The sequence below is a fragment of the Macrotis lagotis genome, chromosome X (genome assembly GCF_037893015.1).
Source record: "Macrotis lagotis isolate mMagLag1 chromosome X, bilby.v1.9.chrom.fasta, whole genome shotgun sequence".
NCBI classification, from domain to species: domain Eukaryota; kingdom Metazoa; phylum Chordata; class Mammalia; order Peramelemorphia; family Peramelidae; genus Macrotis; species Macrotis lagotis.
In genome coordinates, this window is record NC_133666.1 from 696,626,581 (window position 1) to 696,698,307 (window position 71,727).

The 71,727-nt window shown below is 46.4% G+C and overlaps 1 protein-coding gene across 1 annotated transcript; it reads right to left on the reverse strand.

Annotated features, from left to right (window-relative positions):
* Window positions 1-47,681: 47,681 nt before the first annotated feature.
* Window positions 47,682-54,602, reverse strand: RTN4R (reticulon 4 receptor). The gene is made up of 3 exons (XM_074202287.1): window positions 54,450-54,602; window positions 49,208-49,355; window positions 47,682-49,144 (listed from the first exon to the last, which is right to left on the reverse strand). The coding sequence occupies exons 1-3, from the start codon at window positions 54,600-54,602 to the stop codon at window positions 47,682-47,684; spliced, it is 1,764 nt and encodes a 587-aa protein (XP_074058388.1).
* Window positions 54,603-71,727: the final 17,125 nt, after the last annotated feature.

Below are 71,727 nucleotides of genomic sequence, written 5' to 3' on the forward strand. Positions count from 1 at the left end.
TGGAGCTGGGAAGGCATCGAAGAGGTTAATGCCGACTGAGGAACTAAAAAAGGGAAGGTGCTGGTCCCCCATGGGGGGAGAGGAGACAGCAGAGAAAGCTAAGCCCGTAATAGATGAGGACAGATGCAGAATTAATGAAGTCCTTCCAATGGCCAGGATGCCGATGCTCATCCCATTTTTCCCCACCAGCCCTGAATGGAAGGCATAGGCAAAATGGATCGAGACAATTAGGGAGTAATGAAGACCTCGAAACCAGAGAAGGGGAATCCTGGGGATAGACAAGAGCCAGGGTGATGGGCAGGCTCCAGCCGCCTGGCTGGCCCTGCTCTGGCAGTCGTCTGATACATTTCCCAGGCCCACACAATTATTTTTGAAAAATGGTGAAGGAGGAGAGAGTGAGTGAGAGAGAAAGGACTGGCTGGCCCAGCTCTCTAGGGAGGGGGAACTGTTATAAATTATCTTCTGCTGAGTTGGACCCTGGGGTAGCCTTAAGGTAATGAGGTGGATACTTGCAGAGTCTCTGGACACTCTGAAAGGACAATGGGATTGAAAGGAATGCCAATGGCAAAGCTTTGGATAGAGATGGATGGGGGTCCATAAATGATTTCAGGGCCACCATTTTTCCTGAGCCACCTGCTCATCCCCACCTCACCATGGCTAAGGAAAGGCTTTTATATGTGTATATGGACCACCCTGCCTCCCCTGGTGGCCAGCTCTCCTCACTTGATGTGACTGCAACTTTATTGGCAGACCAAACTCATCAGGACCATACTTGAAGCCTCTAATTTGGAAGGAGCCATCAGAAGCTATCCCCCACTGGCCATGACCTGTGACAATGACAGTTGCCCATACCACAGCAGATATGACTGAGAAGACTACCAATCAAACCCTATTTGAGGAATCAATCATTCAGAGATTTGTCCAAAGTACATTTCCTTCTGCCAGGTACTCATGAGACAACTTAGTACAGTGGAATGTTGGAATCAGATCCAGAAAATTTGGATCTGGATCTTGGCTGTAGGAGTCACTAGCTGTGTGACCACTCTGTGCCTCAGCTACCCATCTGCAAAATGAAGAGATTGGACTCAGAGGTCTTTCCCAGTTTTGACATTGGGTTCTACAATCTTGACCAGATCAAAAAAGTAAATATTGCCCACTGGATACCTTCCACCCATAGGCTCCATGCTTGGGGTCTTCTGCTCCTGCAGGGAGAAATAGAATCCCCACCATAATATATCGAAGAGGTAGTCCTGCAGCTTCTACCTGAGTGAACCCCCTCCCACTCTGGGGGCAGGTCTCCTTATAACAGACCTAAATGACCCTCCAAATCTTGTTCTGTCCTATGGGTCCAAGTAGAATACACCTTCCTCAGAAGAGCTCTTTAAAGACTTGAAGATGGGGATGGTGATCATGTCTCCCTTCTTTTCTCCAGTTAAACATGCCCAGGTTCTTAGACATGGAGTCAAGGCCTTTCTTCATTCTCTGGATACTTTCCATCTTGTCTACATCATTCCTAAAATGGAGAATCCCAAAGGAACCTCCCAGTGGGGTCTGACTAGGATGACAGGCAGCAGGTCTCTCTCTCTCTCTCTCTCTCTCTCATTCTCTCTCTCTCGCCTAGACCCACTTTTACCCCCAAAATCCCATCAGGGCTTGGGCTGTTGCAGGTCCACATCTTCCCGCCACTCCTCCTTTCTCTCATGCTAATGAAGCTGATTTTTTTGAACTCAAACTCAAAATGTCCCATTTATCCTCATTAAATTTCAACTTGTTACATTCAACTCTTGTCTAGAAGTTTCTCCCATGTGGAATGTAAGTTTGTTTGGGGGAGAGGGAGGAAGGACTGGCTTACTTTTGTGTGGCCTGGAAAGCAGAGTTTCCCCAAAGTCTGGAAGATATGAATTCAAGTCTAGGTGAGCCAGGGTGAGCCACTGACTCAAGTGCTCTAGGGGACAGGTCATTCTCTGGAACTTTAAATGGTAGAGAAGGTGCCATTTTGAATTGGTAAATGGATTTTCCTCACCTGGGAGTTCTCTATAGCAATGAAAGCACAGGTGTATCCCCCAACCCTATCCCTTGGTATCCCCCATGGCCTATGGCAGCCCTTACATGAAACACTTCTCGAATTTATCTTCTAGTCAGCTTTCCTCACGTTCGCAGGTTGGCCTGGAAACATAGACTCATAAAGTTGGAAGAGACCCAAGAGATAATTTAATCCAACCCTCTGCTTCATTCGCCTCTATTACAAATGAAAGAGATGAGGCCCAGACTAGTGACCCGCCAAATTCATGTGGCTAATTAAGTGGCGGAGATGGAATTTGAATTAAGAACCCCTGACTCTCCATCCTGGATCCATCCATCCAGGCTCAGCCTGCAGGACTAATGGACTCTGTGCATCCTTATGGATCTCCTTGATGGCTCTGGGAGGGGACCGAAGGAGAGCATTCCTCAAACCTTAGAGCGGTGTGACTTGGGTACTAGTACAAACTCCATTATGGATTCCTCTGGCTCTGTTGGGCAGATCCCTTCCCTTCTCTGAGTCTCAGTTTCCCCATCTGTAAAATGAGGATTCCAATGGCACCCAGCACCCAGAGCTACCGTGAGGGTCACACGAGACAACACTCTCTGAAAACCTTGAAGTCCCGTTTACCAGCTATTAGGGTTGATATTATCATTGATCTCATGATTATTCTCATTAGTGGAGACGTGATCTCCCCGGCGGTTGGGGAAACAAGAGAGCGGCCGATTAGGGGTCTTTATCTGTAGTCAGTTCAGTCTTCTTCTGCATGGCTGGGGGAGGGGAGGGGAGGAGGAGAGACAGAGGCGAGGAGGGAATTAGGGGAGAAAGACCATATGGCTGGCTCTCCTAGGACTCGCAGAAAGATTTTGCAGGAATATCCCTATTTGGATGGGTTGAAAGCTTGGAGGGAAGTAGGGAGGGACCTGAGCAGCTTGCAGGTAGAGGTCTGGGAGGGACTGGGGGCCTTGAAGGAGGGAGAGCCCACATCCTCCTCTCTTTATCCATTTGCAGCTCAGCAGGGTAAGCTGCAGGAAGATTGGCATCAGCAAAGCTTTGGGGGGCTCCAGGCTCACTGGCTGAATTTCAAACCATCTCCAGTCCCTCCCTCAAACCCTGTCTCAGCCTCCACCGCATGTTAAGATTAGAGACTCATGGCATCTCAGAACTAAATGGGATCTGCAGGATAATTGAATCCAACTTGAGTCCCCTCCACAACACCTTCAACAAGTGACCATCCTTTCTTGGCTTGGAGAGGCCCAGTGACAGGGAGGTCACTCCCTGTCAAAGTAGCCCCTCCTACTTCTGACCACACTTCCATAGCCATCTCGCTCTCTTCCTTAAGTCTTCTCCTATGTCCAGGCAGCCTTCTCACCCCGATTTCTGCCTTCCTAGAAGCCCAGATATATTTGGGGACTGTGGATCTGCTTGGGTGCCAGCTAGGTTCCCCATGACTACAGCTCCCAGTATGCTCCCGGAGGTTCTGGAGACAAGATAGAACCTGTGAAGACCATGGACCATGGAGTAGGAAAGGGGAAAGGCTGGTCTGAGGTCCCAGAGGGGGAAGTGACAAAGCTGGTCCCCAATATAGTTCAAGGTATTATGCTTCTCTTTGTGTGGCTGCTCTCAATTCTTCCTGTGATTTAGGTCTTTGAGAGCCACGGGGCTCAAACGCTCAGCACCCTGTAGTTGGATTCCTGAAATTCCTACAATGTGATCACCTGGCCTGGGAGCTTCTGAGAGAGTCCAAAAGAAAACAGGCCCTGTCCTCAAAGAGCTTCCATTCTAATTGGAGAGGAAACAAGAAATGCATACAGAAGGCAATGACAGAGAGAGACAGACAGACAGACAGACAGACACAGAAAGAGTCGAGAGAGAGAGAGAGAGAGAGAGAAACAAGAGACAGAGTGACACAGACACAGAGAGAGACAGCAAGAGAGAGGAGACAGATTCAGAGCCAGAGCAAGAGAGACAAAGAGAGGAAAGAGACTGATAGAAAGAGAGAGAGAGAGAGTCAAGACAGAGAGAAGAGAGACAGACAGAAAGGAGAGAGAGAAAGAAAGAGACAGATAGAAATAGAAGAGATACAGAGAGACACAGAGAGGCAGGGGGGGAGAGAGAGAGAGAGAGAGAGAGAGAGAGAGAGAGAGAGAGAGAGAGAGAGAGAGAGAGAATGAGAATCGAAGGTAATTTTCACCTGTGGGCACAAGTATCCAGGGAAGAATAAAAGGCTTCATGGGGCATTTGAGCTAAGCTTTCACAGTGATGGATTCTAAGAAGGTGAAAAAGAGAATTTCTGGCATTCAGTGCAAAGCCCACCCCTCTTAAGTCATCCCTCCCTCTGTCCTCTCTGTTTCTTCCTTTTCTCCCTCTCCTTTTCCTCTTCTCCCTCTCCTCCTGCTTCTTCCCCCCTTCCCTTCCCTTTCTCTCTCTCCTCCCCTTCTCTTCTCCTCCTCCTCCTCTTCCTCTCTTTCTCTTCTATCCCTTTTCCTCCTTCCTTCTCTTCTCCGCCCTAGCTCCACTTCTCTCTCTGCCTCTCTGTTGCCACTACCTTTCTACCCTCCATCTCTTTTTATGTCCATCTGACTTGAGGGATTCTCCCACTCCTCCCCCCTAATTCCAACACAAGCCCTTCCTTGCCTCCCCACCCAAACAGAACAGTCTGGATGAAGGAATCCCCTGATCTGGGGTCTGTTGGGACAGCCCTCTCTTTCCATTCTTCAGAGTACCAGGGTTCAGATCCTGCCTTAGACAAGTCACAAACTGAGAGGGTGGAGCTCTGTGGCTCCCAAGGTCCTACCCATCCCCAGAGGGCTCATCCAGCAATCTGGAAGCAGCCCTTGGATACCCTGAATGACTCAATCACTGCTAGTCATTCCACCACCTTGGCCTCTTTCCTCTTCCAGAGCCTCATGGAAATGCAAACCCCAGTGAACAGCTTCTCAGATAAGACCTTAATTACCTCCTCACACCTTGTCGCCATCTGCCAGCCCTAATTATCCAACAGCCTCAGCTTCCACTCCCAGCTCTCCATCACCTGCTGAGAGATCGAAGGGCCTCAGAGTTACAGACTCCAGACCAGAATGATGTTCCTTTGGCCTTCCAGCTGAGTGTAAGCTCCTTGAGGCTGGGGACCCATCAATAGATGTTGGTTGGTGTATGGATTGGAAAAGAGAGTAGAGTAGAGGAAGAGAAAGGAGGAAGGAGGTAAGGTCCAAAGGATGTCAGGGCCCTTGCTCATGTATCCCCTGATTTTGTAGAGGGGGAAACTGAGGGTCAGACACAGCAAAGGACTTGCCCAAAGTCTCACAGCTAGAAAGGTCCAGAGGCCAGACTCAAACCAGGTCCTCGGACTCAAATTTGCATTCCAAACTCCTCCCCGCCAGTTCAAGTATCTCTGACCCTCAGTTCAAGTATCTCCTTCGGTTACAATCGGTACAAAGATAGGAACTTACCTTGAAACCTTAATGGGAACCTGTGTTTAATGAGCAGCTGCGATGAAGCGATGCAGGAAAATGGGCCCGACTTCAGGGAGTGACTGAAATTGGTCTTGACCGGCCCGGCTCACTGGAAGGCCTGAGGACAGACCCACTCAGACTTGATTCTGGCTCTGTGAGGCCTTTCCTTGTAACCTCTCAGACCTACTGCAGTACTGGATAGCCATGCAGTAACAAGACAGAGCAGTAACCAGGTCTGGGCAAACAGGACTTTGCCCAGGGACAGACACCTGCAAGGGTCATCTATTAGGGGCATTGGGTTTTCCACATGGGCCTCCACAAATGGAGTCCTCCTAAGAGAGGGGATTCTCTGTGCTTCCCCAGCGTGGGGACCCAGGTCCACTGGACACCTACCCCTCTCTCCTCACACTAGGCTGGTCCAGTGCCACACAGGGTCATCTCCCAAGAAGGAATCCCTCTAGCTAGCTCTGGTTGGATGGCATCCTGGGCTGTCCAGGGGGCAGTAGATCTGTGGGCTCCAGCCAGGCCCTCCTATAATGTAATTACTGGAGCGCTTAGATCTACCAGGGTCCTGCCCCCCCTCCAGCTCACATCATTGCTTCTCTCTGGCACTTTCACTTCTAAATTAACACCCTAAATTAGAGCAATCAACACCGGATAAAAGCCAGCAGGCTGCTTGCCAGGCTACCAGGGGCTAATTGCTCTCCCAAGCCCCAGTGTGAGAGACAGAAGCTCTGAGGGACTGAAGAGGTTAAGGGCTGGTTTGGAGGTCCCAGCTTAGCAGGTGACTGCCTGGGTGACCTTGGCCAAGTCAACCCAGGGGCTCATTTTTTTTACCTCTGTGAAATAGGGTGTGGGAGGAGATGGCCTCTGAGATCCAAGCCAGGTTAGATCCGGGATCCCAAGATCTGATCACCTGCCTCTAAGACAGACTCAGAACAATGTCCACCCTGGCTTCTGCCTCATGGAGTCCTGGCCAGTGGTGTGACCCTAGGAGGGTCATTTTATCTCACTTAGTCTTGGTTACCTCATCTATTAAGTGGGGATGATGATAGTACCTACTGCTCAGTGTTGTTGGGAGGGCCAAACGAGATAACCTGTCAAGTGATCTGTAAACTTCAAAGAATTAAACAAATTTTGTTTTTATTATTACTGTTAGCAGCAGCAGTTTCATCACACCAAAGAGACTGGGAATGCACAATGGAATGTCAGTGTTTTCCATTGGATAGAGGAAGGCAAGGAGGGAGGGAGAAAGGAAGAAGGAAGGAAGGAAGGAAGGAAGGAAGGAAGGAAGGAAGGAAGGAAGGAAGGAAGGAGAGAGGGAGGGAGGGAGGGAGGGAGGGAGGAGGGAGGAAGGGAGAGAGGAAGAAAGGGAGCAAGGAAGGAAGGAAGGAAAGAAGGAGGGAGAGAGAAGGGAGGGAGGGAGGGAGGAAGGAAGGAAGCAAGGGAGGGAGGGAGGGGGGAAGGAGGTTGGAAGGGAGGGAGGAAGGAAGGGAGGGAGGAAGGAAGGAGGGAGGGAGGAGGGAGGAAGGGAGGGAGGAAGGAAAGAAGGAAGGAGGGAAGGGAGGGAGGAAGGGAGGGAGGAAGGAAGGAGGAAGGGAGGAAGGAGGGATTGAGGAAGGGAGGTGGGAGGAAGGGAGAGAGGAAGAAAGGGAGCAAGGAAGGAAGGAAAGAAGGAGGGAGGGAGGGAGGAAGGAAGGAAGCAAGGGAGGGAGGAAGGAAGGGAGGGAGGAAGGAAGGAGGGAGGGAGGAGGGAGGAAGGGAGGGAGGAAGGAAAGAAGGAAGGAGGGAAGGGAGGGAGGAAGAGAGGAAGGAAGGAAGGAGGGAAGGGAGGGAGGGAGGAAGGAAGGAAGGAAAGAAGGAAGGAAGAAAGGAAGGAAGGAAGGAAGGAGGGAGGGAGGAAGGAAGGAGGAAGGGAGGAAGGAGGGATTGAGGGAGGGAGGGAGGAAAGAAGGGAGGGAAGAAGGGAAAGCAGGCTGGGATGGGGTCCAGTCCCATTCTGGGGCTCTAGCCAGTCTCCAGCCACTCAGTTCAGGGCTGGGGAGGGTCTTCCAAGCTGACTCATTTTGTCCAAGCTGACTCATTTTGTTCCTTTCAGAAGTGGGCTCAGGTGTTCAGGTTTGATGGGTCACTAGAGTCTGAATAATTTATCACCTAGAAGTGAGGAAAAACTTAAACCTTGGGCCTCCTGTCCCACCCCAGGCTCCCCATCTTCCTGCTACCCTCTCTTTGCTCCCCAGTCAAGGAGCCTCTGCCTCTTGGAAAACAGTGGATTCTTCAGATTGAGCAAATTTCCATCTGGTCAATCCTCCATTGGTCTTCCACCATGTAGATCAATGCATCTCCTTGTAGGTCCCCAAACTACCCCAAAGGGAGTCAGTGTGAAGACATAAGGGAGAGATGCCAACAAAGAGGCATTTCTTTCCTGACATTTACCACCTGCATGGACAAATGGATCACTCTCTGTGTGCCTTGGTTTCTCCATCTGTAAAATAAACAGGTTGGATTAGATGTCTCTGAGATTCCTTCTACCTCTAAAATCTATGGTCCAATGATCCCTTTCCTCCTCTCTAAATTGGGGTCAATAATGCTTGTGAGGACAGCATTTGATGGTGTGTGAATTCCTGGCTATGTGGGGGAGGCGGGGGAGAGGGTTCCTTATTATGTGTGCAGGTATTTGTGTGTGTGAGAGAGAGACAGAGACAAAGTCAGAGACAGAGAGACATAGAGAGAGAAGAGACGGAGAAAGAGACACAGAGAAACACAGAGACAGACAGAGACAGAGGAGTGGAGACAGACAGACAGAGATAGCTCCTGGTCTGGCTTCCCAGGAAGTGACTGTCAGGATGGAGGGGGACCAAGTCGGGGTGGAAGCTTCCCACAGGCGTCCCTATTGGTTTATGCCCTTGATACCTTCCTTCAGGGCCCATGACAGCAACCTGTCCTTAGGAAGGGGAAAAGAGAAGCAAGAGCCTTAGGAATTGGGGTTCCACCTGCTGGCCTCTGAAACTGGGAGCTCAGGACTTTCTGGTAAACCCAAATCAAGTCATTTCCTCCTCCATGTTCTGATTTCTTCTTCGATAAAGCCTCCAGGTTGGATAAGGGGTGCCTTCTCTGAGTTGTTCCCCAGCTCCCACAGGCTGGCCAAGCTGCACCTGGAACCAGAATCCTCCCCTTTCCTCATCTTCCCAACCACCACCCCCTTCCCCACCCCTCCAATTCCTACTTCCTTCAAGTCTTGGCCCAAATCCTCCATCTTAAAGGGGCCTTCTCTGTCCTTGAATTATTTCCTGGTCATGTCCCTGTCTACATTATTTCTCCTCTGGTAGAATGTTACCTCCTTGACAAGGATCATTCACTTTCTGTCTGTTATCATGGGGGTCACAGATCACCTCTGAAGCTATCTGACATGGGGAAGGGACAGGAGAGATTGCTTCTGGGAGAACCAGGATGCCATGTAATGGAAAGAAAGGAAGGGAGGAAATCTGCATTATTTAGCACTACTGCATGTGAGGCATTGTGTATTTTATACATATGATCTCATCTGATCATCGCAACAATGCTAGGAGGTCAACTCTCTTATTATCTTCATATCATAGATGAAAAGACTCTTCCTCTTTTGTTATTATTTCTCACACTGTGAATGACCCTTGGATAATGTGACTGGTGTGACACTAGAAGGCAGAGGAGCCAGACTGGTGACTTCACTGCTAGAGAGAACGCCTTAGTGAAGAAACTCCTTTTCCCAGTACAGATTGCCCCTTCTCGGCAATTGGTCATCTTAGAGAGCTGCCAAGAGAGGAAGTGACTTGCCCAAGATCACACAGCCACTATCTATCAGAGGTGTTACTCGAACCAAGGACTTCCTGGCTCTGAGGCCGGCTCTCTATCCACCATGCCAATGAAGACATTGAATAAATCAGTCCACAAACACTTAATCTCTTGCAAAGGATTCCATTGTGCTAAGTGCTAGGGATACCATTAATAAAAAGAAAGACTGGGGCGGCTAGGTGGCACAGTGGATAGAGCACCAGCCCTGGAGTCAGGAGGACCTGAGTTCAAATCCAACCTCAGACACTTAACAATTACGTAGTTGTGTGGCCTTGAGCAAGCCACTTAACCCCATTGCCTTGCAAAAACTAAAAAAACAGAAGACAGTTCCTGACCTCAAAGAGCTTTCAGTCTAAAGGGGAAACAACACAGGAAAGGGAAAGGGGAAGACCCCAGAGGGGCATCATTTATGGAGTTAAAAGCCATCAGGGCAACAGATGAAAAAGAGAGTGAGCCGAGTCTAATCTTTGCCCTCTGCCAAAGAAGGCATTGGGAGAAGTTGGTCCTGACCCTCCTATCAAAGGAAAGAGGAGTTTGAGGGAGGTGGTGTCAGGCCAGGCTTGAGGGGTGTGATTAGAAAGGATCCTGGGAGAAGCATCTTCTTCCCTGGAGATGATCAAAGCAGATGCAAAATGAAGAGCCAAGGCTGTGGCCCTGTATGATGAGGAGATTGGTGGTGTGCTCAACAGTAATAGAGATGGTAAGGTTGGGGTCGGAGGGAATAATGAGTTTAGTTTTGAGATGCCTACAGTCATTGACATGTCCCAACCATGAACAATTAATGTTTCTCTAATTATTTAGACATCTTCATTTCTAGAACCAAATATTGGTTCTAGAAATTGGTTTAAGATTGAGAGAGGACAACAAGGCTGTATATTGTTACCTTATTTATTTAACTTATATGCAGAGCACATCATGCGAAATGCCAGGCTGGATGACTCCAAAGTTGGGAGAAATATCAACAATTGTAGATATGTGGATGATATGACTCTGATGACAGAAAGAAAAGAGGAATAAAGAAGCCTCTTGATGAGAGTGAAAGAGGAGAGTATAAAAACGGTCTTGAAGCTTAGCATCCAAAAAATTAAGGTCATGGCAACTGGTCCCATCACTGCCTAGCAATGAAATGGAAGCAGGGTCAGATTTTATATTCTTGGGTTCAAAGTTCACTATAGATGGCAATCACAGTTATGAAATTTAAAAAAAAGGCTTGCCGCTTGGAAGGAAAGTTCTGGTCAATCTGGACAGCAGACTAAGAAGTATCTTGCCAGCCAAGTTCATATTGCCCACACAATGATTTTTCCCATATCAATGTATGGCTGTGAGAGATGGACTATAAGGGAAATTGAGCATTACAGAATCTACATCTTCGAATTGTGGTGCTGATGAAAATTTTTGAAAGTCTGTTAGTCAGAGGATCAAATAAGTCAATGCTTCAAGAATATGATTCAGGTTGCTTTTTGGAAGACCAAATACTAAAGCTGAAGCATAAATACTTTGGTCACAATGGGACTCATGAGAAACATGATGTTGGGAAAGATTGGCAGAGGATGAGATGGAGAGACGATGTCATGAGCTTGGACAGACTTTGAGAGAATGCCAAACAGAAGGGTCTGGTGTGCTGTGGTCCATGAGGTCATGAAGGGTTGGACATAACTGCGAGACTGAACAGCAACAATTTCTTTCGCAAAGGTGGCTTGTGGTTATATCCGTTCACATAGTACCTATCTGGGTCTTAGTAAGTGGGTTTCCCGTTATTTTGTGTCGCCTATAGCTATTTGGAGTGAAATTTCTCTCTCTCCCCATTGCTTTTTATTGGCATTATACAGAAAAGCTATTGAAGGGCGGACAGGGACTGTTGTTTTTCAGTCATGACTAACTCTCCCTGATCCCATCGCAGATTTTCGTGGCAGAGATACTTAGGAGGATTTACCATTTCCTTCTCCAGCTCATTTTACAGATGAGGAAACTGAGGCAAGAGCAAGGCAAAGGTGACTTGCCTGGGGTCACACATCTAGCAACTGTCTGAGACCAGATTTGAACTGATTCCAGGCTCAACTGTGTGACTCCACTACCAGACAGATATGTTACCTTATATTCTGGAAGAGGCCCTGTTTTTAATATTTTTTACAGAAATGGCCTCTATATTTTGTCAAAAGATTTTTTCTGGGGGCGGCTAGGTGGTGCAGTAGATAGAGCACCAGCCCTGGAGTCAGGAGGACCTGGGTTCAAATCCAGTCTCCGACACTTAATACTTACCTAGCTGTGTGGCCTTGGGCGAGCCACTTAACCCCATTTGCCTTGCAAAAACCTAAAAAAAAAAAAAGATTTTTCTGAATCTATTGATATAACCACATGGTTTTTATAGTTTTTGTTACAAAGATGTCTATAATACTTATAATTTTCCTAACATTCAAATAGCCAACAAGTAGGTAAACTGAGGATAAATGATTTTTGGGAGGGGGACACTTAAAGAAAAGACATCTCAGAAAAGGTGAGAAGCTGAGATCCTTGGGGTGTAAGGAAAAGGTGAGTAGATTCTTTCCCACTAATTTTAGCTCTAACTTGCCTTAGCATCACCAGCCTTGGACAGAGGATGATCACAATGCATCTAGGATGGGATTACGGAATCAAAGAATAGAAGTGGTAGGGTCTTCAGAACAGGGAATGGAGCCTTAGAGATAATTTTGTCCAATTTCCATAGTTTACAGAAAATTTACAAAAATTGCAGCCTTGGCTAGCTGTAGAGGCTCGCCTCCAATCCCAGACCTGGGACTCCCAGCTCCGTTTCCTGGTTAACTTTCTAGTGTCATTCCCAGCCTCAGTGCTACAACCTCTTCGCTCCAACCCCGTGGCCTCAGTCTGTGCTCCTGTGCCTTCTGGAGGCCAGAGCTTCCCCCCCCATCTGTCTGCAAGAGACCCCCCAGCTAATACTGACCACTTGCAGCTCTCCTCCATCATTGGGATCCAGGCAGAAATCCAGTCCTGGCCCAGACCCGCTGCCTTTCATGTAAGCAGACAGCCATCTGGAGCTGGCTCGTCCCTCCTGTCCCCTTCTGATAAATATCTGGAGAGAGTCTGTTATTTTAGACGGCTGACATCTTTCTGGAAATGTTTATAGCTGTTTATCTTTCGTCCGAACTCTTAGTTCATACAATATTCCCACCGACTTGTTTTAATGCCTCATTAATTGGGTGCAAATCATCGGAAAGGGAGAAGATTCTTGCTCTTTCCCTGGAACCAGCCCCTATGGTTTGGAAAACTCTCTCTTTTCATCTGCTGATCATAAACTCAGAAATAATTGGGCTGGGAAGAGCTTGAGGAGAGAAGCCTGGGCTCTGAAGCTTATCACTCTTCTCCACCTCCCTTTCCCCTCTTCACTCCCACTCACAAGGCTGCCATCTTAAGGAGGATTTTTGCAAGGCAATGGGGTTAAGTGGCTTGCCCAAGGCCACACAGCTAGGTCATTATTAAGTGACTGAGGCCACATTTGACTCCAGGGCCGGTGCTCTATCCACTGCGCCACCTAACCACCCTTTATAGCGTTTCAATTTGGAAGAGACTTTAGAGAACATCCAGTTTATCTTATTTACTAAGACCCAGAGAGGGTTAACTGACTTGTGCAGTTTCACAGAAGCAGCCAGAATTTGAATGTAGGTCTTCTGACTACCAGTCCAGTCCTTCCTGTGTTTGGTTTTGAACTTGCAGCAGCAGCCCGTCACCCATATATGACTGATCTCCAAGATGAGCTTCTATGTAATAAGAGAGAGCAGGATATGATGCTCCAAAGAGTCTGTGATCAACCAATAAACAAGTGGGAAAAGGACTCCCATCCCCTTCCCTGCCGCCAAGACTCCACTGTCACCACTACCAAGCCAACCTTCCAGATCTTTCCAGGATATAAGACCCTGCTAGTACTTGTGAATTATCCACTCAGTACCCCCACACTCTGCCCCCTGCACCACCTTATGGCAATAGCAGGTGCCCCTTAGCATGGTGAAAGCATGGACAAGAGAAGGAACAATCAGTTATCTAGTGCCTAAGAAGTTCTATCTCCTGGGCTAAAAAAATATGCAAATATCTCATTTGATCTTCAAAACAATCCTGGGTTGTAGGAGCATCATTATCCCAATTTTACAGATGGGAAAACTGAGGCAGACACTTCCCCAGGGTCACACACAGTTGTACTTCAGTCTAGCTGCCCAAGAATATTTTTGGAGCCCCCCCCCCCCAAGTCTAGAGGATGAGATAGTTTCTTGTCATTCAAGGTCTTCCATGATCTACATCTGGTCTTACCATATAAGAATTCTGGACTCCAGTTCCACAGTTCATTGAAGTTCCCAAAGCAATTCCCACCTATCTTGTTAGAGGGTGTCTCTTCATTTGAGAGCTTCCCAGAGGAATAAAATCACAGGCCCAGTCCCCATGTTTTCCACCCAAATGGTCTCTTTTGGGTTTCTCCAGGAAGTCCTGGTACCCTCTTGATCATGACAATGACATCAGCCCTGGTCCTCATAGCCCTCACACCCTCTGCCCAACTGGAAGACCAAGGGGAGAGCTCTTCCCAGTAAGGCCCAGGAGGGTCCCCAGGCCAACCTTCTCTTCATTTCCCCATTCCTCTGGAAATCTCCACCTTACCCTAGTCCCCTCCCTTTCCACTTTCCTTTTGTGTGTTGTTCGCCCAGTGCAATGGTCTGTCTTTTCCCTTTCTTTGTTGACTAGCTACTAAGGGTCAGGGCCTGGACTCAAACACAGATTTTCTGCCTCCAAGTATAATGAGTCTCCTAGACAGAGGGGAAAGCCCCTGTCCCCCATCTCTCCCGAATTGATTCCTGTCCATGTCTTTCTAGTTCTTAATTATGACTCATTTGGGGAATATGAATAATTATGAGATGATGAAAAGTCTTCAAGAGATTGGACAACCTGTAGATCTCTTCCCTGTCACTTTCAGGTGAGGAGGAGTCCTTGCTGTGAGTGACTGGTTCCACATGTGCCCCTCTCCTTACACACATGCATTGTATTTGGCCACCATGTGTTCGTAAACACACGGACACAGTTTTCTGTCTTTGTATTTATTCTTTACTAATCCCAGGGGAATGAATAACCAGAGACAGAATGGACCAGGTTGCAACTTTGTGAGCTTTGAATGGTTAAAAGAGTGACAGGAGGTCTATCAACTGGTCACATTAAATGAGTCTACCGAGGGCTAACCTTGAGCAGTGACTGACTCCATACAGGCCAGCAGCCAAGGAGGAGTGATTCATCCATCAGCAATGCCACATTCAGAAGAAAGTCAGTGGGGATGAAAAACAGAAAGGGTTCCCAGAGCCAGGGAGCCACCACTTGGACACATGTTTTGTACATATGGGTTTTAGTACCTTTAGAATTAAAGTTTGATCCCACTCTCCTCAATGATTTGAGCATTGCAGGAAGGAAAGTGACTCCCGGGCAGCTAGGTGGTGCAACGGATAGAGCACCAGCCCTGGAGTTAGGAGGACCTGAGCTCAAATCAGGCCCCAGAAACTTAGTAAGAATTGCCTAGCTGTGTGACCTTGGGCAAGTCACTTAACTGCATTGCCTTGCAAACTGCCCCCCCAAAAGAAAATGGGCTCACATGAGCTAGGGTGGAGGGGATATTTTGTGCCAATCATTTAAAATATGAGCCCACTTCCTCACTTCTGTCTTCATTATGCTTTCTCAGTAAATATCCCTTTTGTAAAAGCCAGTAGATGCCACTTGGTTCATTGATATTGGGCAGCACACTGCTTAGGGCTCTGAACAATAGCTTTAAAAGAATCTCAATGCCTTGAGAGGTAGAACTCTGAGGCTAGAAGTAGGAAACTACTCTGTAGGAGTGTGAGCTGGGGTTCAGAAAGTGAGTCCAGAGAAGGGGCTGCAAGGTCATGGAGATGACATGGTTGCTTTTCTTTTTTCTGTCTTTTTTATTTTGTTTTTTGCAAGGTACTGGGGTTAAGGTCACACAGCTAAGTAATCGTCTCAGACCGGATTTGAACTCAGGCCCTCCTGACTCCAGGGCCAATGCTTTATCCACTGTGCTACCTAACTGCCCCAAAGATGGTTGCTTCATTATCCTAAATCCCAGTCAGCTGGGCATCTTAGATGTCATAGCAACAAGGCACCAGTGGTAATGACCACACTCCATTAGAAGGACTCCATAGGGGACCCCCAGATAATGGCCCATATTGTCTTTTCAACAGGTTGATTGAGAAATTTAGCCTATTAAGGAGCCACCCAATGAACCTCCCTTATCGTGCTATTTTGGCATGCCTCATCTTCCAGACTGGTTTTTAAGTATCTTGAAATCAGAGTCTGTTTCTGGTTTTGCCTCTATATTCCTATATATCCATTACCTATAGGGCCTTGAATATTTATGGTATCCAATTAAATAAATTAAACAAATTGGGTTGGATTGAATTGAATTCAGACTCTTCTCAGATAATCTTTTGATGAATCACTTCCTTGCCCTACTCTTTCCTGAAGTTTGGAGTGACCCTGGTCACTAGCCCCTTCCCCAAGAGTGCGTAGAAGATGAGCCAGGCCAGACCTGAGCCACAGAGCCAGGAAGCAGCCAGGGGTTTGGATTGAAGGGAGTCCCCAGACTGATTCTCTGAACCAGTACTGGTCTCCTCAGTGCCCAGACTTGAGGGCAAGAGGGGTGACAGAGAGAAGAGATAGATGGAAAAGCCTTTGATAGTCAGGCCTACTTATAATGTCGGTTTCCTAACTGGACCTGAAGGTGCCTGACCTCACATCTACCATACCCACCACCATTTAATCATTCAGGAGCTGCTCATGGAGGCGAGTGGCCATTATCCCTCCTCCCACGCCATCCCTTGGTTCTCCCCTCCTTTGTTGGCGTCCAGTTCTTGGTCAGAGGCTCAGTGGCTTGTGGACAACCAAGCTATGGGGAAGGCCAAGAGAGATAATGAATGTGAAATGCTTTGTAAACATTAAGTGCTTATGACCATTCCTCAAATAAGTGTTTGCCTTATTGTTGAGAGGAAATGCGTCCTAATGGAAAGGGAGCTGATGTCTTCAAGCCAGTAGGCATAGGCCAGAATTCTGGCTTTGACTTCTAAAAGCCACGTGACATAGACCAACTCTCTGTGACTCAGTTTTCTTCCCTGTAATCAAGGATGATAATCTTTGTTTTACTTGACTTACATGGAAGGAAAGTTTTCCTCCATCCATCAAGTGTTTGAAAACTATAATGATGCTATGATTGTAGGAGGCACCTTGCTTGGTGCACTTATATCCTGGTTCTGTGGCCCTGGATAAGTCATCCTTGGGGCTGGACTGGACGACCCTGGATATCTCTCCAGCTCCAGATCAATGGCTATAATCCCATTTCTCTCCTCCACTGATGTCCTTGTCCCCTGAACTTCATGCCCAGAACCTTGGCCACCTTAGGATAATAATAATATATGACATTTTAAAAATATAATGAAGTTTGCAAATTGCCTCAGAACTGTGAGAGATGGGCACAAAAATTATGCTTCTTCCCATTTTACAGATGAGGAGATTAAGGCTCAAAGATGGAAAGGGATTTGCCTATTATCACATTGCTAGTAAGACTGAAACTCTGGGTTCTTTGGGCTCCAAATCAACTACTCGCTCTATGTTGTGCCATGACTTGATAAACACCAACTCCTGAGAGGTGGAAGAGTTAGGACCAAAGGCAACAGAAGTAGTAACCACACCGTTGACATGGTCGCTCTTCTAAAGTGCTGAAGAGGAGGCTCCTAAGTTACGATGTGTAATGGGGAATGTGTTCAGTATGGGAAGCGCACTGCATCCCAGAGGGGAAAGGGATAAATCTAGGACCAAGCTAAATGAGCATCTCATGATACCAAGTAGAGGGATAGTTCACAAAAGAAAGCATCAGCTAATTGTCATTTCTGGCATAATAAGAGTTTCCAAAAAACGGACTTTTCTATGACTAGAGAAAGTGCAGAACCTGACTGGATGAGTCACTGGGGAGTGTAGTCCCAAAAAGAAGGCATCTTTTCCTCCTATTTTAGATAACTCCTAGGAAAACTCCTAGAGAGTTACCATAAGATATGTAGAAAATTGTCCTCCGGGTTTGCATAGAAATGTTTTGTATTTCTATTCTTGCCCTATCACCTTAGTAATACCTTTACTTTGAAGTGAGTAACTATTGGTTGACTGTTAAAATGAAGTTTACTGGTAGGGGCTCATAGTACACCATAACTTAGAGGTGGCAGTCAACCCCTGACGACCCAGCCTCATAAAATGAGCGCAATTTGGGAGCAGCCCATAAGGGGAGGGTACAATTAGGATTTTAGAATATTAAACTGTAGGTGGGGTGGCTAGGTGGCTAGGTGGCTAGGTGGCAGAGTGGATAAAGCACTGGCCTTGGAGTCAGGAATACCTGGGTTCAAATCCAGTCTCAGACACTTAATAATGACCTAGCTGTGTGGCCTTGGGCAAGCCACTTAACCCCATTTGCCTTGCAAATACCTAAAAAAAAATTAGGCTGTAACTTCTTAAGGTTAAAACCTGATGATTGAAACTGTCCTAATCTAATCTAATTCTCTCTCTCTCTCTCTCTCTCTCTCTCTCTCTCTCTCCTATCTCTCCCCCTCTCTCTTTTTCTCTCCCTCTCTCTCTCTGTCTCTTTGTCTCTGTCTCTGTCTCTGTCTCTCTCTCTCTCTCTCTCTCTCTCTCTCGCTCTTCTTGCATATCACATTGAGTTTGATGAATATTCCAATATGCCAAAAGATACTGAGTTCACAAATCAGTGTAAACATAGTGACATATTTACAGGTACTGTAAAAAAAACCATATTTTTCACTGAAAAGAAATTCAAATAAAAAAATACTTCTAAAAAATCATCTTATGGTATATGGTATTGAGAGAAAGAAGGAAATTTGCATTTCTATAGTCCCTATTATATATATATAATATATATATACATGTTTTACAAATCTCATTTGATCTTCTCAACAAGTCTGTGAGGTAGATGTTACTATTATCCTCATTTTACAATTGAAGAAACTAAGGCAAAAAGAGGTTAATGGCTTTGCCTAAGATCATACAGCTACGAAATGTCTAAGGTCAGAGTTGAACTCAGGGCTTCATGACTTCAGGTCCATCTTCTGCACTACCAGTTGCCTCAAAACTTAGAATTGTAGAATCCAAGAATACTAAGATGTTAGAATCCTAATACATTGGAATCTTAGAACTTAAAACATCCATCCCTAGAATTGCCTTGTTTTCTAAGGATGACTCTGGCAAGATTCTGGATCATGTATTCTTGTAGAGCCCAATGCCTTCCTATTACAGCAAGGTAAACTGAAGTTCCAGGACTCAAATTCCCTACTCTACTAGGCCACACTGCGTGTCACTAGGGTCTTTCACATGGGGTAGGTGGTTATATAACAGGCTGACCCCACACACACACATGCACATGTACACCCTGTAATTGATTCTTGAATCATGAGGAAGTTAATGGGAAATTTCCAGGAGGGGACACCCAAGGTGGGCTCAGTTTCCAGGTTTCTTTCCCTATGACTATTGCTCTCTGACATTGGTTCTTCAGTCTCCAACTTCTTATCCTATCCCCATTGTCCACCATTTTTAGAACTTCAGTGAAAAGTACAAAGCATGACATGTTTATAGGGATAGTTAAGGGGAGGGAATTTTTTTTAGTAGAAGCAATAATCTTTCCAACAACCATCTCCAGGTCTCAGAAGAAGACAAGACACAGTAATAATTCCAGGATTCCCTTTCTTCTCTCTTACCCTGTTAAAGTTCTACCTATTCTTTAAATGCCCAACTCAAACCCCACTCCCTCCATGGAATCTTCCCTGACTCTTCTCTGCCAATTAACCTTCCTTTTCATGCCAAAAAACACTTTTTCTGGTGCTATAACGGACATACACAATGAAGATGGAAAGGAGGAGAATAAGTCTCACTTTCCCATGATTCCATAGACCCAGGGCATGTTGCTGCTAGAAAAGATTTACTTTTCCAGTGTTCAAAGTAAAGGCCTTAATTGAGATGAGCAGCGGTTACCGGGAGTAAAAGATGAAGTAGAGGCACCGAGATAAGATAGCAGTATCTAAGTCTAGCTATAACAGCAAAGGAGATGGATTGGACTGCCATGAACTAGCATGGTGGCCACGTGGGAGACAGAGCAAAGAGAATGAGATTCAAGAGGAGATACAAGCACAAAACAGAGATCAAATACTGCTTTCACATAAGTTCTCCAATTCCGCCCAGTCCCTAACACATAAACTACTAAGCCCATTTATGTTCCTACGCTTCCATGAATCTCGGATGTCATAAATGTGAGTTCTCCCTCCAAGGTACAGATACCAACCCATGCACACCTCCTCAAGAACAATTCTTGGCAAAGTCCACCATAAAGTCACCACAGAAAGGGAATGTGGTAAGCAGTTATACAACAGGCTGACCCCCACCCTGTAACTGGTTCTTGAATTACAAGGAAGTTGATAAGAAATTTCCAGGAGGAGGCACCCAAGGGATGTGGTCTGTCCTTTTTTGATATGTCTTGAAATTGTGAGGATGCCAATGGGGGACCTAAATGCATATATTGTTCATCAATGATCCTATAGTCTCCCTCATACATTCCTTGGACTGAATCTTTATGCAGCTTCTCCTTTCATAGTTCAATACTGGTAATCTTTGTTAACCACATGACCTGGAGCAGCTAGGTGACACAGTGGATAGAGCACCAGCCCTGGAGTCAGGAGGACCTGAGTTCAAATCAGGCCTCAGACAATTAATAATTCCCTAACTGTGTGGCCTTGGGCAAGCCACTTAACCCCATTTGCCTTGCAAAAAAAAAAAAAACCAAAACAAACCCCAAAACCACATGACCACCATGCTCCTCTCCTGTCCCTTTGGATGACCTGAAACTTGGTATTTTGGGAAACTGTGTCTTCACCTGTCTTTTAGAGGCAGTGAAGTGGTTCAGTGGATAGAGAGGAAAGTTGTCTGGAGGAGGAAGATCTCAGTTGAAGTCTAGCCTCAGACACTTGCTGTGTGACCCTGGGCAAGTCAATTACTTAGTCTCTGCCTCAGTTTCCTCACTTATATAACAACTATTTAGAGTTATTATGAGGATAAAATGCTATAAACCTCTTTGCAAGCTTTAATGTAATATATATATATGTACATAAAGGGTTATTATTGTTGTTATTGCTTCATGTTCTGTGGTCATGTGCCAGTAGTAGAAGAAATCATTGTGTAAATAAAGCATGTTTCAAGGAGAAACTGGGAAAGGAGTCATTAATAATATTTAAAAACATTAAAAGCATTTCCCAAATGCAAAGCATTCCACTCTCTCCCCTGTTCAATTGTGAACTATCTACAGTTTCTAGAATGTTCCACAAGTTCTTGTCCATGTTTATCAACTTTCTCTATAGATTGTCCATATAACAGCTTAGTCTAGATAATAAGTATTCTTCAGTCATTTGTGCTGGGGGAAGAGAATATGGGGGTGGGGGTGGGGAAAAGCAGCCAAACTCTGCTGAGTGATCACAGATCTCATTTTGGAGCCTTTGAAATATTCTGGAGTCTAATAAACAATGACATTTACCAACAGGAGCATCTGAAGAACCTCATCATTCACCCTTTTCATTTGAACTCTATATTCAATGAATTGCTTTTACTGGTAGTAATAACTTCCTTGATTTTTTCCCAAGCACTGATGTCTCCTAAACTTTAAGGGAAATCAAACTGTGCATACCCTTTGATCCAGCAATACCACTACTAGGTCTGTATCCCAAAGAGATTAAAAAAGGGGGATGGGGAGAAGACCCTGTTGGTAGAAAAAAAGATTTATCATAGCTTTTATTGTGATGGCAAAGAACTGGAAATTGAGGAGATACCCATCAATTAGGGAATGGCTAGACAAATTGTGGAATATAAATATAATGTAATACTAATGGGCTAAAAGAATTGATGAACAGGTGGATTTCAGAAAATCCTGAAAAGACTTGCATGAATTGATGCAAAGTGAAGTGAGCAGAACTAGAGAAAGTTGTACACAGTATCAGCAATAATCAACTATGAATGGCTTAGCTATGGTCAGCAATCCACTGGCCCAAGACAATTCCAAAAGGCTAATGTTGAAAAATACCACAGAAAGAACTGGAGTCTAAATGTAAATCAAAGCATATGATTTTCACTTTAATTTTTCATAATTTTTGGTCTGTTTCTTCTTTCATAACATGACTAATATGGAAATATGTTTTATACAATTGCACATACATAACCTACATTAAATTGTGTGATGTTTAGGGAGGTAGAGAGGGAGAAAATTTAGAACTGAGATTTTTTTAAATGAATGTTTAAAATTGTCATTACATGTAATTGGGGAAAATAAAATACTATAATAAAGAGTAACTTTGGGGCACATCATTTCATCTTTTTTTTCTGCCTATTTGTTAGTTCCCCCTCATTTGTATCTTTAAATGCCCTGAAATGATCGAACTTACTTGAGTTTTTACCCCCTTTGCTCTATTCACAACTTTTTATGAGATGATCAGTCAATTAGTAAACATTTGTTGAGCATTTCTATGTTTCGGGCACTGGGTTAAGATCCAAAGAAAGAAAAAAGACAGCCCTTATTCTTAAGAAGAGGTAGCTAGGAGGTAGAGTGGCTAGAGCTTTGGAGCTGAAGGCAGGGAAAACCCAAGTTCAAATCTGGTCTCAGGAACCACCAGCTATGTAACCCTGCGTAAATCACTTAACCCTGTTTGCCTCAGTTTCCTCATCTGTAAAATGAATTAGAGAAGGAAAAGCCAAACCACTCTAGTCTCTTGCCAAGAATACCCCCAAATGGGGTCCCAAAGAGTCAGATATGACTGAAAGATGACTCAGCATCAACTTTTAAGGAGTTCACAATCTGACAATATGCAAACAAAATTATGGTTGTGTTTGTGACTATACACCCACATTTTACATATACATTTTGTTTGTTTATATATCCTTTATAGGTATATAAATCCTTGTGTAGATCTAGAGTATGTATTTCTACACACACACACACACACACACACACACACACACACACAAACACATATGTCTGGAGGTTAGGGAAAGTACTAGGTGGTTTCCAAGCTCATTTGACTCCCCATTGTGACAACTCATTTACATTGGTGAATTTTTCTTAAGACCCAGGAGGAGGCTGTAACAATGCCTTTTTGTTTAACCATTTTACCATTTTCTGTGTCAGTAATTTATTTAAATGTCAGATTGGAGTTATTTTAATTATGCATCATGAATTCTGGCTGGATAACTGCGTGTAGAGTATGTTTTAGTGTGACAAGACTCTAGTTCTCATTTTTCTTCTGTCTTCTCATTTGGTATCGATTTTGCTCATTGCTCTTCTAAGTCAATGGTCAAACTCCACCCAAGTCATTTCTGCAAGTCAGGAATGACTCCCACTTTGGAAGCCCATTGTTTCCTGCCTGCCAAGATATTATCCATTTCATTGTGGGATATCATTCAGTACCTTCCAAGGCAAATAGCTCCCAACTCTCTTCTCCAAGCAAGCACTCATCATCGTCTACAGACACAAAGCATCTGTGTGAATGCTAAGTCTCTGGGCTCTTTTATTTCTTATTTCTGAACCATATTTTCCAACATATTCTTCTCCATCCTCCCCTGTGCCTACCTTTGTACTTAGATTGCCAAGTCTTAAAGGTTATAATGATTTAATTGCTAGCATCTTACTGAGCTGCTCATAGAATTTCTCTACCCCCTCATTCATTCTTCTACACTGGATATTGGTGCCGGAGCTGCAATTATTTTACTGATCGTCTTTTTACAAATGTTCACCATGCAAGATGAGATGACTAATTATTTCATGAATAGAAGTCTCTCTCATTGCTTTTGGTTCAATCGAACAATTGGAAAACATTTATTAATTGTATACCATGAACCAGATGCTAATCTAGGAATTGGGGATGGATTCTAAATCCAAAGTGAAGCAGTCCTAGCCCTCGGGGAGTTTACATTCAAATGGGAAGACTACAAGTATATAAATAAAATTTATAATAATGTTTGTGCTTCATTTTCAAAGAAGACCATGACATCAGGGAGGTGATGCCATGACAAGCTCATGAATTGTATTTGAGTGAGGGGAGGCTGTGCTAGGTCACCAGCCTCACTTTCTCCTCCAGAGCCATCTGGTTCAGTGGCCAGATAGGAATCAGGATGACTGGAGATGGCCCTGGATATGCGGCAATCAGGGTGAAGTAACTTGCCCCAGGTCACACAACTATTAAGTGTCAGAGACCGGATTTGAACTCCCATCCTCCTGATTCCAAGACCAGTGCTTTAGCCACTGCACCCCTTAGACAAAAGGGGAGAAAGACTTTAGCAACCTGGAAGAACAGGACAAAAACCTTTGATTAATGTAGCCCTTGAGTTATCTTGAAAGAAGCCAAAGAAATTAAGTGATGGAGATGGTGAGGACCAGTACCAAGACACAAAGATGAGAGGAGAATCATATGGGAAGAAGTACCAGATCAGTGGAGTTGGATTGTAGTGTGTGGAGGGGAGGAAAGTTAAAGAATTCACAATTGCATCCTTCCACTGGGTGATAACTCTCTTCTGTCTTCTGATCTCAGTTACAGAAAGAATGAAAAGCTGAATCCAGTTTACTTGCTCCAGTAGTGTCTCCATCATCTTGTTGGTCCCTGCATATAAATAAATAGCTCACATTAAGTTATTTTATCTCAAGAGTCTAGTGGGGTGATTAGGTGGAGCGGTGGATAGAGCACCGGCCCTGGGGTTGGAAGGAACTGAGTTCAAATCTGGCCTCAGACATTTCATAATGACCTAGCTGTGTGGCCTTGGGCAAGCCACTTAACCCCATTGCCTTGCAAAATATAAAAAAAATTTAATTTTAAAAAGAGTCTAAAATTGGTGATTCATAGAATCTTCTTTCCCCCTTCCTGCTATTTTCTTCTGGTGGTGTTAGGGGAGGGGAAAGGACTGCACAGGACTGGGAGTCATTTTATATTTTCCTTCATGCACAAGTAGCCTCCCTGTTGATAAGCTTCTCCCTATTTAACTTGTTGGGTGCTTGAGTGAGGTCCAAGGTTATAAGGGACCATATTCAAAGATTTTTCAGGGAATAGAACTTTCCCAGAGCTTCTGTACCACTGGCAGAACTTTCAAGAACTCACTGTCTCCCCTTCACAAGAAGGAGATGTCAGAGCACAAGTCCGTGACCTTTTGTGTTATGTCATGACTGGGTTTCATTTTCAAAATTCGTCTTGTTCACCTTGGTTGTCAGTAGGCAAACTGTTTTGAATATTCCTTGGAGAGAGAGGTAGAAAGGAACCAAATTCAAATGTCCTTCCCAGGGAGACTTTCTCAATGGAAAGAAAACAAAAGTCAGAGAGACGAATGATAACCAAGAACCCAAGACAAAATCCTGTCTGATTCTCTAGAGTCAAGGGGATCAAAAACCTTACTTGGCACTGAGTTCTCACCCTTTAGGACACAATTATCACGTATCATTCAAGCCAAGTCAATAAACATTTACTTAGGTGACAGGCATGTGCTCAGTGCTAGGGAGCCAAGGAAAGGCAAACACCACGCCCCGGAAGAGTTCCAACCCAATAGAGGAAACAACATATTCCAATAAACAAGACATGGACAAAGAAAACTACAGATAATGTCAGAGGGAAGGCACTAATATTAAAGAAGTCTGGGAAAGCTATGAGATCCTGGGAGTCTGCCCCAGGGGCTGGCAGGAGAGAAGAGGGAGGATTGATAAGAAATCCCAGAGAAAGGAGAGTCTATAAGACTTGGCCACTGATTGGATATTGGAGATGAGCTAGTGTGAAGGATCTAGGATAGCTTCTAGATTAGGGACCTGAAGGAGTGAGGGGAAAGCCTGGAGGAGGAGGAGGCATTATCTCATCTTCTCTTCCTTCCAGATGCTGAGATCCCTGAAGACAAGGCTGTTTTCTCTCTCCTAGCACCCCACCCCAAAAGGTTCGTAATGCCTGCGTGTCGGAGGAATGAATGAAGAGCATTTGACACTGATAAAGTACTCAGCATAATCTGCAGAGCAGGGGTCCTTACCCTAGGGTCTGGAAACTTGATTTTCAGAAAAATATTTTGATAGTATGATTTGGGGATAATTGATTTTCTTGATAATCATACAGATCTTCCTTTCTATGTTTAGAAACATGATTCTAAGAAAGGACTCATAGGTTTCATCAGATTGCCAAAGGGATCCATGACTGCCCCCCCCAAAATAATTAAGAACCCCTATAGAGAGTTGAGCAAGATACCTGATCAACTTAATGAGGTTAAAGCAAGGACAACCTTCCTTTGGGATTTTGGTATAGTGAAAAGAAGGACCTGTGTTCAAATCCAGATCTGCCTCTGATGACTTGTGTGACCTTGGGCAAATAATTTAACTTTTCAATGCCTCCGTTTCTTTATACCTAAGACGGAGGTATGGGGTCTGATGTCTGATGTCCCTTCCATTTTGAAATCTAATCATGTTGTGTTCCTATGGTTACATCTTTCTATGGAGAGATTTTCTGTTAATACTCGGTTGAGAGGATTAAAGGTACCTCTTGGGCATGAATCCTGACCTTGTTCATGCTTCGACAGCCCTAATCCATGTGTCAACAGCCCAGGCTTTGGGTTTACATGCATCAGGCTCCACTTGGGATGAGGCTGGCCTCCCAATGACTCTCTCTGACTTGTTCGAACCAGAGTTTACAAAAGATAGCTCATGTATAGGTTTTCAGAGGGGTAGGAGAGGAGGTCCCTGCTGCGTAAACCCTCACCTTAACAATACTGGGCTCAGAACACCATTGGACCTCATAAATAATATAATTCTTTTCCCTTTCTAAGGAGTCTCATCTTCTGCCTCCCTTTACCCCCTGTAAGAAGTTAGTGAATCAGCCAGACTTCTGGTGCAGTTTAGTCATCTCTCTAGAGAGAAGCAAGTATCTGCTTTCTAAATAGGTGCTGTCCTCTATTTTCTGATCATTTCTACCTTCATCTCAGCACATGGAAAGGTCTCCCATCTTATAAATATTCCATTAAGGACTTGGAGATTCCCCACTCCCTCCAAGCAGGAAAACTAACTTGGGTGTTGTGAGAGAGACCACAAAATGACCTATTTAAATGTCTTTTAAATCAGATATCATCAGTTTACTTATTTGTAAAATGAAGGGTGACTTAGATTGTCTCTGAGGGCCTTTCATCTCTAGCTGAAAGCTAGATTGAGTTTTCATATTGAGTGCCATAGAAATGTGTCCTTATCAGCAGCAGCAGCAGCAGCAGCCTTTTTGATGGAGTTGTTGCTATGATTCCCATGCCCATTTTCCTCATCAGACTGGCCACACCAGAATGACTCTAAAAGAGGTTTAGATTGTTTTTGCTCCCCACCCACCTATAATGGCTAAGTCTTTTGTGATTCTTCCAATTCTGGGGACTAGTGCCCTGTTCTCTTTTCCCCAAGAGTCTGGCACTGTCTGGAAACCCCTCCTTATCTCTTTAGAAGCCTAGAATTCTCCAAAACCACAAAGTTGTCTGGCCACTCTCCCCGCCTTTCTCTGGAGGCTGGGCCATGTGGTGCCATCTTCCCTGAGGACCAAGTGGGTGGGTGAGAGGCTCATCATTGTTTCCTACTGTTATCTCTTGAAGTAAGTAGTTGAGAGGTTGAGGGCATGTGCAACTGTCTCACTTATATCCAATTCCCTGGCAAGTCAAGACTCACCCTGGTGATGTCATGAGTTCTGTTTGGAGAACAAGGCCAAACAGCAACTTGACCTTCCCTGGGTTCCTGCCTTTAGCAGCTGTGAGACCATGGAGAAGATGGGCCGAGGGCCTGGCTGAACAAGCTTTCCTGGCCTCATCCCCCAGGACCCAGGTTAGCTGTTAACTCTGCCATGGTTCTCCAGGCTGTAGCCAGGATCTCTCCCTTACTATCCTCTAGACTCCTTTTATATACTCACCATAATCCATAACAGCCTAAGGCAATCAAGTCTTCCCTGAGACTTAATGAGCTTTTGAATAGGTCAAACATTACTCTGGCCCCAGGAAGCACCCCCAATGCTCTCAGTAAGACAGTCTTCTTCCTAAGAAAAAAATAAACGGCCCAAATAAGGCTCACCTCCCTGGTATCCTCACCAAGCCAATCAGGCCCCTAGATCAAAACTTTTGATATAATTTGTGCAAGGTAGAGATACTACCATTGTTCCCATTTTACAGATTAGGAAACTGAGGTGAGGGTGTGAACCTTCTTCAACTCCAAAGCCAGGGATTTTTTTTGATTGATATCACATTACTCATCATTATAAAAAGAGACCTGAAATGACAGCCAAAAGATGAGGATTCCATTGCCAAGGCTGACATTTCGAGAGGTAGGTTCTAAGCTTGACAGGAGAACATTCAAAGACTTGACTGGGGGGTGGTGCAGTGGATAAAGCACCAGCCCTAGAGTCAGGAAGACCTGGGTTCAAATCCAGTCTCGGATACATAATAATGACCTAGCTGTGTGGCCTTGGGCAAGCCACTTAACCCCCATTACTTTGCCAAAAAAAAAAAACCCTTAAAAAAAAGAAAAACAGACTTCACCACTATTAATTAAATTGATGACCCTGGGCAAGTTACTGGTCCCCCCCCCCCCCCCCCCCCCCGTTTCCTCATCTTTCAGATTTGGAGACATGGATGCAGGCTTGGATTCTAACTCTGTTATTGGTTCCGAGTATGATCTCAGGTTTCATCTTTTTAGCTTTGATTTTTTTTTTAGTTTTTGCAAGGCAAATGAGGTTAAGTGACTCTATCCACTGGGCCACCTAACTGCCCCAGGTTTCATCTTTCTTAGAGGTAACTCCTTAGGCCCCTTCCAGTTTTTGATCCAAGGAATTTCCCTATGACCTTTGAAGACCCTTCCTAATATAAAGTACATAATCAATGCCTGTTGATGCTCCAGTCTCCATGATCCCTGCCCAAAGAGTACTTCAGATTTACTCTATGTTCTCTACAAACACTTCTCTGGGTCCACATTGCTCCCTTGATAGAATGCGTGGTCCTGGATGGTAGTGACTCCTTCATTCACATTTTGTATTCCAAGACTTTAGTACCTAGCTATCACTTAGCAGATACTTAGCAACCTCCCTGGCTAAAGAGTCCCATCTCTGGGCTCATATAAATGGAGGAGATGCTGACTAAAGAGAGAACAATCTTAAGCTCATTGACTCATTGATTGTGCCCCCACCCCAGAGTGGGACAAGCCTCCAATTTGGCTCCTTGTTTGGGGTCTCCCCCCAAAATCTGGCAACTCTTGGTTTAAAGGGTCATTTGTATAAGACTCACCCTTGGTAGAGATTGATTAATCAATGCTCCAAGTACAAATGCTTGGGGGAGGGGAGTAGAATTGGGAAGAGCTTGATATGATACAGGGAGAAGCAGCGATATGATCCTTATCACCTTCTTCCAGGACCTGAAGAAATTCTCCAGCCTTGTTTTGCTTCTCGAAGTCAGAAACCAGAAGACCTCTATTCTCTTGGATTCACCAGCTCCAGTCCTCATCCAATTAGGATTGGGGAAATAGAAAATTGCTCTCCACCAAGCGTTTCTTTGAACCAAGGTTACAGAAGACATTCAATATACAATGTCAATTCAGTATAAGACATCTGCTTATTCCCTTCCCACACATCTCTACAAATACAAAGCATAGTCTGACACATACTTAAAACAATATAATAAGTCATACCTCATTATATACTCACAGAAGGCTAAGACTTTAAATATTAAAACATGAACCACTCTGTGGGACAGCTAAGGTGGCATTTCCTCTTCACCTTTGCATTGCACTGAACAGCTAAATTCTGGCATCTTCTGGCCAACCAGTGGCATCTGACCTCTCAAACTCATGTGGCTGCCACCAAGATGAAAAATACCCATCTCACAGTCACCATTTAAGTGTCATTGGTCATGGAAAAAAATAGAAGGCAGAAGAGGCAACCAGGACCTTGAGGTCCAGTATCAATCTGATACTGGAGAAGCCCACCCTCAGAAGGAGGTGGGGGTGAATGCTCAGTTCTTCATTTAGCTCAATAGACAAGGTTGGGGGGAATCTCCTGATAATGCCCATTACCAATTAATTGACTGAACTTTTGACTATTCTTTTGACCTCTGTGGTGCCTTCCAGCTCAGACAATCTGGTACTCTCCTAGCCTCAATTACTTTTTCTATAAAATGGTGGTAATCATTCCCACTGCTCTCTTCCCATCAGAGCTGTTATAAGGTTTGTGGGCACTGAGGAGTGTAAGCCATACTGGAACCTAGAGGCAGAGCTCTTATCGCCTCAGCCTCCGAAGGCCCCGGGATCCCCAAAGTTTCTCATTCTGCATTTTCTTCAACATAGACGGCATCTCAGTCCCATTCCTGGTCTCATTTATGCTCCTTACAGACTTCATGGGAGACTCAGCTCTCCCTACAGAACCACTATTACCGAGAAGAAGACTGTCAATGGGCTCGCTCATTTGACTTATAAATCCCAGTTCATTTAATGAAGAAATGTTTAATTCCCTCCAAAACATTCCGCAAGCATGTGCTCAGTCTCATCAGACAGTTATCTTGCCATTAATGGAAGAAAATACCCATCTCATCTTACAACTGAAACAATTTAGGGACTGCAAGCTCCCTCAGCTTGTCGGTGCTCATGACGTTCATTGAGGGTTAGAAAAATCAATCTTGTCTCTTGGTTCTCTGAAATCCAACCTCAACTTCAGAGAGAAGCCAGTACAGCTCAAGGAGGAGGGGGCTGACACCTGCCTTGTTTTTCCTCTCTTCCTGTTAGAAGAGGGGGGTAGGAAGGCGCCTACTATGTGCCAAGATCTGGGGATACAAAAAAAGAGGCAAAAGACAGTCCCTGCCCTCAAAAAGCCTATAATCTAATGGGGGAGGTCATGCAAATTTGTACAAGACACTATGGGGCAACTAGGCGGCATGGTGGAGAGGCATTGACCTTGGAGTCAGGTGGACCTGAGTTCAGAAGAAGATGAAGAAGAAAGAAGAAGAGGAGGAGGAGGAGGAGGAGGAGGAGAAATAGAAGAGAACAAAGGAAGAAGGAGGAGGGGAGGAGAAGAAAGAGAAGAAAGAAAAGAGGAAGAAGAAGAAAAAGGAACAGGAGAAAAAGAAAAGGAAGAAGAAGAAAGAGGATGAGGAGAGAGAGAAGGAGAAGGAGAAGAGGAAGGAGAAGAGGAAGAAAAAGAAAGAAGAGGAGGAGGAGGAGGGGGGGAAAGAAAAAAGAAGAAGCTATATTTAGGATAAATAGAAAATAATTGCCACAGGAAAGTCAGTCAATCAATCAGCCAGGAAACATTGATGCACTAATTAAGCATCTCCCCTGCATCAATCAAACGACAAGCTTTTATTAATCAACCACAACATGCTAATTCCTTGCTCAGGGACAGGGATGAGAAGACAGCAGGAAACTGTTCTCTACCTTCAGGGAGATTACATTCTAATAGCAGAAATGGGGTGAGCAAAGAAAAGTTCATACAAGTCCTAGACAAATCTCATGCAAGGGAACCTTGGGGTCTGAGGTTCCAGAGCCAAAGTCAAAAACGCTTCCCTCGAAGAAAAACATTGTCCACCCTAACAGCTCATGGGGGTGATGACCAACCTTGATGGACTCACTCATTCCATCAGTGCAGCAATCAGGGACAATTTGGGGCTGTCTGCAATGGAGAATCCCATCTGTGTCCAGAGAAACAACTGTGGAGTTGGAACAAAGACCAAGGACTATTACCTTTAATTTGGGGAAAACCCATTATCTTATGTAATTTTGCTATCTCTTATACTTTATTTTTCTTTAGGAAATGATTTCTCTCTCATCACATTCAACTGAGATCCATGGGATCCATGGAAACATGAGAAACATGGAAACAATGGAAAGACTAACAGACTGCATTCTGTAGGGGTGGAGGGAGGGAAGCGAGATTAGGGGAAAAATTGTAAAACTCAAAATAAATAAAATCTTTCTTAAAAAAAAAAATGCTGCCCTCAATTTGCTTCCAGGCACTCCCCAGATAAGGTGGGGAAACGGGCAGAGGGAACACAGGGAGGGTGATCCTTGGACTGAAGGAAGTAAGCAAGGCTTGAGAAGGGAGGAGAGGTGGAATCCCCAAGTCAAGTTGGTCTGTCACCAGAGACTATCGACTTCTACTCTCCAAGTGCCTGAGAGGAGAAGGGGATCAGTTAGCCCAGAGTGGGGGGGATTATGTAGAAGCCAAAAATGAAAGGAATGGGCATAGGAGAGGGCAAACTCAAGTTGCCTCCTTGTATGGAGCCCTCTGGGACTGACACCCTGATTGGTCCTGGACAGGCCCAGGAAGCTTCTGCCCCCTCAGTCTCCCCCACTGAGCTTCAGCTCCCAAGTCCAAACCCCCCAGTCGATGACCTCACCACTAGCAAGAGAAAACCCAATGCTGTGGCCCCTGAGGTTCACAAAGCATTTTCTTTTCAAAATTCCTATGGGAAGATAATGTGGAAATCATTATTGCCATTTTATTGATGAGGAAACTGGCAATCAGGGCAGTAAGACAACACTACAATGAATAGAAAATCTTTTCTGAAGTCAGAAAGACTTGAATTCAAATCTAGCCTCAAACACTAACTGAATAATTTGGGGCATCTGTTTAATCTCAGTTTCCTCATCTGTAAAATAAGCTGGGGAAGAAAATGGCAAATCATTCCAAAAATCTCTGCCAAGAAAACTCCAGATGAGATCACAAAGAGTTGGACATGACTGAAAGATGATTGACAACAATCAGAAAACTGATAATCATCATGACAAAGGGCACACAAGCTCATGTCCAAGGTCACTCAGCTAAAAAGACTTCAGTTCATGCCTCAAACTGGCTGATGGGGGCCGACCTGCAGGCAGCTATCCACCTGCTGGAGCCCATTTCTGGAGCTTCAGAGAGGGCTCTGTGGCCCTCACTGAAGTCAGCATCATTTCCACTGGGACATAAGGATGCCCCAGAGTCATCCCTACTCCCTCACAAGCACCTCATGGGGCATGTCATAGAGATATTTCCATGTCTCTTTTATGGAGAGGAACCTGAGATTCAATAAGATAATGGAACTTAGAACATCTAATCCTCCCTCCATTTAACAGATGAAGAAACTGAGGACTGGAGAAACTGGGTTAGATCTGTGGAGGAGTCTTAATGGCATCTCCTCACTGAGGTCAATTATCCAGGGATGAGAGATGGTCTCCATCCTTCTCACACACTATCCTTCTAGAGAGATGATCAGAAGAACAAGAAGTCAGAGCTGAGAAGAATGTCATTTGAACCAATTTCCTCATGTGACAGAAGATTTTAGGATCATGGCATCAAAGACTGTAGATTCAAAAAAATGGAAAGTGAGGAAGGCTCTTCCAAATCAAGTTAACACCCTCATTTTATGGAGCAGTAAACTGAGTCTCAGAGAGCTTAATTAATCTGCCTGTATACCCCAGTTGTCAGTGACCCTCCCCATGCCAATGGATGGATTTATTTTGTATGTTTTCTGAATGTACTTATCTGAAACGCACTTATTGGATGTATTCTGGATGTTATTTCTCCTCCTCCTTGGGGGCAGGAACCCCTTATTCTTGTCTTTGTATGGTTCGGGTCTAACACTGTGGCAGGGACATAGCAGATGCTCCCAAAATGCTGACATTATTCACTCAGTATCGCTCAGCTCCCCATCCCCCATGCACCCCCACTTTTGCTACCTTTTTCCTCTCAAGCAATGGGGGATTCCCTGCCTGTCAGGAAAATCTGAGCTCTGAAAGGCCCCATAGAGTTCTACTTTTGGCCTGGACTCATTGTATGACCTTGGACCAGTCCTCTCGCCTTTCTAGGCCAGGTCCTTTCCTTTATAAAGTCATGGTCTAGATTAGGAGATCTGTCAGATCACCGTTCTAGGTCCTTAGGATCACAAATATAAGAGTTGAAAGGAATCTAGAGTCTCATCTAACCCCATGGTCTCATTTTACAGAGGAGCAAACTGAGGCCCAGAGAAGTCATATAGCCATTAAGTGGCCAGACTGGGATGGAACTCCAGACCTCCAACTCCAAAGCCCAGTCTCTTCCCACAACCAGCCAGGGGCCAGGCTGGGAAGTAATCAGAGTCATGACCAAGACCACCCCCCCATTGGCAAAGACCCTCTCCCCAGTCCTCTCTTTTTCTGAGATCCTCTCTTCTGGGCCTCTGCCCAGCCCACCTAGCCTTGCTGGAATTCCAGGGGGAAGGAAGGGGGATTCTCACTGAGCCCGGCTCCCTGGGGATTAATTCTCTGTATGCTGGCTGTCAAGGACCTTGTCTGGGGTGTATCTGGACCCGGGCCAGGAGGAGGTTTCTGTACAGAAAACGAGAGGCCACTCCAATGGAAGGTTTTACATGATCAAACATGGCTTCAAACAAAGCTTTTAATTAGCATCTCTATATAACTTCCCTGGAACCTGTGGCCCTGGACTCCAACACCGATAATGGGGCTGGTGAGCCAAGGATAACAGGGGCACTGAGCTGGGACCTCAGAGGCCTTCTCTGACAAGCCCCTTGTTTTACACAGGAGGAAACTGAGGTCCAGAGAGAGCAGGTCACAGGGTCCCCACTTGTCAAAAACAAGTGTCGAGATGAGGATGGCCTATTCAGAAAATTGAATGCCAGCCAGGCCCACTCATGACTCCAGAAAGCAGATGCTGAAACAAAGAGAGGATGGAGGATGAGTGGCAGGGGAGGCTTGTGTTTCAGACTCAGTGAATGTGTGAGGTTGGTTTTCTTGATCGTCCTCTTACAAAAGGGGGCTTCCAGGCTCAGGGGTTGAGGGGAGAGTTAGGAGGTAGAGATAGAAGTGTCAGGAAAAAAAGAAAAAGAAAGGAAATACTTGAAATTAAATTAAAACAATTCCAAGGGATAGTCAACAAAAAGCCAGTGCCTGGAATCAGAAGGCCTTGCTTCGTCTCTTGGCTTGTGGGACTTTCAGTAAACTGAGGCTTTCTGGGCTTCAGTTTTCTTATCTGTATATAAAACAGTTGGATGAGGTGACCTCTCACTCTCAATCTGGACTCCAGGACCAGACTCTTTCCACAGTGCTATGGGGTTAGGAGGGATTCATTATGGGAGGTTCAAGTATGAACCATTATTTCCTGACTGTGTGACCTTTGGAAAGTCAGTGACTGTCCCTAAGCCTTGTCTGAGGCTGCTACCTAATGAGGGGATTGGCTTCAAGAGTCTGGAAGGATGCTGGTGGAGGTTCAGCTTTGTCCTCTGGTCAACCAAACTCCCATAGGAACTGGAACCTCAGAGGGGATGCAGAAGACCCAGCCAGGATATCCCCAGGAATTGGTGTGTCTGCGTCCTGCAATGAACCAAAAGTTTTCCAAGGAAGGGGCCAGGGTCCCCACAACTGGCCCAGGTGGGTGGTTCCTAAGCCCACACATGCTCTCCAAGATGTCCTCACAACCTGCTTTGGATAGGCAGTGCCAAAGCACTCCTGCCTCCTCAACTGGCTGGCACCCTCTGGATGAGCCCTTCTGTTTCTCAGCCTCCATGTCTGGGATGGAGGCTTTGCCCCTCTCTCTGGTCACCCCAGCTATACTATCTCATTAGCTCTCAAAGCTTGACATCTATTTCTCTGCATTCTTCTCATGCAACCACCTCCATCCCAACCCCATTACCTCTTCCCTAGACCATGGCTGCATCCTCCTAACTGATTTGCCTGCCTGGGGTCTTTCTTCACTCCAAATCATTCTTTCCACCATTGTCAAAGGGATTTTTCTTAAGTCTGGTCCTGATCATGTCACGTTCCCGCTCAATAAAACTCCAGGGCTCCCTATTACCTTCAGCATCAAATACAAACCACCATGTTTGGTGCTCCCTGTCCCCCAGGATAATCTCCCTTCTCCTCCCTCTGAATTCATCAGGTATGTTCTGATATATACATATACATATATATATGTATATATGTATGTATGTATGTATGTATGTATGTATGTATATGATATTCCACCCCCCCTCCCATTTGAACAGAAGCTTCTTGAGGGCAGGGACATTGTTTTTGTTTTTCTTTGTATCCTCAACACTTAGCAGTCTAACATACAGTAAGGGCTTAATAAAGACATTGATTTATTGGTTGAGACTAGGATCCTCCAGAGAAGAGTCCTTAAGTTCCATGGAAGGGAGTATACCGGGTTGGGAAAGACCTTATAGATCACTTGTGCAGATGAGGAAACTGAGACCCATGTCACCTCAGAGGGGGAAAAAAATTAGTCTAGGTCTGAAGATCTTTGCCTCCCAGAAGGGAGATTAGAAAGAAAAAATGGATTGGTATCAGAACAACTGACTTTGAGTTTTGGGTCTGTTACTCACTCCTGACTAGGCTTCTCTACCTCCGTGAACCTCCGTAGCTGTCTGTAAAATGGAGATAATAATTCTCACACTGCCTTCCCCTCCAGGCTACAAAGGAGAAAGGTTTTGTAATCCTTCAAGTTCTAGAAAGATGGCTTTTTCCCCCTCTATTATTTTATAAAAGTAAGAAATCCTAGGAGAGAGAACTTAGTGGGGAGTGAATTGCAGGAAAGGGACCAACCAGGGGTCAGACACCCTCTCATTGCTATGCACCAGGGACCGCCTTCCTCTTGAATCTGATACTAAGCTTCCCCCACCCTCAGCCCCCAAGGGTGGAAGAGATGCCAGAGACTGCTAATGAACTAGTAAAAATGATAAATTCCTGTCTGGGTGGCAGGAGGCAGCCCCGCTGTTTGTCTGGCATGCCAAGGCCCAGCGGGACAGGAAACAACGATGCTCTAGTATCTGGAGCTCCTTCGAACAGCTCTTCCAGTGATGTGGGGCAGAGGGTTGAGTAAAGGCACAAAAGGCAAGAATGAAGGTATGTTCCTTGGTCATGGGTCAAAGATATAGAGTTGCAAGTCATCTTGTCCACCTCCATTTTATTGATAGGAAATTGAGCCCTGGAGTGATGATGACATGGCCAAGTTCATACCCAAGATAAGTGAAAGAACTAGGATTTGAACCCAGGTCCCTGATTTCAGATCCAGTACTCTTGGGGGCTCCTCAGGGTCCAGTGATTCCAAAGGGTATATTGGCCATGATTAGACATATAAAAAAGATAAAATACTGGCTCCATTTAACTAGTAGCACCATGTCCAGGATCTCCATAGCCAACTGTGATCTCTTGCTAGAGGGATTTACTGATTGTTTTCAACTGGTCATGTTTCTTCTCTTGCTCAAGCTTCCTCAATGGTTCCCTATTACCCTCCACAATATGGCAACACCCAGATTTCCAATCATGTCTTGTCTCCATGAACTCTACATTCTGGCTAAACAGATTGACTTTGTTTCCCCAAAACATACTTGGTTTTCCTGCTTCTGTGCCTTTATTTACATGCTTATGTCTGGAACATTTTCCCCCTACCTCTTCCCCCAGAGAGGCTCTATCCATGCTTGAAAGTGTGAAGCAAATGCTGCCTCCTTACATGAAAGCCTCCCTGATTACCTTCAGTAATAATCTCACCCTTCCAGCCTCACACAACACTTTGCCCTTCACTAAAGCATTTGGAATCATAGAACTGTAGACTTTTGGTGATGGACTGGATCTAAGAGCCAACCCAACCCAGGCCCAAGTGTGAATCCTGCCAACATCTCTGATATGTTCACATTTTTTCCTAATTCTCATTTCTCATGACATCTCTACAACCTTTGACATTACCCACCACTCTCTCTTCTCTTCTCTCTAGGTTTTTGGAACACCCACTCTCCCAGTTCTCCTCCTCCAGTTCTGACTGTTCTTTCTCTGTCTCCTTTGCTGGATCCTCCTCCAGAGCATGCCCTCTGACCATAGGTATCCTGTAAGGCTCTGTCCTGAACCCTCTTCTTTTCTCCCTCTATACTCTCTCACCATCACCAGTGATTATTGGTTGACATTTCAAACTGGCTGTCCAGTAGGCATCTCAAACTCCAAAACTGTGAACTCATTATCTTTCCCCCAAAAGCCCGACCCTCATCTGAACTGCCCTATTATTGTCAGGGATGCCAATTTTCATCCACTCACCCAGTCTTGACAACATCCTTGCATTGTTAACCATACTCACCTTTCCTATATCTTAACTATTGTCAAATCCTGTGATTTCTCCCTTCCTCCCTTTCATCTCTCAAATTTGCCCCCTGGTGGAAGAGTTCATCACCTCCCTGGCCCTGGATTATTGCAGTAGCCTGCTAGTGGGTCTCCTTGCTTCAAGTCTCTCCTCTACCTCCCTCTTCAGGTCATCCTCCACTTACCTGTCAAACTGATTTTCCCTAAAGTGCAGATCTGAACATGTCACCTCCTACTTGATAAATCCTGGTGGGTCCTTACAGCCTCCAGGACAAAATAAAATATCCTCTCTTTGGCATATGAAGCCCTTCCCACTCTGGTTCTTACTTACCTTTCCAGTACTTCTACATCCATCTACCCTTCAATCAATTTTTAGTTCAATCAACTGATGGCACAGTGGATAGAGTACATGTCTGGAGTAAGGAAAACATGAGTTCAAATTTTCCCTTAGATACTTCCTAGCTGAATGATCCTTGGAAAGTCACTCAACCTCTGACTGCCTCAGTTTCTTCAACTGTAAAATGAGAATAACAATAGTACTTGGGGTTGTTGAGGTCAGGGACAATTTTGGTTCAGTTTTTATATCTAAGGTGTCCAGCATATGGGAGACTCTTAATTGATGCTTATTCATTGATGGCTTGGTTGAGAGGAATCATCACTTCTTGCCTGGGCCATTGCAGCCCAATTTCCAGGCTTTATGGGGAGATCTCTGGAGAGGTTCAATGGAGAGATCTCTGGGCTTCAAGTCAGAGAGCCCTGGATTTTCATCCTTCCCCCTGCACTTAGTAGCTGCGTGATCTCATCTGGGATCCCAAGTCCCATCAGTCACCTCCAGGAGCCTCAATGACTTCATCTCCCTCACATGGTTACTACTGAGCTAACATCTGTAAAGTTCTTAAAGTCTGCTATAAATGGCAGCTCTTACTTTCATGATTAATCTCTGAACCCTGCCAAGAGATGACTACTAGAAAGAATCAATCACATCAGCCTTCTCCCAAGAGGCGGGCTGGGGGCTGCAAGGGGAATAGTCATGCCTACATCCCTGAAGTGTGCCCATCACCCAGGCCACCCTGTACCACCAACATAGGCAGGGGAGATCAAGGGAAATGGCCCCCGCAGGACCATGAGACTAGCTCTCTGCTCTTTGGAGGCTAGGACCTGTGACAGCCTTCTTGGAACAAGCCCTCGGGATCTATATTTAAAGTATAAATTTATATATAATATATAAATTATATATATATAAATGAAATATATATATATATATACACACAATACATATCCCCCTTGGGGGCTCTATTTAAAGTAAAGTATTTATAAATATGTATATCTATATGTAAAATAACTTATGTGGCCCCTCAAGACTGTAAGGAGCATAAAGCTTGTTCAGTTGTGTAATGGGTGCTGATCATGGGCTCCTCACACGTGTTCTGGGAGGTGACTCTCCCAGGGTTGTCTGTCTTCCTGGCTGGGTGCTGATTTCTGTCTCTTGAACCCCCTTTCCTCCAAGCCATCATCTGGATATTTGAGCCTTACATCCCTAGGCTTTGTTCTATAGAATTTCCCTAGAGTTTTACTCTAGAGTTAGGGATGGGGAGGGTCAGGAGCCAGAGAGTGAGAGAAAAGTTTGATTTCCCTCTTTCAGGTGAGGCCGCTCCCAGGAAGAACTGGACTCTCTGAGTCTAGAGAGGGGTACCTTTGTGAGAGGGGTACCCCTGGACCATGGGACACATGAAAGGTGGGGTGGGGAGAGCTGAGACCTAGAGAGCCAAGAGAACTGCCCGAGACCCACAGGGAGTAATCTGCAGAATGAGGGGTCCCGAATCCACACCCACTATGCCATCTTCTCTGAGTTTTTCCATCTTCTCACAGAATTACAACACTTTGGCACTGGAAGCGCTCTTACCTCAGTAATAGTGGTTGGCATGGCTATGGTGCCATTTCACATTTGCGAATCTCTTGACAAGCACCCCCGTGGAGCTGCACAGGGAGACAGGTATCCTACCTCACAAGGTACAGACAAGAAAATAAAAGATCAGAGAGTTTCCAGCACTTTGCTAGTAGGTGTCAAAGACACCATCTGATTTCAGGGCTTCTTGACTCCAACTCCACCATGGTGAGAGAAGGGAACTGATATGCCTAAAGGTAATTCCTTAGTAAGTGCCTAAGAAAGGATTGGCCTAGGATTTCTGGCTGCAAGTTCAGATCTCCAGAGAAAAAGAGACAAAGAGAGAGACAGACAGACAGACAGAGACAAGGCAAAGAGAGACAGAGAGACAGAGGGAGAGGGAGGGGGAGGGGAGGGGAAGGGGAGAGAGAGAGAGAAGGAACTGAAGTGATAGATAGAGGAAGGAAGGAAAGAAGAAAGAAAGAAAAGAAAGGACGGGAAGGAGGAAACAAGGAAGGAAGTGAAGAAGGGAAGAAGGAAGGGAGGGAGGGAGCAAGGGAGGGAGAGACAGAGGGAAGGAGGGAGGGGAAGAAAGGGAGGAAGGAGGATGAAGAAATAGAGAGAGAGGGATGAATAGATAAATAGAAAGATTGATGGCTGGATGGAAAGATAAATATAGGTGATAGAGATAGATTGAAGTATTCATTTATTAAGGCTAGGAATGATGTGGACATCATCAGTAGTGGCATGGAGACCTGGGTCAGAGTAAGATGAGGTCACCATCAGACCCCAGGTCAGTATCCCAAGGGCAGAGTCTGGGGTACCAGTGAGAGGGGATCTAGCCTAAGGGTCCTTCGGGATCCTCTTGACCCACCACCTCATTGCATAGATGGTTTCTGACACGTCTGAGGTCCTCTGCCAGTCTGCCCCAGAATCAGACCAGAAGCTAGGACTCCCAGCTCCTCAGAAGATGCCTTTCCACACCCCCCTCAGAATGGAATGTCTCCATATCTGTTCTAAGTTTCCCCCTCTAGGTCTCGCTCCCACTCCCACTGTCTTCCCCCCACCCCAACCTGTGTTTTCTCTATAGGAAGCCAACTCGATTAGAGACGTGCCTGCCGGCAGTGCTGTCAGTTGAACTTCTGCTTGTCTCTTGCTTTCTGAGGCCTTGAATCTCAGTATCAAGACTTGGCATGTCTACTCAGCCAATACCTGATCACAAGTTATTTGTCCAGTGCCCTCCAGAAGAGAATGCTTCCCGTGGTAGTAAGCTCCCCATCCCTGCAGGTATTCAAATGAGGTTTGGAGGCTCACAAGCCAACTTAAGTTGATGTGGTTATCTATGACTTACAAAGCACATCCTTCACAATACCCTCAGGAGTGAACTCACTTAAGGACTGCTATTTTACAGATAGGGAAACTGAGGCTAAGAATAGAAGTGATTTTCTCATGATTACACAGTCAGTAAGCAGCATATCCCCCAACTACAAATTTAGGACTCTTTCTACCACACTACAGGGAAGATTTCTTGAAGGGGAAAAGATTATACCTAATGACTTCTAGGTTCCCCTCAAGAATCAGCGCAGAACCACAGAGTTGGAAGGGGGTCTTCTAGTCCATCTTGCCCAGAACTTCCCTTCCAACATCCCTGCTTTTATTTGAAGATGTCCCATGAAGGACCTCCCAAGACAGTTCCTTCTCTATTGGAATGACTCTGGTTCTTAGGAATGATATGAATCCTCCATCTACCTCCCTGTCAATCCTCCCTCCCCCCATGGCCCCCTGACCCAGCCCTTTGGGACCAAGCAGAACCAGGCTCCTCCTCCCCTTTAGACACTGGAAAAGGGCTATCCCACATCTCTGGTTCTGATTCCAACTTCAAAGTCCAGGGGAATGTCCAATCATGGAAGGACAATCAGAAACTTCCCACTTTGTTGCCCACAAATTAGCACATTAAAGGGTTAGGGTTAGCTCTGCTCACGTGGTGGACAGCTCTCAGGTTCCTTTTTTTTTTTTTTGGCTTTTTGCAAGACAATGGGGTTAAGTGACTTGCCCAAGGCCACACAGCTAGCTAATTATTAAACAACTGAGGTTGGATTTGAACTCAGATCCTCCTGACTCCAGGGTCAGTACTCAATCCCTTGCACCACCTAGCTGCCCCCTCTGGTTGCTTTTGATGGGCAAACTCTCAAAAATTTTCACTAAGTGGATCCCAAGTCTTGACATGCCCAAGTCTCTGTTTTTCTCATCTATAAAATGGAGCAATGACTTATCTTACAGGGATATTGAAAGGGTTAGATGAGTTAATGGATGCAACATATTTTATAAACCTTAACGTATTCTATAAATGTGAGCTTATCATTGTGGGGTGGGAGGGCAATGGAAAGGATGCTGGCTCTGGGGCCAGAGCAGCTGCTGGCTATCTCTGGGACCTTGGGTCGGCTATGTCCACGCTCCTGGCTCCAGAGTCCTCTGAACAGATGACCTTTAAGGTCCCTTCCGGTTCTAAGTCTGGGATCCTCTGATACTCGGATGTCACATAATGTCAGAGCCAGAAGGGACCCTAGAACCAACAATGTCAATACTAAGGGAAGAGAACAAGCATCTATTGAGCCCTTCTATGACCAGAGCTTTACAAATATGATCACATTTGATCTTGATAACCCTGGGAGGTAGGTTCTGTTTGAATCCCCATTTCACAGTGGAGGAAACTGAGGCAAATAGCAGTAAAGTGACTTGCCCATGGTCCCATAACTAGTTAGTGACTGGTGTCATATTGTTTTCCTGACTCCAGGTCCTTCAGATGAGTGCCTGTCAAACAGTAAGCACTTAATAAATGCTCATTGACTCACTAGCTGACTTTCCCTCTCTTAATTTTGACTTCCCAGTCTGTCAAAGGAAGAGGTGATTGTTGGGGTCCTGGGGACCCTCTAGTCCCACATCAGATTGCCCTCTCCAAGGTTGGAGTTTCCTTCTCTCATTGTCTTCCTCCCTCAGGTCTTATAGGTAGAGGTGGCCAGTTCCTTGTTCCCCACCTCTGCCTTCCTCTCCCATCACTCCACGGCCTCCACCTCAAGCCTCCTCCTTGGCCATGTCTGCCACCAGGCTCCTTCTAGCCATGCCTCACTTCCTCCATGTTTTGGATGTGTGGCTTGCAGTTGCCTTCCCCACCCTTCTCTGCTGTCATCATCCTTAAAGATTTCAAGGTCCACACTAGTGATTCTCCACAGGTCACCTCCACAGCACATTCTCTCCATACCACGCTCCTCCCCTTCTTCTGCCTCAGTTTCCTTCTTTGTACAATGAAGGGATGAAGTGGATTGCCTCTGAATGTCTTTCTGGCCCCTCATCTCCTTATGTCTCAGTTTCCTTCTATGTCAAATGAGGGGGTTGGAGGGAGTAGACTGCCTCGGAAATTCTTTCTAAAGGTCCAAGATCTCTCTCTCACAAACATAATCACAGAATCTCAGCACTGAGAAGACCCCAGAGGCATCGAGCCCATCCCCACAGTCCCCTCCCAGATGCACCCCACAGCCTCTCTTCAACTCTCACAGCTTACACCTCCATCATCCTTCAGAACTGGTCTTCCTCCAGATTCCTAATGGCAGCATTGAAGCAAAGTAAATAAGATTCCCTTGGAAGTCAGAGGATTTGCATTCAAAGCCCCTTAGATTGGAAGCTCCCTGAGGGCCAGGAACTGTCTTTGGCTCTTTTTTTTATATCCTCCAAGTTTAGCACAATATTGGTTGACTGATTAATTGATTGAACCCCCCCCCCCCCCATTGACATTTCCTATCTGGATGACTCAGATAAGTCCACCAACACAGAAGTGGCTTTCCTGGATAACTCAGTCATTTTTTGGACAGGTCTCAGAATCTGCCCCCTCCAAACTCAAATTAAACTGCAAACCCCTCCAGAGCAGGGCCTGGGTTAAATTCAGCTATCATAGAACCCTTGATCAAGACTAGATGGGGTCTCAGGGACTGAGGTTCATCCCTTCATCATTCAGAGGTGTCATCTATGGGGCAAGGTAAGTAATCTATTCAAGGTCATAATAGGCAATGAAAGCCATATCTGACCCCAGAACCTTTGACCTCACATACAGGGTCCTTTCCCCTCTCTCTTTCCCCAATATCCAAGCTAGAGGGTTTAAAATACATTTAATAAATCCTTGGAATATTTAATTAAATTGCAACAAGTTGAGTAATTCCCTCTTCTTACCCTTCCTGTTCCCCTCCTCTAGACTTGTTTCTTACCTTTTTCTTCCTAAAACACATCCCCAGAAGCCAACCTCAGGAACCTTATGATGATGGCTGATCCAGGGGGATGGGAAATTGGGGGCCAGAACAATGATCTCCCTGGGTCTTGACATCAGGTGGAAAGAGGATTGGGATCTCTTAGCTTGGTTCTAACTGGCCCTCTGGGACTCAGTTTCTTCCTCTGTAAAACAAGGATGCCAATATTTCTACTTCCCAGTGCATGTCTTTGGTATAAGAAAAATGATTTAGGAACTACCAGAGAAATGTGAGGGAGCTCCCTCCCCAAGCTCCAGTCCCTAACATAATGTCTGCACATAGTAGGCATTTTCTAATGCTCATTGACTGACGATAGATTTGATTCTGATTGATACTGATTGATGCTGATTTCTATCTATCCATGTTATTCCCTGGCTACACTGTGAGCTCTTTGAGGGGAAGAGTTATTTCATTCTAGTCCTTGTTTCTATAGTGCATAGTAAGCATTTAAAATGTTTGGGGGCAGTTAGGTGGCGCAGTGGATAGAGCACCCCCTGGAGTCAGGAGGACATGAGTTCAAATCCAGTCTCAGTTAATAATAACCTAGCTGTGTGGCCTTGGGCAAGTCACTTAGCCCCATTGCCTTGCAAAAAACCTAAAATGTTTATTGGTAGACTGCTAGGTTACATATTCCTCTATAGGAAGCCTTCCTTACTCTTCTTAATTCTAGCATTCTCTCTCTTTTAATTGTTTTCTATTTATCCTGTATCTGACTTGCTTTGTACATCTCTGTTTGTAGGTTGTCTCCCCACTAGACTGTAAGCTCTTTGAGGGCAGGGACTGTCTTTTGCCTCTTTTTGTATCCTCCAAAGCTTAACACCCTGGAACACAGTAGATGTTTAATAAGTGCTGATTAAATGACTAGGTATCCATGTTGTCTCCCTAGGCTAGATTATAAGCTCCTTGAGGGCAGGGCCTGTTTCACTTCTTTTCCCCAGAATATAGTATGTACACTCAATGAAGAGTAATTAGCCTTGGGGGTAGCTAGGTGGTGCAGTGGATAGAGCACCGGCCCTGGAGTCAGGAGGACCTGAGTTCAAATCCGTTTTCAGACACATAATAATGACCTAGCTGTGTGGCCTTGGGCAAGCCACTTAACCCTGTTGCCTTGCAAAAAAAAAAAAAAGAGTAATTAGCCTTTACAGAACACTGTGGGGTTCCCACCCCACTTCTGCCTCCCTCTCCATCACTCCACTGCCTCTGTGGCCTTCCCAAGCCTCCTCCTTGGCCATGTCTGCCACCAGGCTCCTTCTAGCCATGCCTCACTTTCTCCATGATTTGGAGAATCAACACTTCCCAATTTCATTATCTCATTTGACCCTCACAACAATCCCATGAGGTCTATGTGAGTATTACCCCCATTTTGCAGATGAGGAAGCTGAAACCCAGGATGGTTCCAGGATGGTCACACAGCTCTTAAGTATCTGAGGCTGGATATGAACTTCCATCCTCCTAATTCCAAGTCCTCTGTTCTACCCACCAGGAAGCCCAGCTGCCCAAGCCCTCATTGCATAAGGAATGGTTGACTTGTAACTTCTCCAGCAGCTGTTTCCGTAGCAAAAAAAAAAAAAAAAAAAAAGTCCCAGGAACTACAGACCCTTACTCTTATCACTTGTGACTCCTCTTCCCAGAAAATGGGGAATCACCAAATTACCCACCCATTTGATTGTTGGGGGGCTCCAATGTGGAAGCATTCTGTAAACTTCTCTAAGGGTGAGGTATGCCAGTATCTGTTCTTATTTGCACCTCTTGCCAAAGAGCATGGCATTTGCACCCCATGCCAGGGAAAAAGTAAAAGTATTGGAGCCCAGAGACTTGACCTGGCACCTGGGCTCCCCATCCTAGGGGTTGACTCTCCAGGGCTCCAATATGAAAGCATTCTGCAAACTTCTCTAAGGGTGAGGTATGCCAGTGTCTGTTCCTATTTGCACCCCATGCCAAGGAAAGACTAAGTCTTGGAGGCTATAGGCTGGACCTGGCACTTGGGGTCCCCATGCTAGGGGGTGACTTTCCAGCCCCAAAGAAGAGCCAAGCAAAGGTAACTTAAGTGAAACCATCCAAGGTAGGATTCAAACCCAGCACCTCTCTCTTCAAACCCAGACTCCTGCCCTCTCACATTTGGGAGCAAGAATAAGGGCCCCCCCTTCTCAATTTCCCTACCCATAAAGTGGAGGCAATGATCCTTTCACCATATGGCTGTCAGAACATGGGAAGCATGTTCTTTGTAAACAAACACCGGCCCTCCCATTGTCCCCAAACCCCTCATACAATCACTATTTTTCATTTTGTTCAGAGTGATAGATATGAGGCAGCACTTCTGAATTCTCTGAATTTTCATTTCTCTTCTGTTTAGTGATTTGGAGCATTTTCCCATCTGGCTATTAATCACTTGGACTTGATACCTTTTGATGATTGATCTGTTGGATGGTTCATCTCTGACTAGGGAAATGCTGATCATGGTTGGTGACTGTTATAGGTTCACAATTAGAAAAGAAACAAATTAAATAAAAATATACTTTGAAGTGCTACTAAAATGAGGTTAACACAATCCCTCTAACCCTTCTGAGACGGGTCCTAAATATACCTTATACCCCAAATCAAGCACCTGGGAGAGCTATGTGCAGCCAGCCTTGTGGGAGATGAGCCTCACTGAGCTTCACTCTTGGTGACTCAGTTTTCTTACCTGTAAAATGACATCTATGACGTCTGCACCCCTCACCCAGCTAGGTCCCCAGGACCCACATTATTATCGGGGTCCTTTGACATCAATGAATTCCCTATTTCTTCCTCCCATTTTATAGACAAGAAAACTGAGGCCTGGGGAGGATCAGGATGAGGATCACACAGCTAAGATGTATTGGAACTGAAATCAAGTGAGATAAAATAATATTCTTGGGGTGTAAGGGAAGGATGACTGGTGTTAGCGGTGCTTCTTCCTAACCAACAGACTCATAGCATTTAGTGCTGGAACCACATTTGAAGCCTCCTCAGCTTAGGAGACAAACCAGAGCATCTGACCTCTGCTAGGGGATCTGGGGCAGGTTGTTTGGCTCACCTGGCCTCAGTTTCCTCATCTGGAAAATCATATGGTTTGACTAGGCTATAGCTAAGGTCCCTATTAGTTTGGAATCCTATGATTCCACTGTCATCATCTTCATGGTGAGATGGAGAGTTGTCTGCCATGATTAGCTAAGGTTTCACCAGGGAAGGAGTCTTTTTTTTTATCCCCTACTCAAAGGGATCATCTGTAGAGGCATCCCTGGATTGGGACCTAGGTAAGTCAAAAAAGCCCCCATAGCGGTATGTTCATGACAACCTGACTTACCAAAGTAAGTATGCATGTTACCAAGCAAATGAAGGAGGCTGCCTCACAGGCACATTGTCAACAGTGTAGGAAAAGGAAATCTTTATTTTATATTTTTTTTATACTTTGACACAAGGAAAATAAAATGTATATTTTTATATAGACTGCAGTCTGAGTAGGAAGCAGCATTCTGGAACCGATGCCCCCTGTAAACATGGCATGATAGAGATGGGGATGGCGGACAGCAATATTCAGAGACAGGCTTCCAGAGAGCGGTGAACACACCGCCTTGGCAAACGGGAACTTGCAATATCGTTCGGGAGGATTCCAACTTAGAAACAACTGTGGCGAGTCTTTTTTTGTTGTTTTAAAATGTGTGTGTGTGTGTGTGTGTGTGTGTGTGTGTGTGTGTGTGTGTGTGTGTGTGTGTGTTTAAACATTCTGTAGGGGAAAACTTGTTCCTCAAGGGCCTGGGAGTCAGGGGCCAGGACAGCTCAGGGGAAATGACTCAGAAGTCCCTTGTGGGCCCGACCTCACTCGAGAATGACCCTCTGGAAAGCAGGCATCACCCTCCTTTTTAATTCCCCTTTTAGGGAGCTGGGGAGATGCTCTTTATATACATCTGGCTTCTCTATAAAGGCATCCAGTCCCCCTGTGGCCCCAGCCTCTGGGTTTGCCCCAGCCACAGTGGCAGGTGCTATTCTTCCCTAGGAACCATTAAGAGGACCATGCTGAAGTCCAGAGCAGGACCACTGGAAGAAGCAAGCCAAGGACCAGGCTGGGCTGAGCAGGTGCAAGGAGACCACCACTACCGCTACTGCTGCCGCTGCTGCTGCCACTGCCGCTACTGCTACCTGTGGGACCCAGGCGGCATTGTGCCTTGGTCCGGTTCTTTCGGGAGCAGCCAGGCCTCCGGCGAGGGGGTGCCACTGAAGACTCCCCAGGTTCCAGTAGGTCAGGTTGGAAGTTGGTTAGAGGGACCTCCACGTTGCTGGGGAAAGTCCCAAAGGGCGAGTCATTTATGTGCTTCTGGGTAGCATTTTTGGCAGGGTCAGACTCTACCATCTTGGGTTTGGACATGTTTTCCTTGTCTTTGCGGCCATTGCCAGTGGAAGGTCCCCCGTGACCATTGGCTTCGTACATGAAAGACTTGTCAACCTCTGGCTGGCAGCATTTCAGAGGGCCTTCCTGGGCCCCAGAAGGCAGGGGTTCCACAGTAGGTCCTTTGCCATGTCTGATCTTCGTCCCTGACCGGATCTGGTTGACTGGGTCAACACAGCCCTCCAGGTCTGCGCTATGGAGCCGTTTAAGGTCTCTCCCAGCCAGGCGCAGAGGCAGATGGCACTCGAGGTCCGAGGAAGACCCCTTAAACTGCTTGAACCAGGCCCACAGGGACTTGGCTCGGCAGTCACAGATCCATGGGTTCCCATTCAGGCGCAGATACTGCAGGGATGCCAGGGGGCTCATTGTCTCCCCCGAGAGCACCGTTAGGTTATTATTGAATAAGTATAAGGTCATGACCTTCCCCAAGTCATGGAAAGCCCTGGGGTGCACCCTGGAGACCTGGTTCTGGTGTACAAGGAGTCGATCCAGGTTGACCAAGCCCCTGAAGACGTTCTCCGACAGGTTCCGGATCCCATTGCCATGCAGGAATAGGTAAGTGAGGTTGGCAAGGTCCAAGAAAGTGTCATCCTGGAGGGTCTGGAGGTTGTTGTCCTGGAGATAGAGGTACTGCAGGGAGAAGAGACCTCGGAAGAGGCCGGGGGACAGTTCCAGGAGGCCACATCGGTCCAGGTGAAGGGTGTGCAGACGTCGGAGGCCCCTGAAGGTGGCCGGGTCAATGATGCGCAGGTTCACATTGTCACTGACATCCAGCTCCTCCAACTTGTCGAGGCCGGCGAAGGCGGTGGCCTCGATGAAGCTGATGGCATTGGAGTGGATCCAGAGGATGGTCATATTACGGCAAGAACGGAAGCTGGCGGCCCCGACCCGGCTGATGCGGTTGTTGTGAAGGAAGATGCGCTGGCTCTGGACTGGGATGGCGGTGGGGATGGCGGTCAGTCCCTGCTGCTGGCAGCTGGTGGTGATCTTGGGCTCGCTGTAACACACGCAGGCCCCGGGACACGGATCTGCTCGGGACTGGATGTTCAAGCAGAGGACCCAGATCAGCAGTTTGCTTCCTGGAGGAAAAGAGACAAAAAGAGGAGGGGGTCAGCCCTGATTCTGGGAGAGCACCTGCTCACCACTAATTGATGAAGCCAGTATCCTTCTGAACTGAAACCAGGGCTGCAGGCTGAGGCTGTTCTGGCTTCTCTGCCTCCCCTCAAGATTGGTGGGGACATATTCCTGACTGGGAATCTGGCACATCAGCAAATGACCAGGGGCAGCCACCTGGGTCAGCAGATAGTGGGGGGTGGGGTAGAGACACAAAGCCCAGAAATGGGCCAGGTGCCACCTCCTCACCAAAGTAAAACACACACTGGACGCAGTCTCTGACCTAGATATCTTCCCCACCAGCAGAGCCTTAACTAGGACAGGCAACTAGGGCTTTGAACCAGGGTGCCAAAATGTAATGGGCATTAACAGCAGCCATGTCCCAAGGGGGCTCCTTTCTAGATAATACCTGTGTTCTATTCTTCACCTTCCCATCCTTGAAAATGAAATCGTGACGTGACCAAGTACTTCCTTCCCCCATCAGCTCTATCTCAGGAGAGCTCACCCCTCTCTCCCTTGCCTCTCACTTCTGCCGCAGGACACACACACACACACACACACACACACACACACACACACACACACACTACACACTTTCATAGTCTAGACCCTAGACCCCTACCCCCAAGATTACCACCTCTCAATAACTTCAAAAAACTAGGTGGGATTAGCAGGACTAGGTGGCACACTGGATAGAAGACCAGATTTGGAATCAGGAAGACTAGAGTTCAAATTCTACCTTAAATGCTTAATTTGCGTGACCCTGGGAGGGCACTTCATCTCTCCCTCAGTTTCCTCATCTGTTAAATAGGGATAATAATATCACTTAACTTCCAGAGGGTTGTTATGAGGAAAAAATGACATATTTGAAAATTACCTTGCAAACCTTAAATCACTATCAATCAATCGATCCATCCATCCATCTGTCTATCTATATTTACACACATATACGTGCTATTTGCTGCTGATGTTATTATTCTTAGTTCTCCAGAAGTCTTCTCAGAACCTGGTCACCTCTCCCATAGTCATGGGTCTGCCCTGTCCTTGCCACTGACTGGGAAACTCAGTCCCTGTTGGAACTGGGAGGGTGAGCAGGGATTTTGTAAGCCACCAAGACTGGACAAGGTAGATCACTGGGGAGCACCCTCTGGTGTTGGGACCTCCTGTGCTGGAGGGGTTAATCTAGAATAATAGACACAGTCTTTCCTCAAGCTGGTGCTTGGAACCCATTGAATTCAGTAGCAGCTGGCAGACCTGGCAACTGTCATCATGATCTGTGGAAGCCAGTACCACATCTCTGTCACAATGGCCCAAGGGGGAAGGCGCACACCACTCTGTTGGCACAGAATTCAGGGTCAGAAGTCCAAAGATGTGGGCTCCTCTCTCTCTCTCTGTTCCCTAGGACAAGGCAGAACTTCTCTAGAACTCAGTTTCTTTATCCATCAAATGAGAGGCTAACTTCCCTTCCAAGGCAATGGAGAGACACACCTTAAAGTGCACAAAAAATGGGAGTTTTTATCATGATCAAAATTCAAAATTCTCCACCCCAGAGATGGCACCATGTCTAGGGGCCAGGATTGTGGATTTCAGGCTAGAAGAGACCCTAGACTTATCCCAAGCCTCTGACTTTACAGGGAAGGAAACAAGCCCAGAAGATTTGTGGGAAGATCAGCACCCAAGTTGTCCTGACTCGAGGTTCAGCCAATGGTCAATGAAGGGACAAAGAGGAGCCAAACCCTGGAGGAAAGGACCAGAAGAAAGTCTACTCTGGATGTTCATCTGTCCTACAAAGGTAGTCATGGCTGCATATTCTTCACTATAGATGCCCACAGGCCAGGACTTGTCCAATCACCCAGTTGGGAGACAAGACTGAGGATTCTGGAGATCACAGCTAATTGAGGAAGACCCCAACTGAGATTCATGCTTGCCCCGCTCTAGACATGTTCTAGCAATCAGACCCCTGAGCTCAGGGCTAGATTCTACATTATGGGCCACTCAGCCTGGCTCATGTTGGAATCAGCCATCCCTGCTACAAATGACATTTCCACCAAGTGAAGTTTCCACATTCACTTGAATAACTCTAGTGATGGAACTCATCACCTTTCCAAAAAGCTATCCCTGGAAAATCTAAAGCTGCCTCTTCTTAGTGCCCACTGCTCCCCCACACTTCCTCCTTCCATCCTTGGAGGCCAAGCAGACCACGGCACTACCGCAAAGACCCAAGAACAGAAGAGCCCTTTGAAATTGTCTGACCCGAGAGGTCCAACCATGTTCTGTGGACTCCTGAGTATCACAGCAAGATTACAAGGAGCCTGTGATAACAATGTCCATCTATAAATAAACGGACTTTCTTTAGGCTCAATCAATAATCTCTCTCTCATGACCTGTTTTCCTGTTTTCAAATGTAAATAGGTGCCATTTGGATGAATAGAATACAAATTCATTTAAAAGCCTTCCTGAATTAACAAAGTATTTTCAAGTCTTCTCTCTGTCAATCATCTTCCTAAGGCACAACAAATCTGAGCACATCACTCCCCTGCTCAAGAGCCTCCAGGGACTCCCCATTGCCTATTAGTTTAGCAAGAGATCTGTTCCTAAGAAGGGAGATTTAGATTATGAGTAACAGGAAAACATGGGGCTTTTTAGTCAGTGGACCAGGGTTCAAATTCCACATCTGCCAACTTAGTATAAATAGTTGTATTTGTATTCATTATGAGGGAGATGACCCCTCTAAGGCTGCTTCCTCCGTGATATGGCAATAATAATCCTGGCATTTCTGCAGGCATGTCTGTGTAAATTGGAGGAGCCCACTCCCTTTCTCTGGGTCTCACTTTCTTCCTCTGTAAAATGATAGTAGGCTAGCTGGTCTCCAAGAACCCCTTCCCCTTGACTTTCCTTTCCTCCTCTTCTCCCTCTCTCCCTTCTCCCCTCCTTCCTTTCCCCCCTCCTTGTCTTTCCCCTTATACCTTTCCTTTCACTTCCCCTCAAACTTCCTTTCCTTCCTGATCTCTCCCCTTTCCCCCACTAGCTCTCTCTGCTTCCTCCCTATAATCATGCTTCCCTCACCTATCTCACAGAACCACCGTGGGGGAAAGGTAAGAAGTTTGGAGCATCCTGGAATCCAACTGCGGCTCACACTCCAGGACCTGGACTTGGCCAGAAAGAAGACTGGAGAAAAAGAGTGGGAGGAGGGAGCCCATTGGGCAAGGGAAGTAGAAGCAGAGGTCCCTCTCATGAACAGTAAGATAGGACCCTCTGGGATACTGCTGCCCATGGACTCTGATGGGCAAAGATTGGGGTTCTTCAGTCAGGGGGCCCTCTCCCTAGGGAGCCTCTGTTCTTGGGGTTTCCCAAAATATCATTTCTCATGCCTTTACCCAGAAGGAAAGATGCAAAGTGGGTGCTGAGGGTTGCAAGTCTTTGGAACTTCCAGGTTCAGGAAATGAGCCTTTGCTCTGGAGTCTGGATACTAAGCTTATTTCTCCACCGATTCATCCATCCATCCATCCATGCATCCATCCATGCATCCCTTCACCCAGTTATTCACTTATTAATTCATACATTCAGTGATTTATCTATCCAACCATTACCCAGTCATTTCCTCAGTTCTTCATCCATTTATTTCCTCATTCAGAAGCCATTCCTTAAATGCCTATTTTGACCAAAATGACAGACACAAAGAGACAGAACCCAACTTCACAAAACTTGCATTCTACCTTTTCTCCAAGGCCTAGCTCCTGACCCCCAGACCTTCCTTGGAGGAATTCTTCCCAAATCCATAGACCCTTCAGTAGCTCACTTGGCCACCCACCTTTCACAGCTCTGTTCTAATGCAGAATATCCAAATTCTCCCTTTTAATACCACCTAGAAAGGAGTGGTGCAGTGGGTAGATCAGGCCTGGAACCCAGATAACCTGAATTCACATACAACCTTAGACACTTCCTAGCCAGGTGACCCTAGGCAACTCACGTTACCCTGTCTACCTCAGTTTCCTCATTTGTAAAAGGAGTTGGAGAAGGAAATGACAAACTAAAAGAACCCCCAAAATAGGCTCATGCAAAGTTGGGCACAATTGAAACAACCCAACAACACCAACAACAAAAGGGGAAGAAGAGGGACTCTGGCCATCCAAGGACTGAGGATGATATCCTGGGGAAAATGGCTCTGAAGGGTTTCCCCAGGCTTCCCAGGAAAGGCGTTTCTCCCTGTTGTACCTATACAGTCAATGCCAGAGAAAACCAAGGACAAGCTCCGACGCCCCTGGCCCCCAGTCTCCCAATGTTTGGGCTCCTGATAAAGTTGTCCAACCCCAAAGAGCCAACTCAGACAGTAGTGAGGGGCCCAACTGGGCCATAGGACCAGGGATCCCAGGTCTGCCACTTCCTGTCTCTGTGACCTGGGACCAGATGTGGAACTTCTCTGGGTCATGGTTTCTTTGTAACACAATAATATTGATATTCATAATCTTATATATTAATATAATATCTAACAATAGCATTTTAAAGTTTACAAAATGGTTAACAAATATTTCATTTTGATCCTCACAACTCTGGGAGAGAAGTACATTTTACTTTTTCTCCACTACTCCCATTGGACCACTGAGGAAACTGAGGCAGACAGAAGTTAAGTGATTTTCCTAGAGTTGTACAGCTAATAGTGCCTGATGCAGAATTTGAACTCAGATCCTCCTGATTCTAATTCCAGCACCCTACATCCACTGTGTCTGCCTGCTTCCTCTAAGGAAATCTGTGCCATATCATGGATACCGGATGACTGTGTGACCTGGCCAAAGCCCTGGCCCTCTCTGGGCCACGGTGTGAAATGAAGAGCTCAGACTAGAGGACCTTCCTAAGTCTCTCCTCATGAGGATGCCCATGAGGCCCCTTGTGAAGCCCCCTTGTCTTGGAGTAGCAGAGAATCGACACACAAATCTCAGAGGAGATGGAGGCTCCCGGGCCATTAGAAGGAGGACTGGGCTTCAGGCTAAAGATAAAGCAGTCCTCCCTGAGAGGCATCACGACTGACTCGGTTTCCTGAGAACGGCTCCCTGGGTCCACCCCCTTGCAGGACCAGAGGATCCAGAAAAGGCAGACTCGAGAACAGAGCTGGTGTGTGCCAGGAGGGGCCTTAGAGCTAAGGACTAGAGAGAGAGGGCCTGAAACTAGGGAGATCTGGACTGGACATTGGAAGCTGGAGGCCAGACAGAGCTAGACAGGTCCAGGTGCCCCCACCGGCCCCCTCCTCACAGAGCCACACATGTGTGTGCTGACCCTGTGTCGTCGGGCACACACAAGTGCCCCTGTGGATGAGAACACGTGAGCACAGACATAGGCACCCTCACACATGAATGCATATGCCACGCTCCCTTGTGTCATGTTACATGGGTGCATGGGGGTGAGTACAGGCACACACATGCACGCCATGATCACATGTAGGCTGTTCCTACCTGCAGCCGGGCCCCACGCACATGCACTCACACAGTCATGCCCTCACATGGACACATACACACTCACGCACAGACCCACAGAGACACACGTGCAGAGAGACACACTCACACACATGCACACACTCATGCACATGCTCACACACGCACACAGACACACCACACACATGCACATACACATACAGACACACATACACACACACTCTCTCCCTACCCTGGCCCCCTCAGCAGCCACCCCCCTCCTCTGCACCCCTGCCAGGAGGCAGCCTGGGCACCAATAATGCCGGAGGAGCCACCCCTCCTACGCAGCAGCTGCCTCTCAGAGGAAGCCGCTCTACAGCTCTCCCTCTCCCCATCTTCCCCCTCCCTGTCCCCCCCACTTCCCTCAGTTTCTCCCTCCAGACAATGGGCCGCTCACTCTCCCTGGAAGGCTTCCCAGGATGTGGGAGGCTAAGGGCCAGTCTACATCAGCAGAGACCCTGGAGGTGAAATGGGGCACCTCAGAGAAGAAGGGGACTCCCCCAGATGGCAGAGCTAGTACCCACCACCCCCCTCGCTGCCCGGCAGACCCACATCCTAGAGCTGGGCGGCCCCCCACCCAGCCTCCTGAAACCGGGAGAGTGAAAGTGACTTGTCCAAGGCCACACAGGCTGGATGGGCCAAGCTGAGATTCAAACCCAGCCCCTGTGACTCCGAATCCAAGATTCGTCAGTCTGGGTCGCTCTAAAATGGAGCTGTTTGTCTTGGGTTCAAACCAGGATCTCCTTTATCCCTTTGCTCTGGAGTGGATGAGGGAGGCAGGATGGATCTTGCTTTCGTTTGAATTTAAACTGTCCTTTTTGGCTGGCCAGGTCAGATGGAGCTGGGATCTCATGTGTGTCTCCTTTCTCAAAGGAATCTGTGGCCCAGAGAGGGGGAGGAGATCTCCCAAGGTCACGCCACGTTCTAGGGCTCCTGGCCCACCCTCTCCCTGCATCTCTTTACTATCTTAGAGGATTTGCCAGTAGGCTTCAGAGGTGGCATCTTCCCAGATCCCCTTCTCATGTCAGACCCTGAACCCAAGCCACCCATCTCCAGGCAGGCCAAGATCGTGGCATGACCAGCCCAAACAAGAGACTGGCAAGGACAGCCAACCATCCAGGCTTGGGAAAGAGGGATCAGCCCATTATTCTGCTTGGCCCTGGAAGGAATAGATGACTGTCCCCTTTGGGGGGCTGGTGATCTCCCCTCCCCTGGAGATCTTCAAGCAGAAAGTGGTGACCCTTGTAGGGGCTGCTGGAGGAGGCCTTGCAGCTCAGACTCTATTATGTAAACACTACTGGAAAGAGGGAAGGATGAGGGTGAAGCCAGTTCTGCTGGGGTCTGCAGGGCCCTGCCTTGCCTCCTTCTTCTCCTTCATTTATTTATCTAGTCATTTAAATTTTAACATTCATCTTCATTTTGAATTCCAGATCCTCTCTTTTCCTCTCATCCTTCTACATCCAACGAGGGGGCAAGCAATACGATATCAGCTATATGTGGGAAGTCTTGCCAAACCTATTTCCCCCTTTCACTTTCAAGGACAAAATTAGCCCCCCCCCCAAGGAAAAAAAACCACCTGCCCCAGCCACCCCACAGTCTGCCTGGGAATCCAGACACAGGCTTTCTCCTCCTCTGGCTGATCCTGAAGGCGGGAGATCCAGATTCAAGAACTGGTCTAGTTGCCTGACCTTGGACAAGTTGGTCTTTCACCTTTCTGTCTTAGAGAAATGGAAGTTCATCATTCTCTTCCAAGGGTCAGAAGCTCAGTCATTCAAAGACTCTCTAAGCAGAGCCTCCCCCGTGGGAAGGGGCCTCAGAGGAAGCTCTTCCAAGCCTGGACTCTGTTTGCAAATCTGGGAGCAGGGGGAGCCCCCTTCTCTTCAGGCACTTCATCCCACTTTGGCTCACAGATAATGGTTAAGAAGCCCAACTCCCTCTTTAGACCTTCCACCAGTAGGACCTTGGTTCTGTCTCCCAGACCAGGCAGAATACGCTATCCCCTCTCCCAGTGACAACCCTTCATTTATTTGCAGATAAATATTGTCTTCTCCCCAACCCTTCTCATTCCATCAATCAACATTCATTTAGTGCCTACTGTATACAGCCATGACCAAATCCTGGGGATATAAAAAGAGGCAAAATACAGTCCCTGCTCCTCCAGGAGCCTGTGATCTTTTAGACGAGACAGCATGCAAACAAATATCCACAAACCAAGCTATAAATAGGATAATTGGGAAATTATTAACAAAGAGGGAATTGGAAAGCTGCTCCAGGATAAACATCCCCACTCTTTTTGACTGATGCCATAGGACACAGAGCACTGGGCATGAAGTCAGAAAGATCTGAGTTCAAATCCAATCTCAGACACTGACTGTGTGACCCTGGACAAGTCATTTCACCCTGTTTGCCTCAGTTTCCTTGTCTGTTAATTAAACTGAAGAAGAAAAGGTCAAACTATTCTAGTATCTCCACCAAGAAAACCCCAAACCAGACCACAAAGAATCAGAAACATCTGAAAAATGATTGAACAATAGCAAATTCCTCCAACTACCCTCCTAGGGCATCCTAGATACTGTCAAAGGCCTATCTCTAAGACAGGTGGAATTTCCACAATTGCCTCTCCCCAACAGCCCACAAGTCCTGGCCCTGGGATTGAAAGAGAGATGAGGAGCAACAGTCTTGGGGTTCTCTCAGTGGGACTCATTAGGACCACTGGGGGTGATACCTTTCCAACAGAACCAGAAGGAGCTGGGTTCTGACCCTGCCTCTGATCAAAATGGACACAGCCCATTCAGACTTAAGAACAAAGCAGCCTGGGATGTGTCAGATGGAAATTTCCTTAACCATAAATAACACATCAGCACAGGCTCTTCCAAAAACAGAGGAATATTCCTGCTCTCTGCAAATGGTAAGGACAGAGGGTTTGGGATTTTTTTTAATTCTTCAGCACCATCCCTATCTTCCCCAATGGCCCAGGAGATGATTGGAGGAAGGGGGATTTCACATACTGAGGTCTGGTTTAATCCCAGCATCAAACAAAGCAGAGAACACAAATGAGATGGGCATCAGAGACCTTGGTTTGAAGTAACATCTCTACCCTTCATCAACTGTGGAACTTCGGCCTCTGTTGCTTCCTCTCAGAGAATAGGCAAAATGGACTAGGCAGCCCCTAAAATCCTTCCAGGGCTAATCCTTCATGAATGCCTTTTCCCCTTTCCTCCTTATCATCTTGGGGTTTGAACCTCAGCTAAAGTACTACCAACTTAGGGGAACTGTGGGGAAACTACTTCCTCTTGCAGGTTTCCAGTTACATATTCTGTATAAAGGAAAAGGTAATAAATGTATTCATTCTAAGGTCTCTTTAGGAGAAAATCTCTAATTTAGTTCATGGATGGATGGATGGATAGAGAGAGACAGGGGGAAACAGAGAGATATGAGTGGGTGGGTGGATGGATGATGGATGGATGGATGGATGAAGAGAGAGATTAGATGATAGGATAGAGAGATACATACATACATACATAGATGATAGATAGATAGATAGATAATAGATAGATAGATGATAGATAGATAATAGATAGATAGATAGATAGATAGATAGATAGATAGATAGATAGATAGATAGATAGATAGATGATAGATAGATGGGTGGGTGGGTGGGTAGGTAAGTAGGATTTATGGATGGATGGATGGATGGATGGGTGGGTGGATGGACAGTTGATAGATGGAGGGATCTATCAATAGGTAAGTAAATAAAAATAACAGATTTGTCCCACCCTCTAGAGTTTGTTTTTTTGAATGATGCTTTAAAAGTTGCCAAGACTTTACATTAACCACTGGAGCCTGATAACAACTCAGGAACTATGACAGTTCATGAGAAAACAGACCCCAAAGAGACTTGTGTGTTTGCTGAAGCCCAGACAAGGACAGGGGCTTGCCCACCATCACACAGCAAATGAGGTTCAGAGTTGGGGCTAGGATTTGGGTGATGGGCTTAATCCAAGGGCAGGAGCCCCCTCAGCACCAGTCACCTCCAGTCTCTGGGAGCCACCCTCAGGGTGGGAAGAGATGAGCCAGGTCTTCCTGTGCTTCCAGCTAGAGAGCTAAGGACCTACTGCTGTGCCGAGCGCCTTTTCCCCAGCATCCTCCCCCGAGTCCTTGGTAGCAGCAGGGCTATGAGGCTGTGTTTCCTCTGCCATCGTGATTTGAGTTCCTGATCAGGATAAATAATTCATCAGAGAGCATGGGGGGTCCCTGGGGAGCCCCAGAACAGCCCAAGAGTTTGCTCAGCTTTAATTATGGAAATTGACCAAAATAATTCCCTGGGGTAGTGAGTCCAGGAGATTGGACAGGGCCCCTCAGGGTTGGGGCCAGCCCCCTACCCACCTCCTTCTCCCCAAAGGAGTAGGGCCGTCGCCGAGCTCCAGCTAATGTTTATCGACCAACATAACATTTTGCAAAACTCATTACATATTTGAGTTCCTTAACTCAGTTGGAGGAACTAATGGAGAGAATGGAGCACAGTCCAGGGTTTGGAGGCAAGGGTCTATCTGGCTGACCCTGAGTCTCATCTACAACATCGACATAGTGACAAAGTGTGCTTGCCTTCTGGGACTCTTTATTTATTTGTTTGTTTGTTTGTTTTTGAATTTTACAATTCCCCCCCCCAATCCTGCTTCCCTCCCCCCACCCCCCACAGAAGGCAGTCCATCAGTCTTTCCATTGTTTCCATGGTCTACATTGATCTCAGTTGAATGTGATGAGAGAGAAGTCATATCCTTAAGGAAGAAAATAAAAGTAGAAGAGTTAGCAGAAATATAGAATAAGATAATGTTTGGCCTTCTTGGATCCTTGATTGAGGCTATTGGATGCAACATGATTTGTCAACCCTAAGGCCCCTCGGAATGGGAACTTCAATAATCTTTAGAGTTGACTTGGGTGTTGGTGGGATTGGGGTGTTCCTTGTGGGGAGCCTCCCTTCTCCCATGAAGACCATCTGCTACTGATTTCTTGAGAGAGGTGCCTCAGGGCCCAGGAGGTTCAGGGTCTAATGGTCAGTCTATTGAAGGCAAGATTCAAACCCAAGTCTTCCTGATTCTGGTCCCATGATCCCTAAACTCTGGTGCCTCTGGTGATGATGAAGAATAGAGGGGAAGAGGAGAGGGAGGAGAGAGAAGGAGGAGAGAAGAAAGAGGAGATGGGGGAAAAGGAGAAGGGAGAGAAGTGAGGAGGAGGGGAGGAGGATATAAGGGGGATATACTAATAATTAAATAATAAAAATGCCTTACATTTATATAGCTCTTTTGTATCATCCTGATTTGATCTTCTCAACACTGACCCTGGGAGATAGATATTAATATTATTTACATGTTACAAAAGGAGAAACTGAGACAAAGAGCAGTCAAATGACTTGCCCAAAGTCCCAGAGCTGGGAAGTGTCTGAGGCAGGATTTGAACTCAGGTTTTCCTGACTCCAAGTGCAGTTCTGTAACCAGTCTCCTTTCAGATGCCAGGTGACCACTTGGTGGAATTAGACCAGAAGGGTTGGCCTGGGAGTTGGTGGAATTGGGGTGTTCTTTTGGTCTTCTCTGCCTCTGTGATCCTATGAGGAGCCCCTGCTAGCCCCTCTACTGACTTCATTCATGGAGGAGCCAAGAGCTCACCTCCCCAGGCCTCACCTACCCAAAGTCCTGTTTGGACCTCTCTTTGGCCTTCCTACCAGAGAGGGGTGGAGGCTGCTGAGATTGAAGAGGAAGGTTCTACCCTCTTCTCACATGCTCTGTCAACTCTCCCTCTGGGGGCCACTTTTTCCATCCAAACCAACTATCCATTAAAACCAGGAAGTCCCCTGACCCTTCTCTAGTCTAACACCTCTTCTGGAGAAAAAGCATCACCTGCTATGGACCTCCCTGCCTTGACCCAAGTGCTGCCTGATTCTACACTTCATAGACCAACCAGTTGACCAGATGACCACCTCCCGTCTTGACCAACCCCCTCTCCTGCCCTTCCCAAGATGTCCTTGAGCCCTTACCTCTGATCCCTATCTCGGGATCTGGGATTTAGGTTCACAAAGCAATCTCCTCACAACCACCCTAAAACTGCTCTCTTCAAGTTACCATCAGGCCTCCTCCTTGTCAAAGTCGATGAATGTCCTTTCCTCAATCATCATCCATCATGACCTCTCTGCAGCCTCTGATACCAGCCATCCATTGTCTCTTCTCCTAGATATGGTCCTGCTCCTCTTAGATACCTGGTCACTCCTTTCCAGTCTCCTTAGCTGGATCTTCTTCCAGATGATGCCCACCCATCATGGGCATCTCTTGATGTTCCCCAAAGATCTGTCCGTCCTGGGCCCCTCTTCTCTGCTGCCTCTGTATTTCATTGGGTGATTTCCTCAGCTCCCTTGAATTTAATGACTTACCTATCCTCCAAACTACGCTAACCTCGCTACTGACCTCCAGTCTCATATTTCCAAATGTCTATTGGACACTTCCAATTACACTTCCCACAGACTTCTTGAACTCAACATGTTAACACTGAACTCATTGTCTTCCCAAACTCTTCCTTCCTCCTAACTTCTCTATTACTAATGGAGAGTACTACCACCCTCCTAGGCCCCCACCCTCAAAATCTCAGTCATCCTTCATTCCCCATTCCTGCCTGCAAGGTGCTTACATTCTAACAGGTATTATATATGATCATCCATTAGGTTTTCATTAAGTACCTTCTATGTCTCTAGTCACCAGGAGCAAAGTGAATAGAGCTCTGGACCTGCGGTCAGGAAGACTCGGTCTTCCTGAGTTCAAAGCCAACCTCAGACACTTCCTAGCTGCATGACCCTGAGCAAGCTACTTAACCCTATTTGCCTCAGTTTCCTCATCTGTTAAATGAAATGGAAAAGGAAATGGCAAATCACCCTAGGATCTGGACTAAGAAAACCCCAATGGGGGGGGGGCAGCTAGGTGGCACAGTGGATAGAGCACCAGTCCTGGAGTCAGGAGTACCTGAGTTAAAATCCAGCCTCAGACACTTAATAATGACCTAGCTGTGTGGTCTTGGGCAAGCCACTTAACCCCATTTGCCTTGCAAAAACCTAAAAAATAACCCCAATGGGGTCATGAAGAATTGGACCCAACTGAAATGACTGAATGACAACAAGAAGGGCTCTAGTTTACAAAGACGAAAGTGGAACAGTCCCTGCCCTCAAAGGGATTACATTCTAGTTGAAAGAACTATTAGCTTTCTGAGTCTGTTTCCTCTTCAGCAAAATGTGATGTCTACAGAGGTACCATCAGATTTTCTAGGGCTCTTGCTCTAAGACCCAGCCCCTAGGAAGGGTCTTCCCTCTCCCCACCCCAGACCTCCCATGGCCCCAGCTCTTCCTACTCAGGCTCAGGGTTTTTTGGACAGTCTGTCCTGAAAACAGTAGCTTCAGTCTGATGATCAAGCTGCAACTGCACATGAATTTGTTCTGTTAATTTGGTTTTCAATTTTTGGTCAAGAATAATTCAATTTTCTCCTCCCTCAATGTTCTTTCCAGGGGCTCTGCCAGATGCTTAGAGCACTCAGTTTCCTCCCTTGTCAAATGAGAGGGCTGGGCTCCATGACCCCTGTGGTCCCTTGTAGCGGAGTCTGTGATCTCATGAGCCTGTGATGGATTTGGTGTCTGTTCTGGACTCATTATCCTCAGTGATCCAGGGGCTGGAGTGGGAGGTGTGAAGGAGGTGTTCTATATCAGATTGAAAAGGGGGCTGCCCCTGTGGCCAGAGCTCTAGACTTAAGGGGGGTGGAAGAGTCCCTGAAGGCTGAGTTATTGGTGGGTCAAAGACCCCATGACCTAATCCTCCGGGATAGCACAAAGGTGGGTTCACAAGGAGAAGCAGAACCTCAGGGCCCAGCCCCTGCCCATAGGTCTACCATAGCATCCAGGTGGCTTACTGAAGATCCAAGTTCAAATCCAGCCTTAGATACTCACTAATTGTGTGACTCTCAGCCTCAGTTCCCTCAACTACAAACTGGGGATAATTATACCCACAGAATCTATTTCTCAGATTTGTTGCAAGCATCATGAATCTAGATGCATTCTATAACTCTTCCCTCCAAGCCTCACATTTTATATTTTACGAAACAGGTTAAGGAAGAGGTTAAGAAATTTGTTTGAAGTACAGGTCAATGTTTGATTTAAATACTGAATTTCCTGGTTCCAAGTCAACTGCTCTAGCCATTCCCCCACACTCTCTCAAGATTAGATGAGATTTTCTATTTACATATTATATATTGTTTGTATGTATTTATATATATATATGTATATATATATATATAATATATACACCTTAAAGCAATATAGAAATGTCCATCATTATTATCATTATCATCATCATCATCATCATTGTTGCTATCATACTTCCTCCCCCTCCCCTTGCCTCAGCAGAGTTTACCATCTGTTGGCTTCTCTTGGAGTGGGGAGGGGGGGGTAGGCAGATGTAGCTAGAGCTGTCCGAAAGGAGCCCCCTCCCCCACAAAGGAAAGACTGAGAGATGTGCTCTGCTTAGAGTTAAATGTTAATAGCATAGTTAATAAGAATCCAAGGAAGGATTAAAATCCAGGTCTTTCTGACCAGGCTTTCCCCTGTACCTCTGGGGAGCTCTGAGCTGACTTGCCCCAACCCGTATAACTAAGATGTATCAAGAGGGAAGACCTGAAGTCAAGTCTTCAAGAATCAAAGTCAGGACTCAGAGCAGCCACTCTGCCACCATAGTCTTCCCCTTGTTTGGATCATGGACCTCTTTGTTAGTGTGAAGTCCCTGGACCCCTTCACAGCATCACATGGATGTGTGTTTTTAATTCAGAAGAGAAGGAAATGTTAATTTTGTTAAGATTTGGAGAAAAGAAATGAATATATTTTCCCCCTCCCAGTTCATGGATCCCAGGTTAAGAACCCCTGTTTTATGCAGTAATACTGAGATATAACTTTCCCAGGACAAACAAACCAGTGGTGATTTTTTTTTGAGAGATCTTAGAGATTATCCAATCCAATTCTTCTCATTTTACAGATGAAGAAACTGAGGCAAAGTCAGGTAAGATATGTGAGGAATATGGGGGTGTTTGGGTTCCACAAGAATGTGAAGGGAGAATTGTTTTACATTACAAAGACTGGGGTCTGCCTGTACAGTTGCCTATAGGCAGATCCTGAGTTAAACACAAAAGACAACCTCCATCTGATCAAAAGCTAAGATTAGGCCAGGTGTGCCCCACCTATTTCTTCTAAATTAACCTAGGGTCTTGGACCTTCTCCTTCTTCCATGTTCAAGGAGGCAGCTGTTCTTGCTTATTAATATAAGGAGTGGGGAAAGTATGGGGACCAATGTCTCAATTAGATTGTGACCCCAGCCAATGATTGGCATGAAGGGGCAGGATCAAAGCCTTTCAAAGTGCATAAAAGACCTAACATTTCTGGCATTTCGCACCTCTCTCCCACCTTGAGAGTGATATGCCTTTTTTTTTTATTAAGATGTCTTAATAAAAAAAAATTTTAATCACTTTGGACTAAGTATTCATGAGCCATTTATAATAAGGTAGACAGGTGCCATGTTCTCCATACCCGTACTCTCCAGAAACAGGTTTAAATGTAGCCTGGCTCTGTGTCCACAGCCCTCTCAGCATGCTCTTCTTGTCTGATTAGGAGGTGGGTCTTCTGACAACCTTCCTCCCCATAGCAGCATGCAAGACTATCATTTATCCTGATCTGAAACCCCAGGCTCCTCTCAACAAACGAAGGCTATCACCAGCCTCTCCAAGCAAACATACACAAATAAACCAGTCTTTTCTCTGAAAACAGACATCACCACCAGGCTCCTTCTCCAATAATGCTAACCAATACTCTTCTCCTCTTCTTCCCACAGTGGCCATTCTTCAAATAAACACCATCAATCCCATGTGATGGTGAAACATTCCATCCTTGGGAAAATATTGGCATATGTGCAATACCACCAGGCTAGACTAGCACCAGGATCTGGAGAAAGGAAGACCTGAGTTTAAATTCAATCTCAAATACTTACTACAAGTGATCCAAGGCAAGACACTTAACTCTGTTGTTCTCAATTTCCTTCTTTGTAAAATGAGCTGAAGAAGGAAAGGGTAAATCACTCCTGTATCTTTGCCAAGAAAACCCCAAAGGGGGATCACAAAGAGACAGCTACAACTGAAATAATTTAACAATAACAAATCAAATCACCCATGGAAACAAGAGTGTAAACAGGAGCAAATTCAGAAATTTGCTGTTTTCCCTTTCTATAAGCAGGGATGTAAACAGAAGCAAATTCAAAAACTCGCTAATTGTTTTTTCCCTCTTGTACGCAGTAGGGGAACCAGGGGCAAAATTCAAGACTCTGCTCTTTTCTTCTTTGGCAGGTTTATAACTGGGGGCAAAATTCCAAAACTTGCTAACTTTTTCACCTTAGAGACAAGTATAAAGAGGAGCAAAATTTTAAAACTTGCTGTTTCCCCCTTCTATAGACTGGAATATAAACAGGACTAGAATTCAAAATCTAGCTGTTTTTCTTTTCTATAGACAAGAAGGTAATCAGGAGCATAATTCAGAAACTTGCTAACTGGGTTTCCTTTCTACAGACAAGTGTAAACAGAAGCAAAATTTTAAAAAAACTTGTTTTTCCCTTCTATGGACAAGTGTAAACAGAAACAAAATTCAAGAATTTGTGGTTTTCCCTTCTATAGCAAGTGCAAACAGAAGCAAAATTCTAAAATTTGATGTTTTCCCCTTCTAAAGACAAACAAGAGCATAAACAGAAGCAAAATTCAAAACTTGCTAATCGTTTTTCCCATGCATGGGCAATATGACCCTTCCTTCAACATTAGCAATTGTGAATATGGCTTGAGAAGCCGATCACTTCACATTTCTGAGCTTCACTTTCCGCCAAAGGACCTTATGATATCTGCTAAACTCCTAGATAATCCACTAGCTGAAAAAAATAGACATTTTCACTAATCTATTATTTTCCTCCATGACTAACATAGCAGAATGAGTCCCTCACTGGAACTCAGAAGACTTGCATTCGAATCTCTGTTTTGCCAACAATTTGCTGGGTAACCCCAGCCAAATCCCTTCCCCAGGCTAGTTTTCATTTTCCTCATCTGTAAGAGGCCTGGAGTAGGAGGTCTCTAAGATTTTCTTTTAGCTCACACATTATGATTCTGTGAAATGATCCATCTCACAGATTCGTGTTCCAAACTGGCGAGTTCTTTGGGTCACGTGTGAACATTTCCCCCATTTGCTGTTTGGGGAAATGCATTGATATTTTCCCAAGAGTGATGGTAGGTTTGTTGCAGGTATGTTATGGAATGGAAAGAAATACAGTGTATGAGAGGGAGAGAAGGTGATGGCATCCATAGGAGATGCAAAGGGGTTTGTAGGAACTCAAGGGTGATAGTTTATGTGGAGGATGAGAGTGTAGGCATCTATCAGAGAATGGAACAAGTGTGGGCAATGATGTCTTGAGACTGGTGGGTCAATGAGCATTGACTAAGCACCTACTAGATACCAAGAGAGAGTGGTCTTTGCAAAAATGAAATTGTATTTGCAGGACAGTGATTTTTTTTTTTTGCAGAATTGTGATGGTGTTTGCTGAAGAGTGATGGTGTTTGCAAGAATTTGATGGTGTTTGCAAAAGAGAGGTGGGGTTTGCAAGAATAAGATGGTGTGTTTGTCTTAGAGAGATGGGGTTTGTGGGAATAAGGCTGTACTGTTTGTAGATCACTGATGTTTGTAGGAGGGCGATGGCGTCATTTTCAGGAGAGTGTCAGTGTTTGTGGGAGAATGGTGGTGTTTTTAGGAAGCCATGATATGTGAGGAAATGGGACTTTGGGGGACACAGCAGGGATGGAGCTATGATGGTACCGAGAGAACATGGAGCTTGTCTGGAAGGGAGCCATGGTGGGCAGGTGGGTGGGTGTGATAATAATTGGAGGACTATTGGGCCATCTACGGGAATGTGATGGCAGGAGAGAAAGTGTTTGGAGGAGAGAGACATCTGAAGAAACATGACTAAGTCTGTAGGAGAGTGAAGGTGTTTGTAGGAAGATGAAGGTGTATGCAGGAGGGTAAAGGTGTTTGTAGAAGGGTGAAGGTGTTTGCTGGAAGGTGAAGTTGTTTGTTTGCAGGAAGATGAAGGTGTTTGCAGGAGGGTGAAGGTGTTTGCAAGGTGTTTGCAGGAAGAAGGTGTTTGCAGTAAGGAGAAGGTGCTTGTAGGAGGGTGAAGGTGTTTGCAGGAAGGTGAAGGTGTTTCCAGGAGGGTGAAGGTGATTGTTGGAGGGTGAAGGTGTTTGTAGGAGGGTGAAGGTGTTTGCAGGAAGGTGAAGGTGTTTGTAGGAAGATGAAGGTGTTTGCAGGAGGGTGAAGGTGTTTGCAGGAGGGTGAAGGTGTTTGCAGGAAGGTGAAGGTGTTTCCAGGAGGGTGAAGGTGATTGTTGGAGGGTGAAGGTGTTTGTAGGAGGGTGAAGGTGTTTGCAGGAGGGTGAAGGTGTTTGCAGGAGGGTGAAGGTGTTTGCAGGAGGGTGAAGGTGTTTGCAGGAAGGTGAAGGTGTTTCCAGGAGGGTGAAGGTGATTGATGGAGGGTGAAGGTGTTTGCAGGAAGATGAAGGTGTTTCCAGGAGGGTGAAGGTGGTTGTAGGAGGGTGAAGGTGTTTGCAGGAGAGTGAAGATGATTGTTGGAGGGTGAAGGTGCTTGCAGGAGGGTGAGGGTGTTTGCAGGAAGGCGAAGGTGTTTCCAGGAGGGTGAAGGTGATTGTTGAAGGGTGAAGGTGTTTGCAGGGGGGTGAAGGTGTTTGTAGGAGGGTGAAGGTGTTTGCAGGAGGGTGAAGGTGTTTGCAGGAGAGTGAAGGTGATTGTTGGAGGGTGAAGGTGTTTGCAGGAAGGTGAAGGTGTTTCCAGGAGGGTGAAGGTGTTTGCAGGAGAGTGAAGGTGATTGTTGGAGGGTGAAGGTGTTTGCAGGAGGGTGAAAGTGTTTCCAGGAGGGTGAAGGTGATTGTTGGAGGGTGAAGGTGTTTGCAGGAAGGTGAAGGTGTTTCCAGGAGGGTGAAGGTGATTGATGGAGGGTGAAGGTGTTTGCAGGAAGGTGAAGGTGTTTCCAGGAGGGTGAAGGTGTTTGTAGGAGGGTGAAGGTGTTTGCAGGAGAGTGAAGATGATTGTTGGAGGGTGAAGGTGCTTGCAGGAGGGTGAAAGTGCTTGCAGGAGGGTGAAGGTGTTTGCAGGAAGGTGAAGGTGTTTGCAGGAGAGTGAAGGTGATTGTTGGAGGGTGAAGGTGTTTGCAGGAAGGTGAAGGTGCTTGCAGGAGGGTGAGGGTGTTTGCAGGAAGGTGAAGGTGTTTCCAGGAGGGTGAAGGTGATTGTTGGAGGGTGAAGGTGTTTGCAGGAAGGTGAAGGTATTTGCAGGAGGGTGAAGGTGTTTGTAGGAGGGTGAAGATGTTTGCAGGAAGGTGAAGGTGCTTGCAGGAGGGTGAGGGTGTTTGCAGGAAGGCGAAGGTGTTTCCAGGAGGGTGAAGGTGATTGTTGAAGGGTGAAGGTGTTTGCAGGAAGGTGAAGGTGTTTGCAGGGGGGTGAAGGTGTTTGCAGGAGGGTGAAGGTGTTTGCAGGAGGGTGAAGGTGTTTGCAGGAGAGTGAAGGTGATTGTTGGAGGGTGAAGGTGTTTGCAGGAAGGTGAAGGTGCTTGCAGGAGGGTGAAGGTGTTTGCAGGAAGGTGAAGGTGTTTCCAGGAGGGTGAAGGTGATTGTTGGAGGGTGAAGGTGTTTGTAGGAGGGTGAAGGTGTTTGCAGGAAGGTGAAGGTGTTTCCAGGAGGGTGAAGGTGATTGTTGGAGGGTGAAGGTGTTTGTAGGAGGGTGAAGGTGTTTGCAGGAAGGTGAAGGTGTTTCCAGGAGGGTGAAGGTGATTGTTGGAGGGTGAAGGTGTTTGTAGGAGGGTGAAGGTGTTTGCAGGAGGGTGAAGGTGTTTGCAGGAGGGTGAAGGTGTTTGCAGGAGGGTGAAGGTGTTTGTAGGAGGTGAAGGTGTTTGCAAGAAGGTGAAGGTGTTTCCAGGAGGGTGAAGGTGTTTCCAGGAGGGTGAAGGTGTTTGCAGGAGGGTGAAGGTGATTGTTCAAGGGTGAAGATGTTTGCAGGAAGGTGAGGGTGTTTGCAGGAGGGTGAAGGTGTTTGCAGGAGGGTGAAGGTGTTTGCAGGAGGGTGAAGGTGTTTGCAGGAGGGTGAAGGTGTTTCCAGGAGGGTGAAGGTGATTGTTGGAGGGTGAAGGTGTTTGCAGGAAGGTGAAGGTGTTTGCAGGAGGGTGAAGGTGTTTGTAGGAGGGTGAAGGTGTTTGTAGGAGGGTGAAGGTGTTTGCAGGAAGGTGATGGTGTTTGTAGGAGGGTGAAGGTTTTTGCAGGAGGGTGGTGTTTGCAGGAGGGTGGTATTCGCAGGAAGGTGAAGGTGTTTGTAGGAGAGTGAAGGTGATTGTAGAAGGATGAAGTTGTCTGCAGGAGGGTGAAGGTGTTTGTAGGAGGGTGAAGGTGTTTTCAGGAGGGTGAAGGTGATTGTTGGAGGGTGAAGGTGTTTGCAGGAAGGTGAAGGTGTTTGTAGGAGGGTGAAGGTGTTTGCAGGAGGGTGAAGGTGTTTGCACAGAGAAGGTGTTTGCAGGAAAAAGGTGCTTGCAGGAAGAAGTTATTTGCAAGAGGGTGAAGGTATTTGCAAGAATAGCCTGGTGTTCTCAAGAATGCAATGGTATTTGCAAAACCTCAGTGGTGTTTGCAGGAGCCATTTGAAAGCATTGCAGGAAATCTGTGTTCTTTGCAGGAGAGCAATGATGTTTTCAGGTAAATAATGGCCCTTGCAGGGATGCAGCAGGGTTTGCAAGGCATTGATGGTTTTGGCAGGAGAGGCATGGAGGTGGCAGGCAGGTAGGAGATAGTTTGCAAGAATGAGATCTCATTGCCAGGGGAGCAGGGGCACATGGCTGGAGGAGGGACAGGGGCAGCAATGTCCCTGGGCAGGGTGGGCACCTGCATGCCATGGGATGGGGCACAGAACCAGGGCTCTCCTGCCAAGCAGATGGCCACCCAGTCATTCTTTCATCTGTGAGGAGGAACAGGATGAAGAAAGGGGCTCCAGATGTCACCTGAGAGCAGAGCCAGCTCCTGGGGGCTCCCTCTCTGCCCCCACTCTTTGTCTGACCCTTCCCAGGGGAAGCCTTGCGATCCCCAGGCCCCTTGTGCCTCAGGCCTGCCCTAGGAGGGTACTTCTGCCCACTTGACCCATGAGGAAACTGAGGCTGGCCTGTAATAGTAATAACCACAGTTCACATTTCTATTAGATTTACTGAATGGTATCCTCCTCGCGCCCCTTGAGAGGAGACCAGGAAAGCCTCCTTTCCCCCATTTCACAAATGAGGAAGTGAACCCTGCCCAGGGTCTCCCAGCATGTCAGGAGACTTAGACTCAGACCCCAGTTTCCAGACAGTTCTGTGTTCTTCCAACAGCACCAGCCACAGGTAGTAGGGCCTGTGACTGGGGGAATTTCTAACCCCTGTTCCCTTGAGGTTCCACTCTGGGACAAGCCTCGGGGAGGTCAAGCCTCCAACTCTCTGGCAAAACCGTCCAGAGCCTCCATCCTCCATCTGCCCAGTTATATAAAATCAGAATTCTTCCCTATCCCCATGGGCCCAGGGTGTGGGTGGTGGGTGGGTGGCTGAAGCTTTAGCTGATGTTTTATTTAAACACAGCAACATACGATTCTCCCTCGATTAAAAAAAAAAAGAAAAACCCCACACTGGAAAATATTCATGCGTGTTCCACAGAGCCCTGAATGGCAACTCTCCTCACCCATTGGTCGGGCTGGGGAAGGGGCTCTTCTGCCTGGGCAGAAAGCACAAGATGCCCTCAACTGGGAGCCACTTTCCCAGGGAAAGTCCCAACACAGATCATTTCAACCCCACCCTCCACCCCCCAACCCTGCAATAGCAACGGAAAGATGGCGAAGGCCTTACATATTGGCCAGGAGGAGAGGACCTGCCCTCAAGAAGGTTCCCTCCTAAGGGGAGAATGCCTTCCCAGGACCCCACCAAAGTCACTGTGGTCAGCAATCCCTAGTAAGAAGAGCCCACTTTCAGAGGTTGGGGGTCTCACCAGCCCAGCCCCAGAAGCACTTGATTAAAGGATGGGGCCCAGGCTCCCAGCCGCCGGGCCTCCCCTTGTTCCTGGCTGGGCTTCTGCCTGCCTTCCTCTCTGGTCTCTGCTGGCAGCCCGGGCAGACTCCGGCCTTTTCATCTTGACTCATTAGCCGGTCCCTCGAGGCCCTCCTCTTTCCTGTGGCTGCATCTGAGCTCCTTCCAGGGAGACCTTCCTTTGGGGTGGGGGTGGGGGCCTGATGCTGAGCAGGTGGCTCTGGTCTGTGGCCAGTCACCTCCCGGGGGGGGGCCCTGACCTATTGGGGTCACCCAGAGCACCCTCCCTCCAAGTCCAGCCTGTACAAGAGCTAGGGGCAGCCCAGAAGCATGGGCCAGGGGATCCCAGAACCCTAGAGCATCCAAGCAGGAAGGGGGCAGGGAGATTGGGGAGTCTGGACAGATAAGGAAACTGAGGCCAGAGAGCTGGGCCTTGCCCAAGGTCACACTTGACTAAGCAGAGCCTCCATTCCAGCCCAAGTCCCTGGCCCTGTCCTCAGAGGGAGCCCCTGCATAAATATATCTGATCTTGTTCAATTGTGGAGAGTTCTGAACCCCCACACATGGAGGCTGCCCACTCTGAGGGCTCCACAGAGCTCCTCCTTTCTTCCACTTTCTTCTCCTCCTTTCCTACTCCTCTACTTTCGCTCCTTCTTCATCCCTTCCTCTGGCTTTCTTCTCCTCCCTCCTCCTTTTCTTCTTCCTATTTCCTCACAGAAACTTCAAACTGGGGAAAAGACCAGAAGCATCAGGTCAAAGCCAGGCCTGACCAAGGATTTCCTTCTGGGATACCCAAGAAAGTGGCCATTCAGCCTTGGCCGGCAGACCACTGGTGACGGAGAGCTCACTATCTGTTCTTATCTATTCTGGGCAGGAAAAGTGTCCTG

Bases quoted from the DNA above. Each gene is read 5' to 3' on its own strand.
- RTN4R (XM_074202287.1), bottom strand. From the start codon at position 54,602: ATGGCGTGCATGTGTGTGCCTGTACTCACCCCCATGCACCCATGTAAC. The intron at 49,356-54,449 runs GTCAGCACACAC...CTGCTGACCCAG, and splicing joins TGTGTGCCCGACGACACAGG to GTGGCTGCCCCTGGTCATTT. The intron at 49,145-49,207 runs GTGAGCAGGTGC...CTTTTCCTCCAG, and splicing joins ACTGGCTTCATCAATTAGTG to GAAGCAAACTGCTGATCTGG.